The 72,089-nt window shown below is 37.9% G+C and overlaps 4 protein-coding genes and 1 long non-coding RNA gene across 5 annotated transcripts; 2 read left to right on the top strand and 3 right to left on the bottom strand.

Annotated features, from left to right (window-relative positions):
• The first annotated feature begins 15,770 nt into the window (after positions 1–15,770).
• On the top strand, positions 15,771–17,093 carry LOC149584015 (uncharacterized). Its single transcript, XM_089863785.1, has one exon. The coding sequence runs from the start codon at positions 15,771–15,773 to the stop codon at positions 17,091–17,093; it is 1,323 nt and encodes a 440-aa protein (XP_089719911.1).
• Positions 17,094–18,949: 1,856 nt separating this feature from the next.
• LOC149584016 (sentrin-specific protease 1-like) lies at positions 18,950–19,894 on the bottom strand. Its single transcript, XM_089863401.1, has 4 exons — positions 19,766–19,894; positions 19,400–19,558; positions 19,226–19,321; positions 18,950–19,161 (listed from the first exon to the last, which is right to left on the bottom strand). The coding sequence occupies exons 1-4, from the start codon at positions 19,844–19,846 to the stop codon at positions 19,099–19,101; spliced, it is 399 nt and encodes a 132-aa protein (XP_089719527.1). The 5' UTR covers positions 19,847–19,894; the 3' UTR covers positions 18,950–19,098.
• Positions 19,895–20,762: 868 nt separating this feature from the next.
• On the bottom strand, positions 20,763–24,036 carry LOC149584017 (uncharacterized). The gene is made up of 5 exons (XM_089863399.1): positions 23,828–24,036; positions 23,600–23,746; positions 23,384–23,496; positions 23,174–23,255; positions 20,763–21,922 (listed from the first exon to the last, which is right to left on the bottom strand). Exon 5 carries the CDS (start codon positions 21,693–21,695, stop codon positions 20,763–20,765), a length of 933 nt encoding a protein of 310 aa, XP_089719525.1. The 5' UTR covers positions 21,696–21,922; positions 23,174–23,255; positions 23,384–23,496; positions 23,600–23,746; positions 23,828–24,036.
• A 29,428-nt stretch (positions 24,037–53,464) lies between these two features.
• Positions 53,465–54,698, top strand: LOC149584018 (uncharacterized). The gene is made up of 3 exons (XR_016380321.1): positions 53,465–53,552; positions 53,656–53,913; positions 54,304–54,698. It is a non-coding gene; the product is annotated as an uncharacterized LOC149584018 (long non-coding RNA).
• A 3,987-nt stretch (positions 54,699–58,685) lies between these two features.
• LOC149584019 (uncharacterized) lies at positions 58,686–66,098 on the bottom strand. Its single transcript, XM_089863339.1, has 8 exons — positions 65,584–66,098; positions 62,240–62,432; positions 61,992–62,177; positions 61,870–61,926; positions 59,827–61,551; positions 59,567–59,760; positions 59,333–59,492; positions 58,686–59,225 (listed from the first exon to the last, which is right to left on the bottom strand). The coding sequence occupies exons 2-8, from the start codon at positions 62,430–62,432 to the stop codon at positions 58,927–58,929; spliced, it is 2,814 nt and encodes a 937-aa protein (XP_089719465.1). The 5' UTR covers positions 65,584–66,098; the 3' UTR covers positions 58,686–58,926.
• Between the last annotated feature and the right edge of the window lie 5,991 nt (positions 66,099–72,089).

The following is a 72,089-nucleotide window of genomic DNA, read 5'->3' on the forward strand; positions in this document are numbered from 1 at the left end:
AGGTTAGGGGTGTTTAAAAATTGGCCAACCATTATTACAATGGTTTTTTTGCAGTATTTGTGCCTTTTTAACAGACGTATTTTTACAATTGTAACACTACAGACCTTGTATTTCTAATGGAACCAGCAATACCGCAACACTGATCCGAAAAACCAAGACGGTAATTGTTTGGACCTATCGGGTCAGGACATTAGAGGACCGAACATACCGCGGTGTCACGCGTCGAACGTTAAAGCGACCTTCACTACTATACACACCATGACCTGCTCAACTGGCAATCTTTGAAAACTCAACTTTGAGGAACTTCCGGTCTCTTTAGATATACAGGGTTTTTCAGTGTCGCAGCTAAGTAGTAGAATTACAGTAGTTAGTCTCGTTTCCTAGCAAAATGCCAACCTATTCTAACCAGGACAAATTGGACAGCACGTTTATTTTGGGTGAAGGTCGCGGTAACGTTCAACTAAAGGCAGTGCTTTATGCCGAACGGTCTCCACACCGACAACATTCGGGTGCGAGCACCTTCGTGATTTCGGTAGTGCAAGATGGTAAACGTAGAAGAGACTGTATAGTCTGTAATGAGGATAGAGACTTTGACATCGTAGATAGTTTTGAAGCCAATCTCATGCTAGTAGTAGAGCGGTGGAACATGAAGTTGCACTAAGCCATTCTACTGTTCGTGCCAGTTTACAAGGGCATTACTACCGGCATAATCATATCCCCCAACATTAAGCCTTAACGGACGAGAAGTACTTAATACGGCAATACCATTAGTCTTACCATGCGTCATGAGTTTAGTGGTTGCAAATGTAGTGTAAGACACGGACAGTCCTCTGGAAGAGTGCCTCAACCACAATGGTAGACACTTTGAATATTTACGTTGAGTTGTTTAACAAACAGTTTAGAGGTTGCAATTTGAGACCCAGGTTCTAAGACTAATCGTAGGACTGTGCTTTAATATATTTTGTTGCATTCAGGCATACAATAAAACATGAATTCTAAACATTTTTTAACACCCTGTATAATTTAGTATGACATCTCCCGTTGGCAGTATTGAGGGTTTTACATAAAGGAAGCTGTTGGTCTGATCTCGACAACACTGTATGGTATATGTATACAGTGTACGAAACAAATATTTTTCATCCATATTTCAAATACCGTCGTTTTTAAACTTCTTTCATAAATAAAGTACAACATTATTTGCTTATCGAAATGAATGTTTTTGAATATAAGTCAAATGTAATTAACGATACTTAAGTACTTCTTTAAACAATTAGAAATATATCAACCTCAAATGTATGACGGTTAAGCAAAAATAAAATTATTCAAATTTTAATTACAATAAGACAGAAGTGACAGATATTATAAAAAAAACGTCTTGGTTTGGACCAATGCCGAAAAAAAAAAACGATATGTGTGAGGTTTATCATTTGACTGAAGTTCAGATATTCCAATTGTTTTAGTTATTTTTATCCATTTAATCCTTAATATTAAATTCAATCAGCTGATTTTACTGTTAATCGATCCTTTTCCTCTAAATTAATTGAAAAAATTACATATCTACGCTTTTTCAAGAACAATTACATTTTCCGAAAACATTTTATCATGAAATTAATTATTTTGAAGGGATTTCGTGTCGTTGCTCACTAACTTGTAAGCACCTTGACGGACATAGTTTTATTTGTTGCTGGCTTAACAAATTTTCAAGTTTGCACCAAAAAAGTTTAACTCTGTAGTAAGTTTCCGAGAAGACTGATGTTAGAGAAAATATGATAACGAACTTTTTTTCTCAAACTAATTTATAAACTAATGTCGTTTTCTTAAGACAAAGCAACAATGTTTATCCTGTGTGGTTTCGTTTAGTAGGTGGCTCTCTATAGCACAGGAAAAATATGATATCGGTGCCCTAGCATTGGTAATAGAGCCCAGCACTAGTGAACAAATTTGACGATTTTATTCCGCTTCCATCGCCAAGTGAAGAGTTTGGTTACCTCGATACTTTTAGTCCCTTATCTTACTTCTGATATAACCAAAGGTAAGGGTAAAGATTACATAAAAAGAAATACTTCTCAGTACCAATAACTTGTTATATTTATTTCATGCGGAAATAATATGGGTATACACATTATTCATTACCAGTTATGCGATGAAGGTCACACTTTACTCCGACCCCACTTCCTCTATTTTCCCAATATAAAAAATTTTAAAAGCACCAGTGGTTCAAGTGTATGGGTCATCTGAGCCGTCGCAACACACTCAGCCAATAATACCATATAGTTCGAAACCTTTTCACATTAGTGACTCTCCGGACTTGCCTGCCAAACTTAATAACCTAAAACTATAAAACATTTTTGTACATGAATGATTACGGTTGTGGCTTGTCACTCGCTAGCGCCTGAAGGACCGATCACTCAGTGTAATTTGTGTACATTTGTAAGTGAGAAGACCATTTTAGAAATTAGATACAGAGAAACTAAATCACAAGGGTGATGCCGCCATTGGGGTCTTCTCTCTCTCTCGCCTAGAAGCACCACTATAGGCAGAGCGAGTTGACTAGCCTCCTGCCTCCAGTGAACTTTGGCAACGTCTGGCGGTGACCCTTGGTGCGAGGGAGAATACCCCAATGGTGGCCTCGCCCCTGTGTGTTTTCCGAAATGGTCTTTAAGCGTGCTAAAATGATTACGCGTTGTACGTAACCGGTGTACAAGTAGCGCCATCAATGTAGAAATTTGTGGTGACGTTTCAAATGTAGACTGAGTTATGACCAAGAAATTCTAAAGCACGGAAAGAGAAATTCCAGTGTATTCTTTTCTTCATAGAGGCGACAATAGAGATGTAGCGTTTCGATTAAATATTTACATTTTCCTTTCGAATTATATCAAAGTTCACTTGCTCTTTTTAGAAAGTCAATAGAATATTTCAAATATTCTATGTTGTAGGCTCATCATGTTTTTATTACTTGGGTGTGATTTTTCATAGTTGTAGTTTGAGATGTGAAATTACCGCAATTTTTAAAAACGGTAATATACCGGGTAAATTTTTGGTAATTTATCGATTGAAATTTAGGGAACACAAAAATTACCGTTCAGTCGGTAATTTTTGGTCATTTATATTTCCCCGTACTTCCAATCCATTTCTTTAAACAACTATTAATTGTGTGCACTATCTTGACTGCTTTAAACGTATTTGCGGCTTTAGCTACCAATACGGCAGCCGTTGCCTTCTAATGTGATATCTAACTAAAACTCTATTAAAACAGTGCAATTTTGTAAGTACTGGCTAGCGAGTAGCACCTGGTGAGTCATTTTGGAAAAAAAACACAGAAATAATTGATCGTTTAAGTGTAAAATGAAGTTTTAAGGCGTAATAAAATGTTTGGTAATTTACCGGTAAATTACCATTTTAAAATTACGGTAAGATATAAAACGGTAATTTACGCAATATTTGGTAAATTACCGTTTATTTACGGACGGTATATTACCGACTTACATCTCTAGTTGTTGTCATTTAGAGTCTCGTACGCTGAAAAGAAATATCCAAAAAAACTTTTGAAAGAGTGTTCAGCGTTTTTCAGAACCAGGTAAGATGCTGTAAATGACGACCCAAGTACGAGTCATAAAGCTCTTCCTGAATTCAACACTAAACAAACACCCATTTTTGTAATGGGAGTTAAACTTTTAATAATTTTCCTTTTATATTTAAGAAAAATTCGTAGTTTTAAGGTGTAATGTTGTGTCACCTGCACTTTTTTAAATCAACTAAGGTAATTTCTCACTTGTCATTGTTATTAAGGTAAGTTTGAAGACGTCCAACGATATATCGTTTTTTGCTACGCTTATGGATTATAGCATTTCAATATGAGGGGTTCTCTTTCTTCCGAATTATCGCAAGCCATATTACCTTAAATTCTAACGAACAAATTTACGATGACCATGATTATTGAACACACAATTAATACAACACTTTAATTCTTGATACTTCGAAAATTTTAAAATTAACGAATATGTTTTTTATTAAGTTTCCATAAGGTTTTTATTTTATCAGAGTCTATCAACGATTTTTTGTCCATTTTATTCTCCTTATGGTTCCAAATATTCAAACCTAATTGTAAATTTCTGAGAGAAAATAAAATGCATGTTTAAATATTTTTACTCGATTAATTTTGGTGAAAAAATAAAACTTAGATAATAATTTTTTCTAATAATTCATATTTTATAATGATGTCCTCAAAATTAAAGTTTGAACATCAGTACTTCGGGCAATTAATTTTCTACACTTATCTTTCACACTTTCCCGGCCTTGTCTGCAAAGACCGTTTTAAGTCACATCGTAGTATATGATAGGCTATTAGTTTGACCCGAGGCGTAGTAGTTGTAGTAGTAGAAGAAGAAGTAGTAATAGTGGCCGGGGTTGTGGCTTTCGTTATCGTTAGATTTTATCTTAACAGGAACTCCATAGTACCTCAACCCACCCACAGGAGTAACTGAGCTCGGTTAGAGATTTTTCTTTTAATTGAAATTTTTCTTGGTCGCAGCCGAGATTCGAACCCGGGTCGCTCGCGCAGCAGCAAGTCACTCTATCACTATACCATCAAAACCTGAGATATATAGGGTCAGGAATGAGGGATGGCCCTATTTATTTGTGCGGTCGGATATTTCGTTTCAGACCAACCTTATAACCTTTAGATGTAAGAAATCGATGCCAATTACCATGTTTAGCGTTTTGGCCTTTAGCGAAATAAAGTCGTTAGGTATAGTTATTTTGATAGTTGGTAACAGACGCTCTCGAGCAATGTAACATTTTATCATGTCTCTCGAACCCGTTGAAAGTATTACCAAAGACTAGCTTGAGCTTTCGGATCAACGCTGCCGGTTAAGCTACGTAACATCAAATAAACGGTAAGTTTATCAATCGCTGACAACGATTCAAACTCGTTTCATTTTACGGGCCGCTGAAAATTCCCGAAGTGTTTTCTGATGCGGCTCATTCCCGATAAGTGATTAGAGAAAGCCCAATTACTTAAACATTTGGTGGAAGCCCCGTCATTCTGAGGATTAATGTTTCTCGTATAACCCTAGCCGATCGCAATGTAAATCTTAACACTATCGATGATAATGGATTACACGGAACAGGAAAATATGGTCTTGCCATTTTGGTCTCGCCGATTTGGTCGCGGGACTAATTGGTCGCGGGACTAATTGGTCTCGGTACTATTTGGTCTCGTGATTATTTGGTCTCGGGACTATTTGGTATCGTGATTATTTGGTCTCGGGACTATTTGGTATCGTGATTATTTGGTCTCGGGACTATTTGGTATCGTGACTTTTTGGTCTCGGGACGGTTTGGTCTCGTGAAAATTTGCTTACCTTATTAGTTGCCACCTTTTCCAAAACAATGGTTCCAATAATTCGTTGCCACCTTTTCCAAAATATTCTCCTATTAATTAGCTGCAATCTTTTCCAAAATATTCTCCTATTAATTAGCTGCCACCTTTTCCAAAATATTTTCCTATAACTTAGATGCCACCTTTTCCAAAATATTTTCCTATTAATTAGATGCCAGCTTTTCCAAAATATTCTCGTATTAATTAGCTGCCACCTTTTCCAAAATATTCTCCTATTAATTAGCTGCCACCTTTTTCCAAAATATTCTCCTATTAATTAGCTGCCAACAATAATAATAATAAAAGCCTTTATTACTATTATTATTAACTTTTCCAAAATATTCTCCTATTAATTAGCTGCCATCTTTTCCAAAAACATTTTACTATTGCTAATAAATTATTTGTGCTAAGAGGCTGTCTTTTAATACTCATGTAAATAATCTTCTTACCTCCAAACAAGGTAGGGTTGTGTTAGGTAAGGTTTGGTTTGGTTTGTTTTGAATGGTGTGGTTTGGTTAAATTTGGCTGGTTAAAGATTAAGTAAAGACATTTTGACTACTCCTTAAATTTTATAAAAATCATACATTTCTATAGATTTCAACGTCCTCATTCAGAATAAAATAAATTTTCACCAAAATCCGCCTCTAAATATTTAAAAACTAACTTAAATTATTGATAAAAGAAGATGACCCAGTCATAAAGTTTTTACCGCCCTCTAATGGCAAGAATTAGTATTACTATATTCTTTATAAGAGGACCCCAGCTAATTTATAATTTCGGGTTTTTTTTCATTGTTTATAAAATAGCATTCCTATTATGAATAAAATCAATCTAGTAATAAACTACAGTAACTTTTTCATTAGGTTCATTTTAAACTTAACCTACAGAACTTTATCTTAATTAAATTACAGAATAATATTTATTAAACTAGGTTCCCTGACTTTGCTGAAAATTTTAAAATTCCCTGACTTTTCCCTGACCTTTTCGGCCCATTTTTAAATTCCGTGACTTTTCCAGATTTTCCAGGTACTGTGGCAACCCTGTCCTTTCCTAGGGCCTTTTTTATTCCTCCCATTTGATTATCATTGTTGTACACATTTGGGTCCAGTGTTCAGTCACTACCTCCTTCAGTATTTAGGGTCAGGTTGTTTACATTTACCAGCGATTGTTCACATTTGGGGTCCTCTAAGGGGTTTATAACAACAGCTGTAGGACCTCTGTCCACTGATATCTCCAGTTTACGGATTTGTTCAAAACATTTTACAAAATCAGATTTCTTTCCCACCACTGGAAAGAGACTACGTAGTCGGCTAGAACCGTTCGCGATTCCATCCTTATATGGAGATCAAATAATGCACTGTAAAAAATAAGCGTGCTTTTGGCATTCAAAACTGACAGTGACCGTTCAATTTTGAACAAGCCTCTATTGACGCGTTCACATTTAACCAGAGACATTCAATTTTGAACAAGCCTCTATTGACGCGTTCACATTTAACCAGAGACATTCAATTTTGAGCATGGGGTGTTTTAGGCGTTCAAAACCAGTCATGAGCATTTATTTTTGATCAAACTACCGTCATGCCGATCAAAACTTAACTCAATCATTCATTTTTGAACATTTATATATTACCATTCAAAAATGAATCTTTATCCCATTCAATTTCAATTTTGAATAACCGCCTTGGGCTAATGAAGCGTTCAGATACGGTCGTTTTAACGTTCTAATAGGATTGTATTAGTATTAGTATTAAAACAAGAGCGTTTTAGGTATTCAAATAAGAACTTTTTGACTTTCAAACGAGTGCATTATGGGCGTTCAAACGAATGCGATATGGGCATTCAATCGAGTGCGATATCGGCGTTCAAACGAGAGCGATATTGGCGTTCACACGAGAACGAAATTGTTCAATCGCAATAGGTGTGCCAAACAAAATTAATTCTGCCCTAAAATTACTTGATTCCGCTGCTGTAAATTTGTACTACAAACAAAGCTTTCATTAAAAATACAAGAATTTATTATAACTTGCTTAATTACCTTGAATTAAATATATATTTGCCTGTATAAACATCATTATACAATAATATCAAAGGAAATGTTACGGATTATTGCGTATTTCACCTTTCCCTTATATTTACATAGGCCTTCAAATAGTTTGATAATATAACTTATTGCTACAACGTTAAAATTGGAAAGAACTTCATAATGAACGCTTTCCTTAAGTGCAGACTTTCTTCATACAACTGAATTATTATTTAACACAACGATTATAGTTTATGTGTTTCAAATTCACCCGTACAAGCTTTAAACACATTAGATTTCTTCCTTATCAGTGTGTTTACTATATTTAATATTGGATGCCCTACCATAAGGCATTCAGCGATGAAATTTGAAATGAAATTTCTCCAGGCTGTTCAAAATTCAACGTCAAATTTCAGTGCTTCATCACACGCTTGTCCACCATGTATTATTAAATGGTGAACTGCTTAATTTTAAAGGTAAGCAATTGAATTTGAACGCTTGATCAAACTCTGCGATGTTGCTCAATAATGAATGCATAAAGATACAATATTAAACGTTTAATTTTCCAATTTAATTTGAGCGGTTTCGTGCTTAAATTTACACGATATACTAACCTCTTTGCACCGTTCAAATGTGAATGGCTGAATGCGTGAGCGTTTAATTTTGAACAATAGTGTTCTGTTCAAATTTGAACGCAAAGAAGTTATTCAAATTTGAACGCAAAGAATTTATTCAAATTTGAATGTTAAAGCGTACCACCACAGTGTCGGGGCTATGCACGCCTAAGCAATCAAAGATGAACCTCACTTTTTTACAGTGTGTAACGGATGAAATTATCCCTAAACTGACTCTCCAAAATTATCCACTAAATATTTCATTAGTCTCCTACCTCATTTCGCCATAGAAATGTTCGAAAAACCTAAAAAATAAATTTTCCAAGTTACAAAAGTACAGGTACAGCCTCTTCCACTCTATGTGCAAATCTACATTATGGCCATGACCAAGGCTTAGCTCGCCTTAAATGTTTTTATTACTAATAAATGTATAAAAAAAGACTCTTACCTTCAAAAAACGGTGGTATTTCCTCGAAAGTAAGTAGAAATACAAGTTCCAAGTGTTTTTTAAAAGATTTTACAGGTGTAAAATTTATAAAATACGTTTTTCCGCTTTTAGCTCGTCTCCGCGAATAGCGGTAAATTTTTTTCCGTATAAAATGGAGTAAAGGCATCTCCGAGGGTTGGACTTATTATGCCCTACATAGACATTAGAATACTATTAATAACCTAGACACACTTATCGGAAGAGAAACACGCGCTTTTTGGATGCCGATTTTACGCTATTTACCCATTTTATATGCTATAGGGAAAAACAAGACGTTGGCCACCTAGCGGCGGACGAAGAAACTAAAAATAAAAATAATTCCAAAAAGGGGGTAAATTTATTTTGCATTTTCTGTATTTTTAAAAGAGATGGCATAAAAAAAGACAAATTATGTTAAGAAAGTTAGGTTTTATTAAGATATAAAAGCATTTGCTATTTATTTATGTTGCATTTCCTGTATTTTTAAAAGAGAAGGCATAAAAATAGACAATTTATATTAAGAAAGTTAGGTTTTATTAAGATATAAATGCATTTGCTATTTATTTAAGTAAATTTCAATTAAATAAAAGCCGGAATTTGGCATGTACCAGACAGGTGAAGTAGATTCATAAATAATTAAACTTTCCGAGCATGAGGTTTCTTAATGTATGGTGATATACATAAAATAATTATATAATTTATTTATTTCGACTCGTACTTAGAAGGCTGAGGGCTAATTTCATATACCAGGTATCGATATTTGAATTTCTTCTGATTTTTGAAGCGCTATTTATAGTATTAAACAATATTTGAAGTTTTGTATCCAAAACATGCATTTGAATTTTGATAAAGCGACCTACCGGCCAATCAGCGCCCGCGATTTATAAGAGTCAACCCCCAAAGGTTTTCTCGGGCGAGTCTCATTTGCGTCGTCTGCATTATGTTCAGAAATATGCTTTCTACTTTTTAGCACTCTAAAGAAAGACGCGTTTTCGATCGTTTAACGATAAGCGGATTAGAAACTTTAGTAATTAGCAGGTTTATGCTTTTATACGTTTCACTTAAACTCAAATTACTCTCGTAATCTTATTATATTAAAATGTATCGGGTCGTATTTTGTTGTATATCTTGAGTGTCTAGTTATTAGCCTTTGGAATGGGAAGATCTGTGTTCTTAGATTATTGTTACTATTATTTTTTGTGATCTTCGGGATGGAAAAAATTAAAAACCCATCTTTTACACCTCAGCAGAGTCAAGCTGCAACACAATTACTATCCTCCTCAAACTTTAGCAGACGTCGGGCCCCGCGGAGTCACTGGTAACGAGCCCACTCTGAAAAAATACTTATTTCTCGCCCTGCTTTTCCTGTTTGAAGCAGACAACATACCACTTAATATTTTCTAACCCTCACGGGATTGGCTGATTTGGCTCTATCCCTAAAGAGGTTTTTATTGGCCGGTAGGTAAGTGCGCTAAAATCGAGACCCATTGCTAAGCCTAACAAATTTTAAAAAATTTAGTTTTCATTGAAAAAATTGTTTGAAAAATCAGAAAAAAATTTGAGGCTTCATATTTAATTGAAACGAACCAGGAAAAAACAAAACATGGCACTAAGATTTTCAGCTGAGAGTCTCCCTTTAAACAACTTTGGTAATTGGTAGGCCTAAATACTCGTCTTAACTCATTCTTATACTAGGTTTATTGAAATGTATATATTCGGTAAAACAATCCATAAGAAAACACAACACTACTAGTAAAAAGAACAAACTTTGAAGAACGTCACAATCTGGAAAATTAAGACCAGTTTATCAAGGCTAGCGATAGTGAGATTCACGCTACAGAGGACAATTAGTTAATGATGATACAATACCTTTGTTTTTTTAATTAAAAGATTTAATGAAATCCAGTTGAAAAGTGTACATAACGTTTGAATAAAGAGTTTAAAAATTTAACACAAAGACACATAACATCGCAATCAGGACCCAATATCTCCCAATAACGTCTTTATAAATCCCAGATAATTGTCTTTCTTTAACCACGAAATTGTTGTTGCCAAGAAGTAAATACCTTTTAGAATATTTAAAAAGACCAGCTTTGTTAATACTATTTGAAATGGGAATTCTGAGGGTATCGGTGTATTGGAGTAGCTCATTGATACTGGCTGCGTTCAGTAACACTCATCAGGAAAAACATCGATGTTTGGGAAAATGAAATCGGTGTTCTTTTGACGTCATGATGACGTTGCAGTTGTTGAACGGCACAATTTTGTGTAATCGATGCTTTTCAAAATGGCGACGATATTATGATAACGTTTCTGCAGAGGGTTAAATAATAAATCCGAAATATTTACGAAGATATTGTACTTCAATTTATCAATTATATCAAAATTCTGTCAGAATCCATTTTTTACCGAATTAATATATTGATTTTTAGTATTATTATCGATAAGGATAATATTTGTCAATTCTACATTATTTTAATTGTCGCGGCGCAAAATGACGAAATTTACGTCATGAATCCGATGCTCATCAAAAAAACCTCCTCTCACAGCAGATTTTTCTGATGGGCATCCGATGAGCATCATGACGTCACGCCCAAAGACGCGAAAAACCGTTCAGTAAGACATCGATGTCATCTTTTAGTCATCGATGTTTTTGATGCCGGTTACTGAACGCAGCCACTGATTTATCGATGTTGTCATCGGTTGATGATGTAACTAGGCTCCCAGCATGATAATATCATCTCAACGCTTTGATAAAACGAATTGATACGATTTATTTTACTTTTCGTCAACGCAAAAACCACTAAAAACATTTACAACGAAATTAATAGAGAAACTCTAAGGAAAAACCCAACTTACCAATTTACTAAGTAGTTAAGCCTTTCACAAGTGCAGTAGCCCTAACTTCAAACTTGAAAAGAGATGATTTTGCTTTATAATAAATTATATATTTCTCTCTCTCTTTAAGGAGAAAAACTATTAAAGTTGCTTACCATTTATTTTCTTTTATCTTGAACATTAATAATTTAATTTACTTGAAAAAGTAAATAATAATGCCCTACCGTATAATTAAACTGTCTTTTTTTTACTCTCGGCATTTTTCGTTCGTGACGCTGGTGCGCATGACTTAAATAAGTTAACCAATCATATTCCAGCATTAAATTAAAAAAATATATTTTAGTTACCGCCGCCGCCGCAGAGTGTCGCATGGCCTTTTTTTCCCCCATAATGACGCAAAATACATAAATGCTGTGACGTCAGCAACAATCGGCCTCAATTGCGGGAATTCAACAGTGACTCTATGTATCTCTATGATGCCCTATAAGGAGAGTTAACATAGAGTGCCACCATACTCTAAGCTCATCCTTATGATAGTTCCAATTTTGGCCGCTATGCGCTGATCAGGCATATGGCTAATTCGTTTCTCTCTACATTCAAGACTGATAAGGTTTTAGGAAAAGAACTCTAAGCTTCAGACGTGACTTTGAGGCCGACTTAACGTCATATTAACGTGGCAGTGGGCGATTATTTAATTTCTCTCTCTTAGCGCGAAACTCGCCTAGACTCGAGATGGATTTGTCTCTACCAGTTCTTATCTTATAAAAGCAAGAATTCGGTGGCGCTTTCGTAGCGTGCCGGGTTTCCGAACTGCAGCGTTAACGTTGGTGCGTTGGAGTCCCCTCGGGGATTTGGAAATTTACGAAATAAAATAATATAAAGTTTAGCTACCCTAGGTCCATCTGTTCGCGTTTTAGAGCATTATTTATGAATTATGAATAAATTTGAATAAATTAACGCGAAAATGGGCGGGGATAGGGCGGGGTTAAGACTCCTGACCAGCCGTAACATAGGCTAAAATGGGGAAAAAAAGGGGGTAATATAGGGGGAAAGGCACTAAAAAAAGGGGGGAATATAGGGGGGAAAGGCACTAAAAAAAGGGGTAAATGGGGGGAAAAGGGGGAAAAAGTAGGGGTTAAAGTGGGGGTAGTAAATCTTCGGTATAAATGCATGTTTTTAGCCCATCAATAGATGGCGCTAAAAACTAAAAAGAGGTGCTAAAATTCCCGCCAAATAGAATTGAATTTGTATCTTCTGTCTGACGTCATAGCTTAGGGATTTAGACCGCTCTGATGGTAGTAAAATTGGTACTTTTCTTTCCATATTTTCCCACTAGTTAGTATCTCGCCTCCTACTGACTGCTAGGCTGCCAGTGCAGCTAGTCTCCTTTTTAAAAATACACGGTTGGCGTGATGGTCGTCTTATACTCTTAATTAGTGATGTAAATTATATTTTGGAAAGTTTGAACGTGTTTTTTGGGCAGCCAAATGGCCGGCCAAATCGTCATTTGGATAGCTCTTTTCCCCCTTTTCACTCCGTTTGTTGCCGCCATTTTTCTTTAAGAGGAAAAATTTGAGAGTGGGTCCTTTTTCGCTGTCATTTTCATATTTTTTGAGGATTTGCACATGGATGGATTTTAAATATAATATAAAGTAGGTTTAAAGGTTTAATATAAGCCTAATTAAAAAGGAATATACTATAAGAAGGCCTAAAAAGGCGTCTGGTGCGCGCGTGATAGCCGACAATCCCCCCTCGTGGGTGGGGGAGGGTGGAAACCAAGGTGGGACTTAATATTTTATCTTACTCTATGTTTTCCACCATCTCTTCTAACTTTTGGTTAAGCCTTGGTTTGGTTTTTGGAAATGACGGACATGAAAGGGGTGGGGCTTACTTGTCCAATAACACCGGTGTAAGAGTAGAAGCGTAAAATCTAGTGACTTAGACATTCTTATAGTAAATAAATTCTTGGCCTAATTTCATAATTTTCCACTTTTTTATTGTCCCACAATCTATTTCTAAACTTTGCACCTTTTTTAAGGCGGTGAAATTGCGCTAAGCCTTGGCTTAACGTTAATTTTTGCCATTTAAAAAATTTTTGCCTCTCGTTGCCCGTTACTTCGCCTTCTCGTATCGTCGTATTGTTAAAGTTTAGAATTTGAAAGTTGTGCTTTGTTTTCTTAAATATTACCTAATTGTATAAAATTTCAATATTATAATAATTTTATCGATAACTAGTCCGTACAATTTGCAATGATTCCTAAATCGCTCGCGTTACCAGCGCCATTAACTAGCCTTAGAAATACTGTGATAGATAATTTGCCGCCTTCTGATGATTTGCCTTTAAAGGAGGTGCTAGATATTTGCCAAAAAGTCAAGAATAATATTAACATCACCCAAGAAGATTCAGATACAGTTGAACGACAAAAAAGGGACAAGCAAAGAGCCCCGACTGATTCCGGCAACGCGCAGGAAGGATAACAGCTTCAAATCTGAAAGCCGCATGCAAAACAGATTATTTGAATCCTTCGCTGTCATTGTTAAAATCAATTTGCAACCCTGAAATTAGTTTCTCTTCCAAGGCTACAGTCCGGGGCACTAATAACGCAGACAAAGCTATTGGCCAATATTTGGTGGTAAACCAAAACAAGCTCGAAAACCTCAAAATTTGGAAATCATGGCTCGTAATTAATCCCAAGTATCCTTTTACGCGAGCAACCCCTGTCGGAATCATCACGTGTGATTTTTGTGGATCTAGCATATTAGAAGTAAAATATCCATATTCAGGGAAAGATCTCACCATGGAAGAATATATGATCTCCAAAAATTCCCCTTTCAAATTATGTGAAAGTTCCAAAGAATTTAAATTGAATTCAACTCATGCATATTATTACGAAGTGCAATCCAAATAATTTTATGTGGTTAGCCATACTGTGATTTTTTAATATGATCCCCGCAGGGTTTGAAAAGTGAAAGAATTACCCCAAATTTTGAGGTTTGGGCCGATGCTCATAAGCAAGCACTTTCATTTTTTGACAACTACATTCTACCAGAACCAATATATCAGTATTATACGCCAAATATTCCCCGCAGGGGTGTTCTAACCGCGTCAGTAAATACAGCAATAAACAACGTGCAATTAGTGCCTGACAAATTTTGCTATTGTGATCAAGGCGAAAACGAGAAAATGATTGCCTGCGATAACCAATATTGAAAATGTAAATGGTTCCATTTTACATGTTTAGATATGCGCAAAGCCCCTACTACCAAATTTTGGTATTGTCCAGATTGTAAACCAACCTGTTTACGTTCAAGAGGTAGACCAAAGTCAAAAAATTAAAAAGTAATAAAAAGAAGAAAGCATAGAAGACCGAAGAAGATATTGTAACCACGCTTGCGATAAGTCGCCCCACGTGGCCATAAAAGCCTTGGCTAATACTAAGAATAACTACTACAGTTCCTTAGATTCAATCATACTTTATTTAACTAAATTAATTAATAAATGATAATTAAATACCGACTTGTATTTACAACTAATGAATTAAATAATAATTACTAATAACGGATGAAGTCCAATAATAGGGCAAAGCCCTTCGCTCGAGCGAACTACTACATCTTAGTAGTGAAGAAAGACTGGATTAATGTCATAAGCAGACGATGCTTATATAGTACGGGGAAAGGTCAGAGGTAACGCTGTGTGTTAATCCTCTATGTAACCGCACACCCCTGGAGTAGAAACCCAGGAGGTCCCTTAATTATTTCGGGAGGTTACAATATTGTAACCTTGAAAGACCTTAATTCCAAGAATAATAATACCAGAAGTGTATAACCATAAACTATCGATATAATGTAGTTGTGGTATATTTTGCTCGTTGCAGTCTATCGTGTGAGGTTTCTTAAGTATTATGGATCGTGAAGACATCAAAGTGTGCCACTTCTGTAGTTTTTTCACCAAGGACAGTAAACTACTCTTGAAACATATCGTGGGATTTCATAAATATTCTGATAAAGTATCACATCGTTGCAATACATCCAAGTTCATTTAATACAAACAAATCACGCAAGCACCCGTTTCAAGTTGATGTTTCGGATAAAGACGATATCGCGCGTGGGAATGATGACACGAAAATAGCTGAGAGTAGTACTTATTTTAGAAATACTGCTAAGTCATTACAAAAGTTCATCGAAGCATCTTAAATTTTGATATTAAAGGAGAAGCATGGATTGTTAGACGAAGTGATTCAAGACATAATGGAGAACACTTCTGATCTGATCAAAACAACTCAGAGAATATTGACAATAGTGGCAGAACTGTATTCGATGGACTAAATACGGCCTTTAAAAATGATGCTTTTTAATTAAAGAACAAGAATCGTTTAACGTTTATATTAGTTCTGCTCGTATGACAGTGGAAACAACATTCGGTATTGGTTTGGGGATGTGGTTACAGATTTCATGTCCAGTGGCGTGGGTTTAAAACAGGGGTGTCCTCTGTCTCCTCTCCTCTTTGCACTATATCTGGAACCTCTCGACAGGGCCCTAAGGGCTTCCAACCTAGGTTTTACGCTTAGGTATCCTGGCGGCGCGGCGCAGGACTCTCGGATAGTTGGAGGATTTTTTGCGGATGATATTTTTGTTGTTGCTGATTCGCGGGTAGGGCTGCAAGCCATTTTGGATATTTGTGGGTCCTACGCAGCGGAATATGGGTTGGCTTTTAGCCCAGATAAATGTGTAGTCCTCGAAAATAGTTTGCCTTTTGAGAGGGGGTCCGACCCTGTTTTCCTGCAAGGTTGTGTATTAGCAGAAGTGACTGAGGTACCCTACCTAGGTGTAAAGGTATCGAATAGGGGGAGGTTTTTGGAACCTCAGGAAAGTATTGTGATGGCTAAGGCCAACCGTCTGGCTGGTGCCATGAAGCACAAGGGGTACCACTCGTACAATAAGTACAATGTTATGAGGACACTATGGAAGGCTGTCGCGGTTCCGGCTTTAACTTACGCGAATGAGGTTATGTGCTTCTCATCTACGACGAGTCGCCGACTTAATCAGGCCCAATTTAACGTGGGTAAGGCCGCGTTGGGGGGTAACTTTATTACATCGTATGCCGCTGTCAAGGGTGAAATGTCCTGGTCTGCCTTTGAGGAGCGGGAGGCCAAAAGCAAGCTCCGCTACCTGGGTCGGTTGCTGTTTATGAATGAAATGCGCATTGCGCGGCGGGTATTTTGCTATATTCGAGCAATGACCAGAAAAACTACCTGGCTAAAGCGCGTTGAGTTTTTTCACGAAACCTATGGTGCGGGAGTATCCCGGAGCTCGGTTGAATCGCTACAAGAGTGGTATGCCAAGGTAGATAAGGCCGTTTCTGAGTATTCTCAAGCACAATGGCGGAGGGACGTTGCCGGCCATCAGAGTTTGAACCTGTATTCGTTAAAGGAAACCCCGGGCATAGAACCTTTCTATGATAATTCCCTTGCTAGTGGGTTGTTTTTCCTGGCCCGGACGGGGGCGTTGGCAACGTCCGCTCGTCTTTCCCACATTTTTGATAAGGAGGGGGCAGGCTGTCCTCTCTGTGGGGGGGACTTAGAGGACATCGAACACGTAGTGATGTTTTGTCCGGCCCTGGCGCAAGCAAGAGCCCCGTACCTGAAGTTTGGGCCCATGACCCTGGCGGATAGCCTGTCTCTCGGGGATAGGACAAATAAGGAAATCATTAGTATTACAAAAAGTATTTTAGTCAATTGGGCGAAATTGCGACTCCTCTACCCCATGCCCTATTAGAGGATAGTCATATGCAGATCAGCTGCCATTGTAAATAATTGTAAATAATTTTCGCGTAATAAGTTTAATTTAGTGTTTTTATCGTATTAAATTTAATGTTTTTTCGGACCTGTGAACCCACGTTAGTGGGTTCCTCCCTGTTCCAAAAGGGATTTGTAAACAAAAGGGTCAATAAACCATTCATTCATTCATGAAGGGAAGATAGCGGATGGTTATGAAACAAATGGATATACTCCACTCTTTGGCCCCGGACGTAATCGCCACGTGTTGTGCCCTACACAATTTTGTTGAAGGGCTGAAAACAGTTACCTTTCAGCCAAGGTGGCTTGACGAAATTGAAGAAATAAAAAAAAAATTACCCTCAGCCGAACTCCAGAGACACCAATTTTGGAGATGCAGATGCAATAACTTCTCGATTAGCTTTGAAAGATTACTTAGCAACTAGTTTTCCGTTGAGAGAGAGTTATCAATTTGCTTGTTAAATTTGAACAAAATATTCAAAATTAAAGCCATTGCAAAATTTAAATTAAAGGTGGAAAAATTATTGCCTTGGTTGTAAATCTGGGTTTTAATAATAAGACCATCTGTTGGGCGCTGACAACGTGTTTTCATTTTTGTGGGAAACTCGGTGTACTTGCAAGGATGATTCTCGGCGTTGGAGAATTTAAGCGTGGGCTTGGTGAAATACTTCTTTGGTAATTAAATACTCGATCAGTCTGTATTGGCTATTAAATACTGGAGCAGCGCGGTTTTGGTAATTAAACGCTGGAGAAGCATTGCTTTGGTAATTAAATGCTGGAGAAGCACTGCTTTGGTAATTAAATGCTGGGGAAGCACTGCTTTGGTAATTAAATGCTGGGGAAGCACTGCTTTGGTAATTAAGCGCTGGAGAAGCACTGCTTTGGTAATTAATCGCTGGGGAAGCACTGCTTTGGTAATTAAGCGCTGGAGAAGCACTGCTTTGGTAATTAAACGCTGGAGCAGTACTGTTTTGGTAATTAAACGCTGGTACTGCTCTGTTTTGGTAATTAAACGCTGGTACAGTACTGTTTTGGTAATTAAATAGCGGAGGAGTGTTGTATTGGTAATTTGAAACTGAAGGAGTAGTCTTACTCTTACGCTTGCTAGTGTTTTTCTTTCCGGAAATTTTAGTTTGGGAATTATTTATGACCTCACAAACGGTAATACCGTTGGGTAAGGCATATCCCACTTAATCAGGCTGGCTGCTCGCGCTCTAGAACCCCCCTCAACCGACCCTAAGAATGAAAATGTTATAGGTTCGGTCTAAAATTCAAACCCGTCTGGTTTTAACATGGGCGTCTATGGAAGAGGACCAGTTTTATCAACCTTTTTGGCCCAAATAGTGCCGTTGCTGGTTAAAATCTCTTGAATTTTTAATGAGACGTGTATTGAAAGATTTGATATTATCCTGTAAAATTTAAAGTCTTCAGCTATAATAGTTTTTTATAAAAAATAAAAATCATCACATAGTAGAGAAATTGAAAGAGTTAAAACTGAAGTCCGAATTTAGATTTTTTCAAATTTGAACCAGTGGATGCGCTATTTGGGCCAAAAACGTTGATAAAACTGCCACTGATCCCCTCCCATAGACGCCCATGTTAAAACCAGACGGGTTTGAAAGTTTAGACCGAACCTATGTGACGCGCCACATGCGCGAGTTAACATGTAAAAAAATCGTTTGGAGGGGCTTCTAGAGCGCGTGCAGCCAGCGTGAACAAGTGGGCTATGAATCGACCAACATACAGCCCAACTTTCCGCCAAATTTTAATAGTCATAGTGCCAGCGACGTGCCACATTGACAGAATTGAGTTAATGACCAAGGCTTAGTAAAAATTACTTTGAAATTGTTTATTTGAAATGAAAGTTTGCTAAGCCGTAGTACACCAATAATAAATTAAAACGATCAAAATATGAGAAAATTAAAATATTAAATTATCCAAAAATAATTAAATGTATAGACTTTAATATTTTCCAAAAAAAGTTGTTAATAACAACTTTTTTTTATAAGTTCATAAACCATACGTCGTCGGAAGTATGGCATGTTTCTCTGCAAAATAAAATATGTTAGTAACTTAATATTTAAATGTAGTAAATGAAACTTTAATATTTACTTGTGTAAAAGTTACTTTAGCATTTCGGGTAATATATTCCGGAAATTTGCAAGTAAACAAACCGCAATCACCGTCATTCATCTGTTGTGGAATATTCTAGAAATAACAGGGAGTTAATTAACATTAATTGGAAAATTAAATGACAATATATAAAAATAAATAATAATGTAATACTTTAACTGCTTCTAGTTTCCAATCACTCATATCAAATTCAATTTTGCGTTTATCCCTGCTTTCCTCTGGCAAATAATTCTTTAAGGCGTTCAAACACTCATTATTATTTTCTCCCATAGATTCATAGTATTGGATTTTTTTGTGATGAAAATCTATCACCTAAAATAAAAATAAAAGACGTTACATTAAATTGATATCTTATAAGTTATAAACAGTATAGAAAAAGAAAATATGCGAGGATGGTACCAGAGGATAAAGCTATTGCCCTATGTTCTTATGAGCATGAATTCTTTCTTTCTGATACGAATATGCCTAAAATTGATCGCGCTCTGCCAAAGATACCCAAAATAAAATTTCCAAACATACCTTCCCGGTGTTTCTGGTCATTAAATGTAGTGTCGAAACTGTCAACGTCATTAGGCAACTTAATGTTTGGATGGTCACCATTACGGATTTTCCACACTTCTTTTCCGTCGACAATTGCCAAGTATGGTTCCGGTTCTACATTGCGTGTCATCGGGCGTTTAGGAGATGCTGTTGCTTTTTCGGGAGTCTTTTTGGCTTCAATAGGATTGCGCGGCACATCGTCACTATCCTTGTCCTTGAAAGCTTACGCCGTTTCCTCGACGAATTTCCCGCTCTTAGCAATGGCGTACAACCACTCTACTTTGACGACCTTAATCTTCCAGGACAACGCCGCTTTCAGTTTCCTCCCTTCGGGTACTTTCACGATAAAATGAGTGGTCCTTAGATTACGCTTTTCGTGTTGACTTTTCCTGGACAACGATGCCTGAGGAGTTCCACCCAGATAACGTATCAATGAACCAAAGCCTCCATTTCAGCGGGGAACGCGTCAAGTGGACCCAAAGTGATGACGGTGTTCCTCAACGGTAAGCTCGTTTCGGCTCCGCTTCCTACGATCATGGGCGTATATAGATCGTTCGCATTTAAAGGTAGGATTTCCTCCAATTCCACGCATATTTGTTACCAACAAAATGTCGCGTCGGTTGTACGAGTTATCAAATTTCGGCTTCCGTGTTCGTGCAATAAAAGAGGAACGGCGGTGTAGTCGGATATCTCGTTAATTGCACCGCCGTATTCTTTAACGAACTGTTCGATTTTTTCCCGCGTTACTTGAGCGAAGCCGCAAACTTGAAACGAAATTCCTTTGAAAAGTCGAGTAGTTTCCCTCGTTGTTGTTAACGAATCACAACTTTCGTCTGTATCGGATATGTCACCTCTCACAGCGTTGATAATCTCAGCTTCATCCAAGATTTCACTGGAGAAACCCTTAAGGTTTTTTATTAAGTCGCTGGTAATGACGTGAGTAACTCGCGAACTCATTTTGTCGCAACGCATACCGTTACCGATGTTGATAAGTTTGAGAATCTTTGCTAAGGCAATAGAGTCCGTCCAAGTTATTGTTGGCTTTAATGCTCGAAATGTCCAGGTTTTCAAATTCAGGTGAGCGGGTTCCGCCATCATTCTGGCCTCGATTAGGTAAGCGCGTTCCGTCATCATTCTGGCCTAGATCAGGTGAGCGCGTTCCGTCATCATTCTGGCCTCGATCAGGTGAGCGCGTTCCGTCATCATTCTGGCCTCGATCAGGTGAGCGCGTTCCGTCATCATTCTGGCCTCGATCAGGTGAGCGCGTTCCGTCATCAATCTGGGCTCGATCAGATAAGCGCGTTCCGTCATCAATCTGGCCTCGATCAGGTGAGCGCGTTCTGTCATCATTCTGGCCTCGATCAGGTGAGCGCGTTCCATCATCATTCTGGCCTCGATCAGGTGAGCGCGTTCCGTCATCATTCTGGCCTCGAGCAGGTGAGCGCGTTCCGTCATCATTCTGGCCTCGATCAGGTGAGCGCGTTCCGTCATCATTCTGGCCTCGATCAGGTGAGCGCGTTCCGTCATTGCTTTGACCCTCATTTCCTTTGAGAGTTTCACTGGCGCTAATCTCTACCTCCGATGACTTCTTTTTGTTAGAACCACTAGTCTCATCTCCAATCAGGTCCAATTCCATGGCGGTCGCACTCCTTGCATTCGACGATCTACCAGGGATTCGTGTCATTGACAAGACATCAATTGGCACATTTATAGAAGCAGGTGCTGGGGATGACGTCAACGCTCTCTCGAAACCCGTCACAGCAGCAAGTTGCAGAGCGACAGGTTCCGAAGCAGAGTGGAACTCTAGGCGTGGCAGGACATTCGGCCTTGAGCCAGTTATCGCCTTTGTGGCTCTCGGACTTGGACTGCGTCTAGGCATCCGTTTCATTCCCATTTCCACGCACTTCATATATCTGCAGTATTTGCGTGTATTTCTAGTATCCTTATTGATCGGGCAGTTTTTGGATTTCGAGCACCCGTACTCTTGATGCTTATGCAGGCTGCGTTGAAAAACGCCTTGCACCCCTCGCAGCTTGTCACGCCAAAGGCTTTGGCGACGGCCTGGTCGCCGCAGACGACGCACTCTGCGGGTGCCTTGATATCTCCCATCTCCAGATAGGAACGCCTATGTAAGAGCTAAGAATAGCCAAAGAAGTTAACTATACGTACACGACCGTAAAAAGTAAGTGGAAGCTAGGGAACGCATCAAGTTGACCCAAAAAAATCAGGTGACCAAGAAATTGCACCATCTAGTATTGGCCCGCGTAACTTTTCCCTCGTCAAATTATAGTTTAGAAAAACAATGGGAAAACGTTCAGAGGAAACGTGACGCTACACTTTAGCTAAATTGGCGCCCCCTTTAATGGACATTAGCAGGGTGTCAATCGCTGGCTTTGAGAAAATTTAAAAGCAAATTGTGTTTGTACAATATATAAACAAACAGTCAACACTACCATTCAACGCGGCATGTAAATTTGACAAATAATTATTAACCTTTTGATCATTCAAACGAATAATTAAACATTGCTTAAATAGACACAGTTTTCAGACTAGGAGGATTCGTAACAATTACATAAGGATGGAGTCAAAAGTCAAGCCTCCTTGTGTAAATAGTACGAATCCTTCTAGCGTGAAAACTAAGTGTAGATTACAGGCTGAGAAACAGGATTTTATTTTTAAGCTGGCCATATGAAAAGTAGAGCCAAAGCACTTTTAATTAAAAACTGGCCTTTTGAAATGGTTAAACCTCTGAACGTTTTTAATTAATTAAGTGGTCACAGGGCCAGTATACTAAACCCCAACAGCATCTAATTTTTAAAATGGACATTTGTCCAGGCATTTGCCGCCTTATTTCGCAGCTTGAATTAGATTAGTCGCTCAGCGGGTTTGAACATAGCCCACTCGATCACGCGCTCTCGGTTTCGAAGCCCCCATACCAGAAATATTCTAAATAGAAGTTTGACATTGGAAATAAATATTTTTATTCTAAAAAACCCACTTTAAGAGAAACTGATTGCGACACACCTCTCAGTAAAAACAAACCCACACTACCCCCAGGTTTATTTTTCGTTTTCTTTAGAATGTCCCGCCTGATAACAGCATCTGAGCGCGCGCGATCGAGTGGACCATGGTTTGAATGAATTTAAACTGCGGCAAAGCACATTACCTACACATGTATGCCTACGATTTTCAATCTTCTATTGTAGTATTAAATATAAGAAACATTTATTAACCTTTAAATATAGAGGGGTTGAACTTTCATTGCTAAACATTTATTTAAACAAACAAACAAACAAACAAAAATTCCCCCTTTGTTTTAATTTTCCAAAAAAACATTCCAGACAAACCATTTAAATAAACTTAGGATAATGAATGAATTAGTCTAACCTGTTTCGACGTTGGACTAGCTAGGTTATCATTTGATCCTTGCAACTCTCTTTCCGCTTCGTTGCCTCCTATCTCTGTTGACCTAACAAAGACAAAAAACCGAAAGAAAATCTCTTCAGATTGCTTCATTTTTCTTCTTGCATTTTAGAGTTTAAAAAAAAATAAAACTGAAATCATATTTATAAAACAAAATGTCTATACTGAACTTACTCGTCAAAACTGTCTTCATCATTGGAAGAATCCTACCTATCTTTGGTATCATTAATTTCGTCTTCAATTTGGGCCAGATGTCTAAAGACTGCCTGACAGGATCTAATTTCGCGCTGCAAAAAAATGACGTGACATTGCTTTTGGTTAGATTCACTTATTTCAGGTTTATATGCTCATTAGGCTTAATTTCAAGTCAAAATTAGCTCAGAAACTTACTTAATACTGAGATTATCTCATTTTTCTTTAGTTCTAGGTTTTATTCCATTCTTTTGTTTAACTTTCGTCTCGTTTTTAGACGAAAAATCTTCAAATTAGTCCAATACTTTCTCTAATTATTCAATAGATCTTCGAATATCCTCCGATCTGGGTGGAGAGAAATAAATCTGGTTCGAATCAACTTCAAATACGGCTCCAAAATAAAAATGTCGACGATATTTCTAATACATATTCATAAACATTCCCGAAAAACCTGTTGATTAACTTGTTGGACTTTTGCATACGGATTACGACTCGAGGTCGAGATCGAGTCACTCGACTGTTCAGTAAAGCAGAAACTCCTTAACTCGAGCTTGAAGGAGAGAGGAATGGAGTGGAAATCCCCATACCTATAGCGTTGCCTCTGTACCCCCACCTACGGCACCGTAGTCCACCCAGCATCCTCAGCGGCTAGGTAGGGTCGTACCGGACGAAATTGTAAAGGACGCTCCCTCTAACTTAAATAGAAGCTAGTTCTCGTAAATATAAAATGGCGCTACGCGGCAGCACTTGGCAATCGCCTACCAAAGGGTTGGGGCGTGCGCGAGGTACACTGGGAGAGATACGGTGCCGAGGGTCGCTCTTCATCATTTCCAATCCATCTCAACTCCCTTATCCCTGACTCGAGCACAGTATCGCATTTATAACCCCCCCCCCCCCAAGTCAGTGATCTTTGTATTGGGATAAGAATTGCGATAAGAACTTCAAACCATTCAAACAAATACCGTTTCTTTTTTGCCTACTTTAGCCACGACCTCTTGTGAAAGAGACTTAGGAGTATTCATTGACCCTCTTCTCAAACATTCCCTTCATTCCATTAAAATTTCTAAGCGTATAAGGAGTCTGACAGGCATAATACGCCGTAACTTAAATTTTAGCTCCATACCCCTTATTAAAACGCTCTACAATTCATTAGTCCTACCTCTCATTCACTATTGTTCACCAATTTGGTCCCCCCATTTACTAACTGATATCCATTTATTACAAAAGGCCCAAAATGCTTACTCCAAGCTACCGCATAAAATTAGTAACTACCCAGCCCCCCAACGTCTATCTTCATTAAACATTGACCCTATAACCATAGGGCACAAAATCAACAACCTGTGTTTAGTATTCGATATTGCCCATCGCAACCTTGATTATTTTTCACTCCCTATTCCAATACAAGAACCCGTGGTTACTCACAGAAATTAACTAAACCGTGGGTCGCGACTACCTTCCGCCAAACGCATTTTGCCGTTTCTGTCATTGATGATTGGAACTCTTTGCCCAATGACATTATCATACTCTCTACCAAATCTCAATTCCGTCCTCATTTGATAAACTTTTTTCGCGCTACTTTGTAACTTTCAATTCCCTAGGATCCTCATTGTTTTGATAATTTTTTTCTTCTCTTTTCAATCTTATTGACAAACTTATGATGTACCAGTTTATTTACTTATCCTTAGTATCTTTATTATTTTTTTTCTACATATACATGGTCTTCCTTAACCTTGTGTTGTTATTTTGTGCCCTATGCTTTTGTACTTATTTGCTCTTGATTACTTGCGTGTTAATATTTTCTTATTTTAACATTTGTATTTAATTTTATTTTCTCCTTGACAAATTGTAATTATGTACTATGCCCATTTACACGTCACATTGTTGACTTTGTGGGCAATCATCAAATACATAATTAACAAGTTGGGAAACCAAAATAAACCTCTCCGAGTCGAGACGAATTTACTTTCCAAACACAGGTCCACCATGGACGAACCAATACTGAAGGACGGATGGCAGAGGGAGAAAGTTGAAAAATACTTTTTAATTCGCCTTCTAGCGGCAGATAGTAGCAAACCGGATAGTGGGGGAATCAACGTTCTAACGAGGGAAGCAGCTAGAGTCTAATTTTGTCTAGATGGAGCTAGCGTTTTCCGGGATTTGACTCCGTATTTTCATAACCCCCGCCATTTTGGGGCTGAAAAGGGGGAAGTAGGCTTAGTAATGGGCTGCCATTGGTTCTTCAGTATAACTTCGTCCATGGGTCCACCAGCCAATGAGAAAAACCGGAAATACGTAACTCAAATTTGCGGGATATGGCGAAGGTCATTTGTAAAGGTTTGATCGTTTAAAGTCCCGTCCACACCAGGCTATTTCGCATAGTTCGCAGACTCCGCGGCGATCGCGTTGTTCGCTCGCATCCCACACTTTTAGTTTACACCGAAGAAAAACCTTGCCGTGCGAGAGGCGCGAAGGGTGCAAATTTCTTTGTCCCGTCAAAGATTTTCGCTTGCTTCGCACCTCTCGCAAGGTATCGACCAATAAGAGGCTCGGTAGGTTTGACGTCAGGTACTTTCGTCATCGGCCGAATTTGGCGTTTTCAAAATGGCGCCAGTATGTAGTAAGCACCGCAAATTGTTACTAATTAATAATAGAGTTATTACCTCGCTATTATTATTAAACCATCGAAAACTTATTAAAAGGAGAAGGATATGGGTAAGAGATATATTTCAAGACCGGCCTATAGATGGGGACTTCCACAATTTGATACCAAAAATGAGATCCTGCTATGAATATCATGAAGATAATCTCTACAGGGAAGTGTTTCGGATGAAACCTAGCCAATATGACTATTTATTAAGCTTGGTTAAATCTAAACTAACCAAATAAGACACTCATTACCGGAAATCCATCTCAGCCAAGGAAAGACTATACATAACTTTGAGGTAATGCTATTATTGTTATGTTAATGATGAAAATAATTAAGAGAATGTCGTTTTTAGGTATTTGTCGACAGGGGATAGTTATCGCACGTTATCATTAGCGTATAGAGTTGGAAAATCAACTGTAGCGAAAATAATACCAGAGGCTTGTAACGCAATATGGGATGCTCTTCAGCCAATTTATCTCCCTCCACTTACTAAAACAGCAATGATGACGGTAGCACTCAATTATTTTCAAAAATGGAATTTCCCTAACTGTGTGGCTCTCTTGACGGAAAGCATATTGAGTTGGTCAAACCTCCCAATTCTGGCTCGTTTCAAGCTTGCGAATCTTGCAACCATGGCAAAGCGAAGAGAGCGAACGCGTATTTCTGGTGTGGCCGTCGCTTAACGTTTCCCTGTGTATTCTCATAATTCTAATGAGAACCTAATATGTATCACTTAAGTGTGTATTTAACTTTCGGCTCACTCTGAACCGTTAACACCTCTTGTAAGAGGACACTAAACAAGGTCAATTCTGGTTTAAATCTAGGGTATCTTATTTCATGGACCCAATCGTTTCAACCCTTACGGAGAGATGAAGTATTAAAATCCATACTATGTAATGAAATTAAAAGTTGCGTTCACACTACATATAAATGTAGTAAAGCTGAATTAAAAAGTGAACACCAAATTTGAAATGTTAATATCAAAAGATGTTCTTGGAATATTGAGATGAAACAGAGCTTTATAGCTACACAACTACTAAAAGAATCGTAATGCCGAAAATTATTCAAAATATTTCCATTAAATATTTTGCAAAAAGGAAATGTTGTTGTTTTGTAAGAGATCTTATCATCCTACTCGCTTTATATTAACTTTTTCTATTAAGTGTAGTGTTTCGATTCAGATGCAATCTTAAATTACTCGTTCTATATAAACTCTCACTTGTGTCACTTCAAAGATATAAGTTTATCTTAAATACTTAATTAAATATAAATGATATTAATTATTTTAATCACCAGTAATTAACTTTAAAAACAGTTAAATCGTTTAAAATGAAGTTGTTCCCATTATCTTTCGAAACTTTGCTAATATTGACGTTTAAAGTGAAGGGTACCCCTCTTGCCCGCTTTCTTCAAATTTTGGGGTATATATACGATTCGTTTCCATTATAATAATAGTTAAAAACACATTCGCGTGAATCGATTGTGGAAGCCCTGCCACTGGGAGGCTAGACGTTTCTCGTAACCCTAGCCGATCGCCGCGTATATCTTGAAACCAAACGATGACGAAGGAAAAGAGCCAGAGTGTACTGACTTTTCTTATAGGACATGTGTCCAGTAACTCCCCTGTTTGACTGGAAAATTTTAGGACATTGTCCACTGGAGTGTGCAAAAATAGAGTTGCTTCGCCATAGCCAAGCTATCAAAACCTCGGAAGATTTATTGGCCAATCTGTCCGTGATCCCCTTAGTTTTTAAAAAAATTACGAGACAATTTAAAATTTTTTGGACAATGTCCAGTGTCCTGCGCTTATTTCCGGCCTTAGTAACGAGAAGAAATTCGTCTGTCGTCTGCTACAAAAGCCAAAAATATGTACTGTAGCGGACAACAGATCAATTTTATCCCGTTAGGCCGTTATTCACGCCCCCATGAACAAAGATGGGCACTATCGTATCATTTGATAGTTTTGAACTTGATATGATAGAAAAATATATTTTGACCATATAAAAATATAAATTTGATAGGTATGCAATGAAAATTTTTCTTTTAAATTATCGATTGAGTTTGAAAGGCACAGAGATTCTGACTATACGTGATTGATTTGTTGTAATCTTGGTCAATAAAAATAATTGATTTTTATTTGTCTTTAACCCCATCTTTCGGATAATGGCGAAAAAAAATTACACGTGGTAGTTTTTTTTTTGGTATTTATTTTTTAATTTATATTTTGTGGCGGCATTTAACGTTGAAACTCAGAAAAATTTATTGTTAAGTAGTGAGTACTCAAATAAATTGGTTTTTTTTGATTATTTTTTCGCAAAAAGTTTGTATTGATTTTAAACAATAATATCAAAAACTTTTTGATGGGTGATTTGATAGTTTTAAGTTTGTTTTGAGATATGATTTGATAGTCTTTTGTTTGTTTTGATAATGATAGGTTTTTTGATAGTTTTTAATTCGTGTTTAGAGAATACTTGTAGCTTAAAGATTGCGACTTCTGTTATAAAACATCTGAACAGTTATCTTGACTCAGTTGCCTATAAACGTTAACGTGTTTAGCCCTTTTAATTTTTTTGAGCGGCGTGGAATCAGACATGGGCGCTCTCTCCTTTTGGAGCAAAATGAGCGTTTTGAGAGGAGATTATCAGAAATTATACTCTTGTGAGTGGAGGGTGAGTGGGAGCAGTGAGCACTTTTTTGTGCTCACTGATGGCAGTGGTAGGCCTTTAATAAAACAATAGGCAATTCGCCGCAACTTGTAGCGGGCGTTGGGGTTGTTAGGCCCCGGGACGGTTGGCTATACCGTCGTCGTCCGGATACAAACAAATTTAAAAATGAACGGCCGTGGGGGGTAAAATATACCAAAAGAACTTTATTACATGGTCCAGCGTGGAGAGAGGTGTCTCTCTTTAAATATACAAAAAAGGAATCTCGTCTTCCTATAACCCACGTTTCCTTTCATACCCTTTCGCTTGGTCTAAAATGAGAGGGACCTCGGCGGTGTTTTACCGTGTTAAAACCCGGGGAAAGAGGAAACGTGAATCTAACAAATATCGGAAGATTTTACAAAATACGAAAACCCAAGAGTTTTCTAACTCAGTGATGAGTCATGTAAGAAACCAAGGGAGAAACCAAAGTGGTATCAGAAGTGAATAAAAAAAAACTTAAACTTCACCTCATACCCTTATTAAAACGCTCTACAATTCACTGGTCCTTCCTCTCATAGACTACTGTTCACCAATTTGGTCCCCTCATTTATTAACCGATATCAAGTTATTACAAAAGGCACAAAATGCTTACTCCAAGCTCCCCCATAAAATTAGTAATTATCCAGCCCCCCCTCCAACGTCTATCCTCACTAAACATTGACCCTATCACCATACGACACAAAATCAACAACCTGTGCTTAGTTTTTGATATTGTCCATCGCAACCTTGATTTGGACCCTTTATTATTTTTCACCCCCTATTCAAATACAAGAACTAGTGGTCATTCACAGAAAGTAACTAAAACATGGGTCGCGACTACCATCCGCCAAACGCATTTTGCTTTTCTGTCATTAATGATTGGAACTCTTTGCCCAATGACATTATCATACTCTCTACCAAATCTCAATTCCGTCGTCATTTGATTAACTTTTTTCGCGCTACTTTGTAACTTTCATTACCCAGGATCCTCACTGTTTTGTAGTTTTTTGTTCTTATGACAAACTTATTATTGTACCATTTATTTACTTATCCTATTATTACTATTTTTTTCTACATACACATGGTCTGCTTTAATCTCGTGTTCTGTTATTTTGTGCCCTATGCTAATGTATTTATTGCCCTGATTACTTGCGCGTTAATTTCTTTTTTTTCTCTCTTATTTTTAAATTTACACCCAATTTTCTTATCTTCTGACAATTGTATCAATGTACGATGCCCATTTACACGTCACATTGTTGACTTTGCGGGCAATCATTCATTTCAAATAAATAAATAGGCAAGAAAATTAGTGCGTTATAATGTCATGAAAAATTGGAGTGAATCTCCTGGCCTATTCGAAATCCCAATTTTGAAAGAGCGTAAATTTTTACGAGCGGCGTAAAAGGGGTGTAAAAAAAGGGTGAGTTAGAAAACCATACGTTTAACTCTGGCTCGTGAGTGTGGGAGGACTGAGAGGAGAAGTAAACGAAAAATATTTTGGGAGAGGGGGTTGTTCCCCCTTTAAGCTAGCTCTTCTATCAGGCCTTTGGAGAAGAGAAAAAATCAAAACTTTCCACTGTTTCTGGATGGGGGTTAGGTAGACTAGGTAGGGAAATAGAGAAACATAACTTTGCATTGAAATGTAAAGGGGTTTGTTGTTAAGCCAAGGCGAAGGCAAGTGATTCATAAAGGTAGAGAGACATGGCTCTCTGGGTTTGGACATGCTGTAAACTCATATTGTATTTGACAGGCTACAGTCACGTGACTGATGGGTTCTCTTTTCTTGTCTAAATCGGCCTAGTGAAATACGAATGCTTATTGGCTGAACCAAAACTTAGAGAATTTCGAAATCTGACTCAACATACCCTTCGTCCCGTAAAGGCCTCATGCATTTGAAAGCGTATCACCTCTGTTAATCAAATTTAACTTTCTATTTAATTGCGGGTTGTAATTAACATAATATAAAACGAATTTTTCCAAACAAATTTTTAGGTGGAGAATGAGAGAAAATATTTCAAAGCGTAAAGTGATATTTTTTACCTTTCCCCTAGTACCCCACTTCCCATTATTTGGAATATTTGTAATCGATTTACCGAATCAAATTATATTAACACCATTGTAAGCTTTGCTTAATTTCACGAGTAGTAAAGCGATTTTTTAATCAAAATAAGTATTTGTCTGATCTGTTCCACCACGAATAAGGCTGAAAGATCATTTTGTATCTGTTCGCCTTAAATATTTCACATACCTAAGTTTTTACGAAAACAGATTCTAAATGGTTCATACATGAAAATCTGAGCTCACTTCTTTTATTAATGCCGCATTTTTAACCGTTTAACGCAAAATTTAGATTCATAAGAAATTAAAACAAAATTTTTGATATCGATGAAACTTTATTACAAATTGCAATACCTATATTAATTTCTGGCTCTTTTGGGTTTGTAAGAAAGTTAGGTATTTTGTATAAATGCAGTTCTAAGGACTGCGAAGAAAAACGCGTTTTTGTACAATTGCAATACATAACTAATGTATCTGTATTGAGTAATGGTACCTCATTGCGTTTGAATGTATTAGCATCAAAGTCACACGGGATGCCACTCTTAAAGTTGCCAAGGTCAACTTTTTCAAACTTAGCCCCTTAAACGTGTAAGCACCTATGTATACCTGGGTTTCAATATTAAGGAAAACCTATCCCTATAGGCTCAAATGGATTCCGTAATCGGGTAAATACGAAGAAAATTATGGTTAACGTTCCCTTATCTGTCCTCGCTTGATTTACATTCTGCCACCATGATGCTTTTTTATAATTATAAAATGTAAACCTGATTATTTAAAGGTGTAATTAACTTTCAGCTCACTCTGAACCGTTAATGTTCCTTCATTACAGACACGAAAATTAAAACCCAAAGTTTACTTCACCTCAGGTCTCAACAATATACTTCTAGGTTCACTAAGCCTATTGCGGATAATAATTGATTTACCCGACAGAGTCCAGGCCTTAGCTTTCTTCTCGAAATCATTAAAGCAAGGATTATTCTATATACAGATGTAGTATAGCTTAAGTAATATATAAACAGCCATTTCAAATAACAATATTAAAAAGTGTCCTTGGAATATCAAAATGAAACAGAGCTTTAAAGCTGCAAAAGTAATAAATGCATCGTAATTTCGAAAAATATCTCAACATATTCACTTTATATTATGAAAAAAGTGAATATTAAGGTTCTGTAGGATTTCTTTACACATCAAGAAAAAAAACAAGGCGAACTGCTAACGCAGCGCACTAGAGTAACAACGGACGGACACACACAGACAAAAAAGACTGCTTTTTAACTTTTTCCCTATAAATTTTGAATTGAGAAACAATATTATCTTAAATATTAAAATAAATATAATTAATATTTAAAATTTTCTTCGTTATTTGTTCGCCTTATTGAGCGTTACATGTTTTAAAAAAGAAGAATTAAACATTCTTGAGAGACTTAACTAATATCGACGTTTGAAATGAAGCCTGTTGCCTGGCCTTACTCAAATAGGTATTGTATAAAGGATTCGAATAGCAGCTGTAGATAAGAACATCGCAATTGCGTGAACCTTTGGAGGAAGACCCCGCCATTGGAAGGCTAGACGTTTATCGTAACCCTAGCCGATCGCCGCGTACGTCATAACCTTAATGAAGATGGAGTAGAAGCCAGTATGTACAGACTGGTGCCCATGTGGGATGGACAAAAGACCAGAAGATGGTGGTGTTTAGAAGCCAGTGTGTACAGACTGGTGTCCATGTGGGATGGACAAAGATCAGAAGATGGTGGTGTTTAGAAGCCAGTATGTGCAGATTGGTGTCCATGTGGGATGGACAAAGATCAGAGGCTGGTGGTGTTAAACAGGCAGTGGAATAATAGCCTATAAGTGGAATACAATTTCCGGGAACTGCAAATGCGGTCCGGAAATTGAAAATACGTTTGCTCCGTTTTGCAAACTGCGAACGCGGTCACGTGGAAGTAACAACAGACAGACACACACACACAAAGAGAGACACGTCGAAATTAGAACCTCTCCGTGACATACGTAACTCGGAGAGGTAAAAAGTATACGTATGCAGGGCTATAGACTCTGGAATTACCTGCCCAATGCAATAAAACAGTCTCGGACATTGAGCATTTTTTAAAAAGACATAATACCTTTATAACACAAAATTATTGACCCCAATTTTTAAATGAGTTACCACTACTGACGAATGATGAACAAGAAGCTTTATCTGGACCACTTAACGCCGATAAACCTTTTGCGGCGCTGCGATCACTAACACGTGGTAAAGCGTCTTCATTGACGGTTTACCGGTAGAATTTTACATCAAGTATTGGAGCCTTCTCGGGCCGGTGCTTGTGTCTGTTTTTGCCGACCTACAATGCAACACACACTTTAACCAAAGGTTTTCCGAATCGGTGATGTCGCTTCTTGAGAAAGCTGGTGATTTATTTGATAAACGTAACAGGCGACCGCTGTCCATTACTAATCCGGACTATAAATTATTTGGTAAATGCCTCGCGATACGGCTTAAGTCTGTCCCTTCCTCGGTTATTCATGAATCGCAGTCGTACGGTGTTCCCGGTCGCACGATTCATTCATATCAACGCTTCGCGACCTTCTATCTACCACGAACTCTTCCAATGAGCCCTTGGCTCTTGTCAACATGGTCTTTGAAAAGGCTTTTGATCGCGTGGATCACACTTATCTTTTTCACGTGCTCGAGACTTTCGGTGTCCCACATTCGTTCCTCAGTCTTTTAAAGTGCTTTATCGCGATTCCGTGTTTTGTTTGCGCTTTAACAATACAATTACTGATGTAGTACCTTTCCAACGTGGAATCCGTCAAGGATGTCCGCTCTCGGCACTTTTGTTTTCTTTCGCGATTGAACCGTTAATGGTCTTGCTGCGGAAGAAACTTAGTTCAAGCTATAGCCTTTTTTAATTCAACTTACGCGGACGATTTTGACATCTTGCGTTTTTTCCTTGAATAATATTGTGCCTCGTCCGGTGCTAAGGTAAATTATGCTAAGAGCTTTGTCCTATGGAGTCGTTCTTGGAAAGGTCGTCTTCCTTTCCTCGGTGTATATCTTGGCAACAATAAAAAGTATGTGTTGCAAAACTGGGATATACTGTTGCTCCGGTTTTGCAGAGTGCTTGGTAGTTGGTTTCGCTACTGTGATTATTGCTCTGTTGCCGGCCGAGTCCTGGTGGTTAATCACCTTGCTGGTAGTATCTTTTGGCACTGTCTCAAGGTACTCCACCCGCCTGATGAGTTTCTTCGATCCACGCAAAAACTTGATTTTGTCTGGAAGGGTATACAATGGATTAGTTCGGAAACCTTATATCAGGAAAAGCGTTTTGGTGGTGTAGGGCTTGTGTCTCTTGCCACTAAAACTATGTCCTTTCGTATCGCATCTGCCTATGATCTATTCGCTAGTGATGTCGGTAAATCTCCTCACGCAATTATGGCTAATGCTGTTCTTCGTGCGCGTACGGACTCCGTTACGGACTTTCGCTACTTTTTCAACGTCGTTTCGCGATCAGGCTAAAAGATGATTTCTATCAATCTTTGTTTGTGTCGTGGCACTCGCTTCCTTTTCGGATCATCCCTGAATTTATTACTCGCGACGTATTTCTGTCGCTCCCTGTTTTTGACTCGCCTTAAATTACTACTGCAACAGGTGTGGCGTTCCTTCATGGTTTCTACGCGCGGTCCGGTTTATGCCGCATACAAGATCTTCTTAGATTTGAATGGTCACTTTGTACCTTCTCATATTATTTTCTCGGACGCGCGCCCCACACGGTATTTTGTTGCTTCTACACCGTGCTATAAAAACACTTTGATACGATTATTCCCCCGTGTGTTCTGTGCTCGCGGGCTAATCTCCGATAACGTTTTTGGGCTCTCCGGCGTTCCCGTATTTGAGGCAGAATGTCCCACTCACCTTGGTTTAGTGAGGGTGATGCCTTCATACGTCTTCGCGCGATCTTTACCGTTGCCATATATTAAAGACTTTTCGTCAAAAACCTCCAGTTTTAGTGGTCAATGCCCTTCCACCCGATTTACTTTTGACGTGGGGTGTAGCAAGACTTGAACCCTTTAATACTCGTTTCGAACACGCTGTGCAATGGCGCGCTTTACATGGGGCCTTACCCTATCCATCACGACTAGCCCACTTAATTCCGGATATGTCTCCACATTGTATTTTTGCCCTGCCATGGGTACTTTTGAACACTCTTATTTTGACTGCCCAGTGCCGCTTAAAATATTTAATTCTTTTATAGCGTGCGTTACCACCTTAAACGGACAAGATTATAATCTCTCGGAAGTTTTTTACTGAGTATGCTCCCCCGGAAATCACTACTTCTGTAACCTCGATACCGTCGGCGGACTTCACTCCATCGGCGTCACCTCAATTGGTCACCTCCTCGACGGTCGCGGTCGTTGGATCCCCCAAGGATCTCTCTTCCGTGACCGCCCTGTTTCCCGATTAATTATTTCCCAGCACCGCATAACGATTAATGCCATAATTCACTCTTTCCCGGTTGTTTTACGGACCATGGCCTTAATCCCGCTTTTTCCTTTAGTATCGGTGGCGGTCTATGTATCGTCACCGAACAGGTAATCGCAGGCCTTTCAAGATTTTATCGCCTGTTCGAGTCACCCCCCACTAAAACCATATACGATTCCGTTATTCATAGCCGTTTCCCACCAACACCGCCCTTTGCTCCACCGTCCACAGCCTTGGTCCCATCTAACTGGTGGTTGTCAATATCGAAACTCTCCCCCTTGAGCACCCGTGCTGAGCTTTGCGTCCGATGGCGCGCTCTCCATACCTCCTTACCGGCCCCTGCCCGTCTATTCCATATAGTCGAAAGCCTAAACTCGTCAGCCTGCCCGTTTTGCCTAGAAATCGGAACCTTCGCCCACTGCTATTATGATTGTTCTTTCGTTGAGGCTGTTTTCGATCAAATCACCCAAAGTCTTGAACGATGGGTTGCCCACACTCACTCTCATGCTGATTCCAGTAGCTTAGTTGACCCCCCAACCCGAAATATAATTTATGCAATTTTACATTTACAATTTTTTTGGTCGTCCTCGCTGACCTTTACAAATCAGTTGCCTCTCTGTCTCTGATATGACCCATCTTTTTTCCACCACTAAAGTAATCGTCAACCGCGTTGCTGCTCGTTTTCGGATGGAGCGTTCGCGAGCCATGAACCCCTTCCTCCTTGACAGGTTTTTTCACTCTCTCTCTGTCTTTTTTATCTCTCTCATTAATATTTACTCCCCCATAATTAGTTTTAAATTAACTTACGTCAATAACTTTTCTAAATTTAAGTAAACCGAACTTTAGTGGCTGAAAAGAAAAATTGGCCAGTCTAAAGCGACACGTCGAGGACTCACTAGGTCCGGAACTAAGATAGGACGTTTTGTCTTGTGTATCTGAAAGGAATGCGTACCACGTGGGCAAAGAGATTGCGAAATATGTCGCGTCAAATGTAGTCAACCAGTCATATTAGGTTACTTTGTCGCCCACTTTTTCGTATAGACCGAGAGTTGAAATGTGCCACCTTCCCCCATTCAACTAACACGCAGCTCACCTGTGGTATTGGCGACCGGAGTTGTCATGACGATTTGAAAATACTTAAACAAATCAGGAAACCCCACCTCTAAAGATACTAAATATTTGAAACAATCATCGATCTTTTCGAATTCCTGCGCTTTCAATAAATTCTTAGCACCTTTTCTTTTGTTTGCACCTCTTTACTATGAAGCCCTTCAATTATTTGAGGGCACACTAAAGAATCATGAACTGCGTCCAAATCACAATGTTTATCTTTGCTTTGAGTTCCGTGACAAACAAATCGAACTGTTGTGTCGGGTCTTGGCGCGTCGAAAAAACCAGATGGCGCGATAGAGTCATATTTTTGTATGGAGCAAAATAAACGGAATAGGCATCAGAAATTTGAGCTAATGTTCACGGGAGGGCTACGCCGGTATTGTCAGTTAATGCCGAAATGTCCCAAATCTTATATAACTTCCTACCTTCTGTCCCAATAATATGTAGGAAAGTAATAATTTGGGTGTCCACGTTTTTTTACTCAGTTCTTTAGCCTTGGCGAATATCTTGTACTCTTCTAGCCAATCATCCCAAGCATCCGTGGAATTGTCCCCGGGAACGAAGGGAGTCGGCGCATGAATCGTAGCCATATACTCCAGCCACGTCGGGCTCGTGACGATTGAGCCAAGCCACACTTTGGCGGCTCTATTAATTAAGGTCGAGTCGAGCCGAGCCGAGCCGATCGGCATCGAGCCACCACGACTCGCGAGCTTAGTCGCTGAAATAGTTGCTTTCCTTTAATCCCATGAGTCCTTCTCTCCACCAATAGCGATCCGTTGCATTTTACATGTAAAAAAGAGTGAGAAATTTGCTTTCTCTCACATTTAACCGTGAGAATATAACGATTTCTCCACTTTTTACCGAGCGGGTTTTACTGAACCACCACATTCCTAAACATGGGATAGCATTTTTAGTTGTTCTCAAGTCTTACGTTGGTAGCAGCAATAGGCCAGGACAGATAGACCGAAAAAGGGCTTGACCTAGAACATTTGAACATAAAGATGAAAATTGGTACATGTGTTGTTTTTGACCCAACAAAAATTATACTTAAAGTCCCCTGCTGTAGAGCGCGAGCTTTCGCCGCCATCTTGGAAAATGGCCGCCGGGAATTACAGATACAATGTATTCCACGTTCTTCTTCAAAAATTATGAAAATTGGTACACATTATGATTGGAACCACATGAACATCTTGGCAAAATTTTAAAGCTCTGTGTTCAATAGTTTGGTCGCCATATTGGAAAATGGCCGCCGTGAATGATAGGTACAGTATATTTCACCATGTTGTTGGAAAATTAAGAAAATTGATAGGTATTACAAACAGAGCTGTACGAACCTCATAGTAAAATATTGAAGCCATTAGTCAGATAGTTTGGCCGCCATGTTGGAAAATGACCGCCATCAATGTCATTAAGATAGAGTATATGGTTCAAAAATTATGAAAATTGGTAATAATTATGTTAAAGACCGTCTTAACATCATACTTGAATATTGAAGTCGTGCTACTGATAGTTTGGGCTCCATCTTCAAAAATGACTGCTAGAAATGGCAAATATATTACGGATATATAAATATTTTAGATATTTTTTTATTGAGTAGATGATTTTCATGAACGTATTAAACGCCATAAAAATAACTATTTTCGAGTCTAAATTATCGACCCATCTTCAAAAATGGTCGCTGAAATATTACTATCCTAAATTCTGCCATATTACTCGGATTTTGGTTAGGAAAAACCATTTTTATGGGGTATAAACATTCTAGTGTCGTTAAGGATTAGATTTAAGACACATTTTTAACATTTCGTTCATATTTATCGTCATCCTGAAGATTTTTTACTACGGCTAATACCTTGAAAATGACCACACATTGCCCAGCAAGCTAATACAGATCGTCTACATTCACAGTTCTTTATACAAGATGTTCTGCAGACTGCAGGTACAAATAATGAGTGGAATAAGTTCATCTGATGCCGGAAGGAGAATGGTGTGAATGGGTCTTCGACTTTCGCGATCGCTAACCAATCCCCACTTTTCGGGATTAAATCGTTTCCTAGCTATTGTTGGACTTGAAGATACGCTCGGAAAAAATGTAGTTTTGCTGCGTCGGTTGTTGGATGAAGCTTAGCGAGATCAAATGAGGACTTGACAGTATATGTGGCAACGGTTCCATTATACGTGTAATATCTACATAAATGAAGCATAACGTGTCAATTATCACCCTAAAAAAAGCGAAAAGAAATCTCTCTTCGGCAGCAGCTATGGCTTCCCTAGATGCAATATGGTCATTAAAAAAGCGCAACAAATTTGTAAGATGTTGATTATCTGTCGTTACTTTAAACCACGCCTTATCATAACCACACCCAATTACAGCACGTAAATGAAAGAAGTGTTCTCTTAACCTTTTTAATTCAAAGGACTTGTCGTGGCGGAGGGGGCCCGAGTTCGGTGTGACGGTTCGGGAGTTCCTTGGGTTCGCCCTTGGTTCAGACCGTTCCTTGCCCCATTCCGTGAAGGTTTTGCTGGGCCGTTTCACCCCCACTCAGGTGTTGCCTTGGCTCGCCCCCGCTATTGGCAACCCTCTAGGGGTCGCGGATACACTATTTGTTTTGGGCCGTATGGCACTGTTGTGCTTGGAAAGAACTTCCCCGTCCCCTCGAGTCTTCTGCTGCCTTAATCCTTCCCTGTCACCGACCACCTCCTGACTGGGCTCGCCGTGACCTGCTCAAGTGGCGTTTTTCGGGCCCGCTGGCCAATCCCGTGTGCCATGACGGCGGTTCCGCTGGTTCAATTTGGAATATGATGGGGAGGTGTAGCGCCTAATCAAGGGTTCTGACATGCAATTATTATGAAAAATCTTCAGGATGACGATGAATATGAATGAAATGTTAGAGATTTGTCTAAAATCTAATATTAAACAACACTAGAATGCATAAACCCCATATTAAATCATATTCTCTAATCAACAGCATTGAATAACTTTTCTTTCTTTCAGAATTTTGGGCAATTATTTTCGTGTGGGCATTTTTAAAGATGGCGCCGATAATTTCAACTTCGATATATCCATTTTTTGTTGTTTATTACGTTAATTAAAATCATCTATTCAAAATAGGAATTTCAAAAATATTTATATATTTGAAATATATTTGGCATTTCCAGCAGTCATTTTCCAAGATGGCGCCCAAACTATCAGTAGCATGTCTTCAATATTCAAGTATGATGTTTAGACGGTCTTCAACATAATTATTACCAATTTTCATAATTTTTGAACCACATACTGTATCTAAATGACATTGATGGCGGCCATTTTCCAACATGGCGGCCAAACTATCTGACTAATGGCTTCAATATTTTACTATGAGGTTCACACAGCTCTGATTACAATACCTATCAATTTTCATAACTTTCCAACAACATGGTGAAATATACTGTACCTAGCATTTACGGCGGCCATTTTCCAATATGGCGACCAAACTATTGAACAAAGAGCCGTAAAATTTTGCCATGATGTTCATGTGATTCCAATCATAATGTGTACCAATTTTCATAATTTTTGAAGAAGAACGTGGAATACATTGTAGCTGGCATTCCCGGCGGCCATTTTCCAAGATGGCGGCGAAAGCTCGCGCTCTACAGCAGGGGACTTTTAGTATATTTTTTGTTGGGTCAAAAACAACACATGTACCAATTTTCATCTTTATGTTCAAATGTTCTAGGTCAAACCCTAAAAGTCCTGGGCTACAATATATATATATATATATGTTAAACGAGTCGAGCCGAGCCGCGGTTTTTTCGACTCGAGCTTTTTTATAGCTCGGTTAGCTCGGCTTGTGAACAGTCCTAACACGTGTTGAACCCATTGCTGAAACTATATCATTGGCCCTGGCGTGTTATACTTAGCGCAACGCAACCCCTTGACAGAAGACAATGTAATTCCTCGAGGAAAACAGAACGAAACACAAGGTGTGTATAATTCTTTTTTTGCCGTCACTAACCTTCTTGAAATGATGATTTACACATTTTCTTCTACCTAATCCTTACACAATATTTAAGCATTTACAAGTGAAGATATGGACGCGGACTTGGAAAATAGTTATAATGATTCTCTATCAACACTATCAACACCCTGAACATCTTCAAAATTTTACAAGAAGAATTCTTTAGAAAGATTAGCGAAGTGCAAAATATTTGTTGAAATTACGATACCACCAAAACAAAACCCTAACTCGAAAAGTGATGCGCCTCGAAAAAAACATGATCGGGTTGATATTTGTTTCCCCAATTTGCCTGAAAAAGGAGAATCATTTCTATAAATGCAGATAAATTATAAAGAAGTAGATTTGGACCTACATTTGCTAATGTAACTTCCCAAAACCTTTGGTTCTTTCAACAATTGTGATGATCATGATGAAGAAGAGTTTGACGCAGCAATACCATCAACCGATTCTCTGAAGGCACTTTCAATGTCTCGGAAAAGTATTTTAACCTACTTTGCTGGTTAAATTGCCAAAACACTTCTGAAAAAGCAGAAGAATTGCAACAGCTGCGAAACCGTAATGACTGACAGCTGATGAGAAGCTGCTAATACATTTTAGGCCATACTTTTATGTAGCCGATAGCAAATTTGGCAATTGACCCAGCATAGTGTAAATTTTTCAGAAGCTATAATGAAAATGGATGTGTTATTTGACAATTTATTTGGTGGAACTCTTTACCACCATAAGAAATTACGTGCTTATTTGCTTAACAAATCAACAAGGCTCAAGAAATACCCCTACCGAACTTAATGTGCAACACCATGAAAGAAAAATGTCGTAAGTTTTTCTTTAATAACTAGTTCTTCATACTATTCAGAAGAGTGAAGAAAGTTTCAATCGGAAGGCGAAGTTTTTTATTAAAAAGTCAACGAGTTATAATAGTAGTTAGTATCAGACTTGTAAATAGGGGGTACCAGGGAGCCTGTGGCACCCAAGAAAATCCACAAGACACCCTGAAAAAATATTTTTAGGGGGGTCGGGTACCACCCGGACGGGTACCCTGAAAAATTCGTGGCGATGAGAACTCTCCCCGATAACGACAGACCAAAACAGCTCTCAAAAATGGAAAAAAATAAATTGGCCAATATTTCCCATCAAATCTGTAGCCGGAATGCATCCTTTCCTCTCTCATATTTTGTTCTGGGCTTGCTCTCTAAAGGCTCGTTTATATAGAAGCTACAAAATTCGACAACACTCATGCTTCGCGAGTTTAAATACGCGCGGGAACGTACTTTTTCGAACGTTTCCGCTTTCGCTCGAAATTTTCACGCAACTCGCGCCTACGAAAACGAGCTCTCACCCCCTAGCCTCTCCCCTTCCGTTCCTTTAGACGAGTGTGACGCGGTTTCTTGGATCAAGACTGTTTAAGACTCAAAAGTGAAAGTAAAAGTAAAAAATATGAGGCTTTACCTCCCACGCGCATTTGTTTTGATATTTTTTTCGTGGATGTGGAGTTTCAGACATACAGTAAGTCAGTGCTAGTCATTATTTCGTAGTCTCCGAAAATCAGATATCGTGTTCCTGTTGTTATGGTTCAAAACTATGGTAGGACGAGGAAAAATGTTTAGCCCTTGTGGGGATAGTGTGAAAACTTCAAGAAGTTTGTGGAATAAGGACGAAAAGAGGAAATCAGATGAAGATGGGATTTTGAAAAATAAGCTTCCTATAAAGAAAAGAAAAGATGCCCCAGAATCAAATACAGTTCTTCAATGTCCACAACAGGAGCCTGAAAAGGTTGAAAATAAGCTTTATGACACCAAGAAAATAAGGTTTTTGGAGCAGTGGCTGGAGGGAAGATCTTGGCTAACATATTCGGAGAATTCTGGAATGAAATGAATGTATGTACTCTTTTTTCTAAGATTTGTGAAGAAAAGAGAAATCCATTTGTTGCGGGTTGTAAAAATTTGAGAATTATGACTGTTAAAAAACCTAGGAAACCATCACCCATAAAACTTACACTGACAAGCTAAATATGACCACGAATCCTCATAATCAGAAAATCAGAGTGGCCCTCCTAAAAATGGACCATATAACTAGATCAAGAGTGGAGATAAAATTTCGAACTGTTCACTACGTGAAAAGTCAGGCAATTCATACAATCACTTTTCAGGTCTCTACGGATTGCAAGAAGCTAACGGTGTGAATCTTGGAAACCGTTACATAACACATCACAATGTTGTTCCAGAATTTTGAAAGTTCATTGCCCAAAGTTTAAAGGAAGATGTAATTCGGAAATTAAACGAAACCGAAGTGTTTGGACTAATATTGGATGGCTCGACCGGTTGTTCGATGGAAAATCATGAAATTGTTTATGTTACTTACACGAGTGAAGAAGGCGATTCCACAGTGTGTCACCTTGGCCTGAAAGTAGTTGTGCTATGGACATTTTCAACTCTTTGACGAAGTTTTTCGATGAATCAAGGAACCGTTAAAGGAAAGATCCACGATAGAATTTTTTTCATTTCTAAACATTCCTTAAGGCTTAAAGATTGAAGTTTATTGAACTTTATTAAATATAGTATAGAGGGCACTTATGTCGCGTACTTTATAACTTTCAACTGTATGTATGCGTCATATATAAAAGCCAGTTGTCATTTTCGTTCCTAAAAGAAAGGCTGCGTAGTTTTTGACCCCGTTAATAAACAACAGCTTATGGGTCCAGAACACGCAAATTTCACAGTTTGGAGGCTGAGGTAAATCCAACGACGCCCAAAAACGTGCTGTCCTTTAAAGCGAAAAAAAGTAACTAAATAAAAGACGTACGTAGTTAATTTGAAGACAAAGGACCGAAACGGTGGAGCAACATGGCAGTAGCCTCAGACGAATTCAGAATCCCGCATTCGGACGCTAATTATCACGCGTAGTCCATCAGAGCGAAGTCGGCACTCATTCAAAAGAATGTTTGGGATGCAATAGATCCTGGTTATGGACCAGCTATGAGAGACGCGGAGAGCTAGAAGTTTAATATTTCTGATCGTGAAAGACAGCTACCTAGACGACATCGGTGAGTGTATAGGAGCTTCAACAGCATGGGTCACATTACGTGTCTACATACTAAGCATGGCCTTGTTGCACATTCTACATATCATTCGAGAATTTCTAAACGTGTGACTGAAGAGTGGGAAGCTCATGAACGACTACTTAGGACGTATCATGGAAAATTAGAAGCATGTGGCCATGGTTTTAACGACAAAGTGTTGGCAATGATAATGCTCTTGGGCTTACCTGAGTCGTACGAAGCATTATTTCAAAGTATCGAGAATGATCCTGCTGCTTTAACAAAGACGCTGTTAAAATCCAAGCTTTTAGTCGAAGAGAAGCGAAAGAACCACCAGGCTAAATGCAAAGACGAAGACTCGACAAGAGAAAATCAACAAGCCTTATTTATAAAAAATCAGAAGATGACGTCAAAATCAAAACAATATTAGCCTACTCAAGCAGATCACCGATGATCGAGATATACCCATACACGACCACAACGAGACGTAATTTGCTATTCATGCGGCAAATTGGGACACATCGCTAAAGAACGTGAAACTATTGAAGAACTGAAGAGAGATGAGAAAAATCGAAAACAAATCGAAAGTCGATCCAAAGCGAAAGTTGCTCAAGAAAGTCAACCAGTAACAGTAAATCGAGCCTTTTTAGCCAAGAAAAATGAAAAAGAAGAATCTATAACATGGATTCTAGACAGTGGGGCGACGGATCATATGACTCCATATAAAGAAAAATTGCGAGATTTAACGAATATTTCATCATTGGTAGAAACGGCAAATAAGGCGCAGATAAAGGCTATCGGAAAGGGGAAAGTAGAGTTAAAAGTCCGCCAAGAAAACAACGAAACGAATATCACCCTAGGCAAAGTTTTACTAGTACCCGAGCTAGACTGTAATCTGTTGTCAATAAGCCGAATGCTAGAGAAGGGCCTTATCGTCACCTTTGATGAGGACGAGGCGAAAGTGTTTGACAAAAACGCCTCCCACCCGTTTTTAATAGCTAAACGACGAGACGGACTTTTTTTGATAGAAGAGGGTCAATTTATAAACAACGGCACCGATTCAAATCCGAAGGCCATGAAAACGAAACAAGACGAAACATCACTATGGCACAAAAGACTAGGGCACCTTCATTTAACAGCTAAAAGATTTAACAAACGAGAAGAATCTTTTTATGAAGTCCGACGACGAAGAAGATAAAAATGAAATACCGATCGAAGAAGTATGCTCCACCTGTATACGTGGCAAAATGAAACGTAAACCTTTTTCATTTATAAGCTTTAAGAAAACGGAGAAAGCTCTTGATTTAATACATTCTGACGTAGCGGGTCCAAAAAATCCTATGTAGAAAGGAGGGTCAAGGTATTTCGTGACATTTGTGTTTGATTGGTCGAGATGTATTCGAATCTATCCTATGAGACACAAAAGAGAAACCTTCGAAAAATTCAGAGAATATAAGGAAGAAGTAGAGCGATTTCACGAAGGAAAAATAAAACCAATTAGAAGAGACAATGGCGGAGAATATTGCAGCAATATTTAGTGGAAAACGGAATTAAACATCAGCTAACAGTACCAAGAACCCCGCAACAAAACGGTATAGCTGAGCGATTCAGTCAAACCTTGCTCGATATAACAAGGTGTCTATTAATAGAGTCAAGAATTCCGAATACCTTATGGGCTGACGAGGTTGCAACTGCGGCATACTTACGAAATAAATGTCCATCAATGGGAGCTAATGGATCAATTCCGTAAGAAATGTGGACCGGGAAACATCTTAACGTTAAACACTTAAGAATTTTTGGCTGCCGAGTTTGGGCTAGAGTAAACGATGCCTTAAGAACAATATTAGAGCCCATAGCTATCAAATGCATCTCTATTGGCTATCCTCCTGGCGTAAAGGGGTACAAACTTTGGAATAAAGAGGAAAACAAATTCTTCGTAAGTCAAGATGTTGAATTTGAAAAGACCGCATTTCCTTTGAAAATTAAAGCGGAAAACGATGAGAGCAAAGAGTCACCTCATGATTCCAAAGATGTTCCCTTTATTACAACTAAAGATGAAGATCAAATCAATAATCAGCCGATAATTGATGAAGAAAAGGAAGAAGGTGAACAGCATGATGAACCTGAAGAAATTATAAACATAGAATTGTTTGACGAAGATAATACACGATATGACGAAGATCGTTCATTAATTCCTCTTCCGCAACTAGCGCAAAATGAAACTTCCAGAAGATCCGAGACACAAGCCAAGAAGCGAGAATATAGATTACCTAATTGTAAAGTCGCTTATTCTCACGGTGACGCTGAACCGCAAACTGCAACTGAAACTCTCTCTATGCCTGACGCCAACCTATGGAAGAGGGCGATGATAGAAGAAATTGCCAATATCAATTGCAACGACACGTGGGATCTCGTCAAAAAACCAGTTGATACGAATATTGTTGGAAATAGATGGATATTTAAAAGAAAGTTTGATGAAAATGGGGATTTGAAAAGTTGCCGCGCTCGCCTAGTTGCACGGGGTTATAGGCAAACACCGGGAATATATTATGAAGATACTTTCAGCCCTGTACTCAAGGTGAAATCAGTACGAATCCTACTTGCACTGAAAGTAATTCTAGGATGGATGGACAGACACTACGATCTAGTAGCCGCTTACTTGAATGGATCTCTACAACACGATGTATATATGGATCAACGTTATCCCTTTATAGAAGAAAACAAAGCTGATTACGTGTGCAAACTGAAAATGGGAGTATATGGCTTACACCATTCAGGCCGAGAATGGAATTTTACTTTGGATAAGTCCTTGAAAGAAATAGGATTTAATTGGTCGACAGCCGAACCGTGCATTTATTTCATCAGCGTAAAGAACATCATTGTCGGAGTGTACCAGTAGTTGCAAAATCGGATGCAGAGCTAAACGAATTTGGAGATCAATTGAAAGCACATTTCGTCGTTCGTGAGTTGGTAAAGATCGTTCATATTCTCTCACTCGGAGAATCGCATCACGAAGATGGGTCAATTAGTCTTAATCAGCACAATTACATTACAACCATTCTTAAAACTTACAACATGAGCGAAACGAAGTCAAACGTTACAGTTTTGGACATTGGTATGAAATATAAGAAAACCTCGGACGAAGAATGGCAAAATAGCGAAAATAGGACAGATTTCCCTTACAGGCAAGCGATTGGTCATCTTTTATATTTGACAGGAGGAACGAGACCAGACCTATCATTCGCCACTTCATTCATGAGCCATTTCAATGAAAGGCCAACTAACGAACATGTAAATGGCATAAAGCACATGTTAAAGTATCTGATAGGTACCAGAGAGTAAAAATTAATTCTACAAACAAACGGAAGAGCAAAGCGTGCTTGGTTTCGCAGATTCTACAGACAGAAAATCTTTCAACGGATATATCTTCACTCTGAGTCAATCAATCCTTAGTTGGAGGACCAAGAAGCAAAGCATGGTAGCCTTATCAACCGTCGAGGCTGAATATATTTCGATGTGCTACGTCTCAAAGAAGCCATTTGGATGAAGAACTTCATGACGGAAATCGGGCAAGAACAATTTGTCGAAGACCCTGTTAAAATTTCCGTGGATAACCAAGGAGCGATTTGCATCGCCAAAAATCAAGTCACGTCGGAAAGGAATAATTATATAGACTTGAAGAAATTCTTTTTGCGGGATCTAGTCGAAGCAGGGAGAGTTAAGTTTCAATATTTGGTAACGGCGAATAATCTAGCCGATTTGTTGACGAAAAATTTGAATGGAAGGAAGACAAAACAGCACTGTGATTCAATTGGAATCGAGTGAACTATTTTCAATTTGGTCACGAAGTGTATTAATCTATTCGAAAAGGGAGAGTGTTAGAAAAGGCAGACAAATATCGAGAAACATAGAATGCCGAATAGATTGAAGTTTATTGAACTTTATTAAATATAGTATAGAGGGCACTTATGTCGCGTACTTTATAACTTTCAACTGTATGATATTACATTATATGTAATATCGAGTGTTAATTATTTTAATTATATTTAGAAGCATTTTAATGGTGTTTTAACTATTTAAAGGATATTTAGAAGCATTTTAATCGTGTTTTAACTATTTTAAGGATATTTATGAGTATTTTTTAACTAGCCTAAAGATTGAACAGAAGTCAACGTATACAAACACGGGTCCTGACGAGCGTGGAGAGGCGAGAGAAGTGAATTTGAAAACGGGTGAAGAGTTTCGCTTTTGCTTCACCATTTGAATCGCGTTTTTGTCAGGCAAATCGCGATTTACCGTTCAAGCGAAGCTCCTAAAAAAAGCAACTAGAAAAGCTAGATTGAAAACGGGCCTTAAAGGTTTACCTTTTGTTTTTTGAACCTTTTCTTTTCGATCAGTTACATCTTTAGAATGGTTGTTTAATAAGTGCCTTAGGAACTTTTCTAAGATGACTTTGGGTAATTTAGGATTTAGACATTCATTACATTTCAATGAATTTGAAAAATACGGATATATAATATCCATGTAAGTTTGATAAGTTTTTGACGAGGAACTAGATTCCGGGATAGTTAAACAAAATCTAAAACTAGACCCAACAAACAAACAAACAAAGACTAGGGTATTGTAAGCCACCCCGATTTTGCGCTTCGATAAGGGCGTAAAGATTTGAATTGCGCTCACAATCGTTCAAAACTAATTTTCCAAAACATTCATGGCAGGTTGCATTTCCTGTGCAATCTTTACCAAATACCCACCAACTCGAGCGAAGTGCAGTTATCGATATTTGAAATTTATCTTTAGGAATACTCATTCAATTAATAAATAGAATTATGTCATTTACAGTATTTATAGTACCATTTGTGGCCAAGCGTTCTATACGGTTTAGAATTATTTTCAAAAAACCTGGCTGGGCGTTGGTGTTTTAAATAATTGATAAATTTCTGATTTATGTTCCAAAACTTTGTTGGCGACTAGGAGCTGTCAAAGAACACAGATACCGCTCATTATTTAGACATAAGTAAATTATTTCATTATTTCAGCACATCTAACTGAACTTAAAACTTGAATCCACAATCACCATCTTTTCCCACGCTTACGTTTAACTTTCCCGAAGCTTTTATACTCCCAATTTTTAGCTAGAATTTAATGGCTAGGTTACAGGAAGGTACATCTGTTTGATAGTTATATCATTCGTTAGAGCACAACGTTCTCAATCTTGGGGTCATGGATTCGTTTTCAAGTTGACCCTTACAAGAAGAACTCCAGATTCCCGAAAGAGATAATCCATTTACCAGGATTCTATTAATGGTGGGAGTCCACAAACCCTGTTAGATCAGTCGTTAGATATCCAGAATCTAAATATCGAGGTCGTAGGTTCTAGACTCACGTTGAGCGCTAGGCTTCGTTTTTAAGTTTATCCCTACAAAAAGGACTCCAGATTCTCGAAAGAGATAATCCAGTTACAAGAATTTTATTCATGGTGGAATTATACGAGTCCGGCTAGTTCAGTCGGTAGAGCATGAGGATTTTAATCTTGGGATCGTGGGTTCCAGCCCTACGATGAGCAGTTGGCATCGTTTTGAAATTTACCCTTACCAAAAAAAAAAGAACTCCAGATTCCCACATTTACAAAGAATTCAACTGATGGTGGAAATGTAAAAGCCAGGCAAGCTCAGTCGGTAGAGCACGAGACTATTAATCTCGAAGTCGTGGATGTGAGACTCACGTTGGCCGCTAGGAATCGTTTTTAGAAACATACGTTCAAAAAGAACTCCAGATTCTCGAAAAATTCTGTCAGTCGGTAAAGCACGAGACTCTTAATCTCAGGGTCATAGTTTTGAGCCCCACGCTGGGCACTAGGCATCGTTTTTATGTTTACCCCTACAATAATCACTCCAGAATTTCGAAAAAGATAGTTCATATACAAGAATTCTAATAATGGTGGAAATATATGAGCCCGGCAAGGTCAGTCGGTAGAGCATTAGAGTGTAAATTTCGGGGTTGTGGGTTCGATCTCCACGATGGGTGCTAGGCATCATTTTTAAGTTTACCCATACAAAAAGAACTCCTTATTCTCGAAAGAGATAATCCATTTCCAAGAAAACTATTTGTGGTAGTGGGTTCCAGCCCCGCTTTGGGCGCTAGGCATCGTTTTTAGCCACATCGAAGCCTGTCTTTGTGCGACTTCTTGTTTGTCCGGACAGGTTGTGGCATAATGCCCTAAGAGTCCGCACTTGTAGCATTCTACGCGACTTAAATCGTTTTGCTCTGGCTTAACTAGTGTAGGAATCTTTTGTCTATTGGTATTTCTTGCATTTGATGTCGCAACCTTTGATTTCGTACCTCCCCCCGGCGGTTTAGTTAAAACCGCGGCTGTGGGAGAATTTCTTCTCCCACTGGTTTCACGTGAGGTAGACTTTGCACGATACAATGAGCTAGAGGGGGTCGCTCGTAAAATTTCTTCTGTTACGCGGCCCTTTTCTATGAAGCTGCGCATTGTCCTTATGCTGTCGTTGAAGACATGGATGCGTATTTCGGGGAGGATATTTTTCTTGCAAATACCAACAAGTTCAGAGTCAGTGTACGGAACGCGTAGATTCTGATTCATCGCCATAATACTGGCGATATACGCGTCAAAAGACACACTGTCGGATTGTTTAAATTGCGCTATTTCTAGGCGGAGGGATTCCTCCGCTCGTACCGAAAAGAAATAGTCTCTAAACGCGCCTTTTACTGTACGCCACGTTAGTGCTTGATTAGGCCTATTCATGTCTCTAAAGCAGATTAATGCACGGCCCCTTCATATTTGGGGAGAAGCGCGATAATGTCATTTCCCGTCATGCTGTGATATTCAGCGAATTCCGTCAAAGTCCGAAGGAATTCCGGCGCGCTTTCACCTTCAACACCACTAAATATTAAGTCAGGGAGTGGTTTTGGCCTTTTTTTGCGGCTGGTCTAGTTCCTATGTTCGCTAACGTTGTCGCAAGTGTTTGAATAGTTTGAGGTGAGATTCCTCCTGCCGCTTGTCCTTGTCCATGCGTAGGACTAGTACCGAGGCTTGGAGGAAGAGTGTTCCTCCTCGGGGGAGTATAGGATCCCGGTAACTGCGCGTTGAGAGCCGCGAACAAAGCTTGCGGATCGGCGGGATTCATGACGCGACAGTTAATTCAAGCAAACGCACAAGTAATGTCACAAGTACGCGTTTAAGGACAAATGGTAATGTCAGTCTTAACGAGTCCTGGCAACCTCGCCACTTTATGTAACCGTAAAATTAGAAAGTAGAAAAGGGGGCCTAATTTCACGACTCACAAAGAATTTAAATTAAAACTAGAAAACTAAGAAGTTCCCAGGCTACCCGTTTAAAGAACTTATTGTCCATGACTAACTTTATTTACCAGGTAGTCTATTGTAGAAAGAAAACGCAGTTCGTGATAGAAATAATACTTGTATTTGTTAACGAAACAAAAACGCGTCCGAACACTTCGGTGACAGGAGTGCAAATGCAACTAACAACTGACCCCGTTACAGACGGAGGCGGGGGTTTTTATTCCGCGAAAACGTTTTTTAGTAAGTTTGACAGTAGTGGCGCTTAAGGCGCCACTTCGGGACAATTTAACATTATACAAAAATAAATGTAAAAAATTGAAAATGACCAAAGCAGACGACGCGGTTTTTCCCCGGGAAGGAGGTGCTTGGTGTAGACGGTTACGGAATCATGAACCAGGCAGTACAAGTACAAAAACAAGTATTTGTTCAAGTATTTCTACTCTTTTGTAATCGACTAAATAAGTCATGAACCAGCCATTTTCCAACAATGAGTCGAGGTTTATTCGATTGCTTATATTAAGGAGGATATTATTTTGTGCTACTTTCACAAAAATTCAATGTTAGGGGGCCGATATAATCAACATTTTTCCCCTTTCTGGTAATTTAATAGAATAACAATATTATGAACCAGGCAGTACAAGTAGAAGTTCAAGTACTTGTACAGGTTTTCCCCCTTTTTGCTAATTGAATCGAGTAGTTAAGTCGCAAACCTGCAATATTCCAGCAAAGAGGCATAACCTTTTTGATTGCGCTATTTTCATAGAGGTTTAATGTTAGGGGGCCAAGATAATCAAGTCTTTCTCCACCCTTTTTTTTGCTAATTTAATTGATTAATTAAATCATAAACCAGGCTGTACAAGTACCTGTACAGGTATCTTCCCCCTTTAAGGTAATTTAATTGAGAAATTAATGCATGAACCAGCCATTTTGCATCAACGAGGCATGGCTTATTCGATTGTTTATATATTAAGGAGAATATCTTAAGCTATTATCAGAAAAAATCCATGTTAGGGGCTCGAAATAATCAATATATTCTCACCCTTCGTTTTAATTTAATATAGTAATTAAATCACTAACCAGGCAGTACTGTACAAGTACAAGTACAAGAACAAAATCAAGTACAATTATTTTTTCAGTCTTTTATCCACCTTTGTGGTAATTTAAGCTACTAAATTTGTCATGAACTAGAAACCATTGATAGTTGGGTGGGTCACGTAACGTGCAATCCTACCAAGACGCCCATCAAAACACCCTCCCGTATGGTCAACTTTACATAAGGCCAACCCATTATTTTGTGGTAGAAAAATCCTGTAATGGTGTTTTTTGGGCGGGTAAAATATGTTTTTAACGTAGGGAAGGTATTTTAACGTGGAAAAGGTATTTTAACCTGGAAAATAGGTATTTTAACATGGAAGAGGTATTTTAACCTGGAAAAAGTATTTTAACGTGGGAAAAGGTCTGCAAGATTAGTTGTCCCTGGACACGAGTCAAAAGGGTACTAAGCTTAAACTTTGTTAGAGTAGTATACGACCATATTACTTTCCTATAAGCTTTAATACAGTCAAACGCAGGGTACTGACATTATTGCATTAAAAGTGTAATGGCCGTCACTACTCACTAGTGCTTCGAGTGGAGTGATCTCCCCCACGGACGACAAACTTCCATTTCTTCCTTACCGAATCATGAAGCCCGCCAACTACGGCACTCTCTTGTGCTGCCACAAGTTCAAAAACAACAAATTTATAACATTTAATTGAATAGTAAACTGAAAATATGTAATTCACAAGATGCAATAAGTAGAAGAGTTTGCTTTTTATTACAATATCTATAAACTTGCCAATAGTGAGGACAATGTTCAATAAATTAGTTAATTATACTTAGCCCAAATAAACCCGCGGGTAAATAAAACCCATCATTAAGATCTTCAATTTTGATGAATTTGAATGCTAGAATAATTTAGATAATAATAAATATTTGTTGTTTCAACTTCAAAAGGACCATTTAATATTATTTTTTTATGAAATATTTGGACTTCTTTTTAATAAGCAGTTACTTTTGAATGACAATTTCTACCATTCACCCAAGTACCCAATAAAACCCAGTGGGCTGGGCTTTTTTTTTAAAAAAAGCAGGGTTTTTTGAACACAGATGTCAATGGACTAAGGATGTTTCTTTAAAAATGATCAAGGATGTGTACAAAAATGAATATACATATCTCCAAAATCATTTCCAATAAAAGAAATTTCATTAATGAATGAGCTAGAGAATTTTCCCACTGGTCCATGAACAAGCAGAAAGAGAGCAAATTTAGCCAAGTTAAGTTCAACTCCTGAGAAATTTAATTGCGTGAGGATTTAGAAAGGCTAATAGAAAGCCAACTAACAGATTGAAACATTGAATATGTATTTTTTAACACTGCGATATATAAAAATTAAATCTATGCATATTTTTCAAAAAAAAACTAAATATACATGAAATAATTTTCATTTATTAAAAGGATATTGACGAAGAAAGATTCAAGACTTCATCATAGCCATGAGAGCTTTTCTAAACTTTGAACTATATATATTATGAAAAGATATTCGCTCCTTTGATTCCCAGCAGGATGGTAAAAATTACATTCTTTTAACCATATCAATTCCAAAAGGGGATAGACATTAAACAGAATGAAATGGTCTGGCAGTTTCTTTATTGACTTAAAGCATGATTCTATATAACTATAGGGGAGACCCTAATTTGCATAGAAATTTTTTACAAACTTTTTTTACAAACTTGCATATCACCCAAGCGTCGAACCCCTCGAAAAAGGTTTGCAAACCATAATCTATTTTGCATATCAAATTTTACAAACTTGCATATCACTTTTTACAAACTCGACTATAATTCGCTAATCGACTAAAAATTATAAAAGGTCAAAGGTAAATAGCATTCGTCGTCTGCTTAGAAGTAAATGATACAATTATAAAGAAGACAACAGAGTTAAGTTAAAAAATTATTCATTAGTTGTTTTTTGTTTCCTTTTCTAGTCTTAAAACTTCCTTGAATATTTCTCAAAGGTAAAAATTGTCATAATATTCTTTTTACTATAAGAACACTAATAATTTACCATTTTGGTATTGAACTACTAATTTCATATGTCAGAAAATGCGAAAAAGGTCCCTTAGAAATGGTAGGAAACTATTACTAAAATTAATTAATAATTAATTCTAATCGTAATCTATCATTTTTTCCCCAGAAAACCCATGCATATCCTTTGGATTTTTTACAAACTTTCTTGCATATCATTTTCATTTTTTGCCAAAAATTCAGTTTTCCCTATAGGAAATGGTAGGAAACTATTACTAAAATTAATTAATAATTAATTCTAATCGTAATTTATCATTTTTTCCCCAGAAAAACCATGCATATCGTTTTGATTTTTTACAAACTTTCTTGCATATCATTTTCATTTTTTGACAAAAATTCAGTTTTCCCTCTATCCCTCTAGGAAATGGTACGAAACTATTACTAAAATTAATTAATAATTAATTCTAATCGTAATCTATCATTTTTTCCCCAGAAAACCCATGCATATCGTTTTGATTTTTTACAAACTTTCTTGCATATCATTTTCATTTTTTGACAAAAATTCAGTTTTCCCTATAGGAAATGGTACGAAACTATTACTAAAATTAATTAATAATTAATTCTAATCGTAATCTATCATTTTTTCCCCAGAAAACCCATGCATATCGTTTTGATTTTTTACAAACTTTCTTGCATATCATTTTCATTTTTTGACAAAAATTCAGTTTTCCCTATAGGAAATGGTACGAAACTATTACTAAAATTAATTAATAATTAATTCTAATCGTAATCTATCATTTTTTCCCCAGAAAACCCATGCATATCGTTTTGATTTTTTACAAACTTTCTTGCATATCATTTTCATTTTTTGACAAAAATTCAGTTTTCCCTATAGGAAATGGTACGAAACTATTACTTAAGTTAATTAATAATTAATTCTAATCGTAATCTATCATTTTTTCCCCAGAAAACCCATGCATATCCTTTGGATTTTTTACCCGTTGGAAATTTTAAAAAATACAAAAAAATGATTTAAAAATTGGTTTAATTTTGAACAAATGTAATACAATAACATTTCATTTAATTAAATATAATTAATACGATCAAAATGGGAAAAATAATTCTACATCTTAAATCTTAAAATAAATAATTTTCCCCTGCATCTGAAATAGAATTAAACACTGTCATACAGCAACACAGGAAAAATTTCATTTTCATTCTATTATTTATAAGCAATAAATTATAAATAAACGGCGAGACTCCAACTAATCCGCTCAGTTTTGAATATAATTAATGAACCTCATGAATGAATGCACAATTTTGTAACAATTACGAGTATATTCAATAATCAGTAAAAACTTTGATTTTGCCAGTTCTGTAGCTGTAATTGTTCAATTTCAATTTTCGTACCTCTGTTCTCGTGGAATTTCAGACGGATTTATGTTATGTTAAGATGTGGGAAGCCGGAGCCTGGTTTCATCAAGTAACTTGTTGTGCGCATTGTATGTATTGTTCAGAAGGGATGCGCGTCTACAGACGATGCATTACTACCAGGGTGATATTGTGCCATCAAAACATTTCATCAAATAATTACTGTTGTATTGCGATTCCCTCGAAAATCATCCGCCTCACGTCGTAGTTGCACTTTGCGCTGTCTTGATGTATATTATTCAGTTTGTTTATTTTTTTAAAGGTTCATATGCGTATTGCACTAGACACACTTTCTTGGTTTTTTTCCTTGCATTTTTCTTCCATGGCTGTTAACGTCTTTCAATTCATTCAGTTGGTTTAATATTATGAAGTCTCATTAGATGAATTTCGAAAAACATGGCTTCCAAATGAAATATTACGAGATTATTCTCGTATGACAGTGTTTATTTCATTTTCAATTATTTTGGCGCAATTATAGTCTCCAGAAAGTATGAGAAACTCTCGAAAGTATCACCAAATAAACAAAAGGGATCTTTCGTCTATTTCACAGAATTGTTAAAAATTCTCACAATAATTAAATAATTATATTAGGAAAATTATTTTAACCTAACCTTAACCAATAGACAGAAATTTTAAACTTGAATTATTTAAGCGTTAACTTTTACAACACTACTCGCCTTCACCTTTCTTAACTCAAGTATATTAGTATAATGATCTCTTTGACCTGAGTATTGAGTTAATAATTTCAAGCCTCAGCCACAAACAATATTGTGTAACGCTTACTTTAAAGACCGACCAAAAAATATATGACAATAATAATATTAATAGAGTTACAACATTGTGATATAGATAAAAAAGCATTTAAACCAAAAAACAATTAAAAACTAACAAATTTAACAAACAAATGTTAACGTGAAACAAAAAATAAGAATAAAAATAAGGCTCAAAGCGTTTCATGTGGCTGAGTGAAAAAAAGGTGCTAAAATATCTTATTCGAAAAGTGGTCCTCTTTTTCAATTTCAGCCGCCAACACTACGTTTAACTGGTTTCTCATTTTCAGTGTAAAGATTTCCCACGATGGTAGGCTATGCAGTCGCTTTAGTGAAATATTTCATTCCATATTTAAATGAAAAATATTATTCCTTGCAATTATTGCAACGGTAATACGTTATATTTTTGTACGCAGGAAAATTTTCACATTCGTCATGGTACCATTTACGGCAACTGATACACATCACATAATGGATAGTTTTATCAAACCCTGGACAGCATTGCCCATCACATTTCACTTCTGCCTGTTCATTATATTTCAGTAGCCATGTACTTATTTCATTTTCTGATTCTGTAACGCATATTATTGGTTTCCAAACGCGAAGATCGAATGATGCTGCTTGTGGAACTGAAATATCTATAATAGCATTTTCCTTTTTTCTTGTGATAGGTAAATTTTCATTAAATTTTAAAGAGTTCACATAAAATACCCATTTTCGACCAATCAAAGAGGATGATGGTACTGTAGTTTTTTCACTTTTTAGAAACGAAGAGAAGTAATACAAAATATATACACCACAGTCATTACTGTTTGGGGCTTGCGTAGGACAGTCCACACTAACTTCAAAAGCCCACTCGTCACGATTGAAACTCAAGTTTGCGACGTTGAATGTTAATATAACAAAGGTTAAGAGGGTTTTAAAGTGTTTGCGAATGTCTTAGGGGTTCGTGTGCAACCCGTCCAGAACGCAAATTTTCTTTTTTTCAAAATTAATCAATCCCAAGAACCACCCCTGTAGCAATTTCGACGTTGGACCGACGCAGTCGGTAAGAGGTCCAACCGACATTAACGCAAAAGCGTCGGTGGGCTTTACTTTGAACCGTCGAAATGTCCGGGTCATATGAAGGTCGGCCCGACTGTCGACCGACATTGTTTTGCCGTCACTGAAAATTAGCTGTTGCCGACTCGATAACTACGTTACCCCAACCGGAATTTGATTACCAACCGAAGTCGGCTTTCTCAACAGTTAATGGTCTCTTTAATTGACTGTTTCAGGTTGGTTAGTAGTCGTTTAATGGTGTACTTACCAGTTGGATAATGGTTGGTTTACGCGTTGGTTAAGAGTCGCTTAATCGTCCGTAAGTAGTGGTATTAGCCTCTATTTAAACTCTTAATGATCGGCTTCCGGGTACATTAAAGGTCGGCTAACGGGTATATTAAAGGTCGGCTTACACGTAGTTTAATGGTCGGGTCACATAGAACTTAATGGTCGGGTCCGCTAACACATATCTTAATGGTCGGCTTCCGAGTACATTAAAGGTCGGCTTACGGGTACATTAAAGGTCGGCTTACGGGTATATTAAAGGTCGGCTTACACATAACTTAATGGTCGGGTCCGCTTACACATATCTTAATGGTCGGCTTCCGGGTACATTAAAGGTCGGCTTACGGGTATATTAAAGGTTGGCTTACGGGTAATGGTCGGCTTACGGGTATATTAAAGGTCGGCTTACACATAACTTAATGGTCGGGTCCGCTTACACATATCTTAATGGTCGGCTTCCGGGTACATTAAAGGTCGGCTTACGGGTATATTAAAGGTTGGCTTACACATACTTTAGTGGTCGGGTCACACATAACTTAATGGTCGGGTCCGCTTACACATATTTTAATGGTCGGCTTTCGGGTACATTAAAGGTCGGCTTACGGGTAATGGTCGGCTTACGGGTATATTAAAGGTCGGCTTACACATAACTTAATGGTCGGCTTTCGGGTACATTAAAGGTCGGCTTACGGGTACATTAAAGGTCGGCTTACGGGTAATGGTCGGCTTACGGGTATATTAAAGGTCGGCTTACACATAACTTAATGGTCGGCTTTCGGGTACATTAAAGGTCGGCTTTCGGGTACATTAAAGGTCGGCTTTCGGGTACATTAAAGGTCGGCTTTCGGGTACATTAAAGGTCGGCTTACGGGTACATTAAAGGTCAGCTTACGGGTATATTGAAGGTCGGCTTACACATAACTTAATGGTCGGGTCCGCTTACACATATCTTAATGGTCGGCTTCCGGGTACATTAAAGGTCGGCTTACGGGTATATTAAAGGTTGGCTTACACATACTTTAGTGGTCGGGTCACACATAACTTAATGGTCGGGTCCGCTTACACATATTTTAATAGTCGGCTTTCGGGTACATTAAAGGTCGGCTTACGAGTATATTAAAAGTCGGTTTGCACACACTTTAATGGTCGGGTCCCACAGGGTTATCGACCAGACAGCTTAATGGTTGGCTAACTAGAGCGTAAATGGTCGGTTTACCATTCATTTACTTTTGGGCTCACTGCCCTATTTATAGTAAGTTTTCCAGTTTCTAGTTGGTCGTCCTTTCCCCACCTGTTATAGCTTTTATTAAAAATAGTGATATTTGTTTTGGTTATTAAAATGCTATAATATATGTGAAAAATGATATTTTTTATTTTTTTTAACATTTGAAGTTTGAAACTATTTAAACTGCTAACTTTTTGAATGTGAAGCTTCGGAGGACATCTGAATTACCCGCCATTTGCTGGGTTAATTAACAAAATGCAAGTAGAGTTTTTTACTTAAAAATATATTTCTCGCTTAGCTAAAAATAATTGTTGAAGTTTGAGATTTATTTTTGGCAGCAGTTTAAATAGGGTGATCTAAACAATCAATCAGAGAGTTCGTTTTCAAAATAATGTTCATCACTGTTTCGATTTTTATCGCTATTTCTATCATCATGAAAATCCCCGATGTCAGAGTTTATGTCATCTCGAAAGCTTTTTTCTTCATTAAAATGTCCATCATCATCGCTGTTTACAGAGTCAACAATATGGATGTTCTTATTTTTTTTCAGTCGTTTAAGTCTTCCGCCATTACGATCAGCCTTATGTTTAAGCCATTTTATAACTACGGATTCGACCTCATATTCGGTGGCTTTCCTTAATTTGGGATGTGCCATAACAGCAGCTATATTGAAGACAAAAAAATATATGAAAATAATACTCAAATTCTACAAGTAAATAAGCTTGTTGCAGAACTTAAATTATATATATCCCTTTAAAGATATAGCATACCAAATATCACAGTCTTCAAAGTTAATTTTGAAAAGGCAATTTTGCCGTTCGCCCCATTCCAGTTCATTTGTAACACTAAAGCATGGTCAAAGGTTTTTCTTAAAGCTCTCCTGATAATGTCGTCGGAAAATTTTCCTCCCCAAGATTTAAACAACGCAATCTAATTTTTAATATCAAATGCATTTTAACTAACGTATACGCATATCATCGTTCTCAAATTGTTGATACACTTACGGCGTTCTTTTTCTCTTCTTCATTTTGAAGAAGTTCTTCGACAGTTCGTAGTGCAGGTTCATCCGTAATTGGTAGTTTCAAGCTATTGGGTTGTGTTGAACAAAATTCCACATTTTGAACAAAACCCTTTGACATTTCGTCAAACTTTGAATTTAAATCAGTCAACATCATAATGACAGTTTGTTGAAATCTCTCTGCAAAAATTAACAAGTTGTGTATTGAAACGACAATACAAAAGCAATGACAGTAAGATTTATTACCTTCAGACATTAAATTACCAGTTGAAACATTAAGGCTTGACAAGTTATTGACTGGACGGTTTGATCCGGTGATGATTAAATGGCTTGATTCGCTACTGATTGAACGATTTGGTCTGCTAATGACGTTATGGCTTGACCCGCTACCACCTGGACGGTCTGACCCGCTACCACCTGGACGGTCTGACCCTCTATTGTTGGTAGAGCTTAACACGCTAAGTGGTCGGTTTGACCCACTATTGGCGTCCAGGCTTGAACCATTGTTGACTGGACGATTTGACGCGTTGGTGCCTGGACGACTTGACGCGTTGGTGCCTGGACGACTTGACGCGTTGGTACCTGGACGACTTGACGCGTTGGTACCTGGACGACTTGACGCGTTGGTACCTGGACGACTTGACGCGTTGGTACCTGGACGACTTGACGCGTTGGTACCTGGACGACTTGACGCGTTGGTACCTGGACGACTTGACGCGTTGGTGACTGGACGACTTGACGCGTTGGTGACTGGACGACTTGACGCGTTGGTGACTGGACGACTTGACGCGTTGGTGACTGGACGACTTGACGCGTTGGTGGTCAGGTGACTTTCGTTAATGATTTTATGGGTTGACCCTGCAGTGGCTGGACGGATTGGCCCTCTATTGATTGGACGGTTTGAACTGTGAATGACTTGTTGATTAGGACTTAACATTGGACTTTCTTTTTCTTTACGGGTCAAGCCGGCGCTAAATAGCCGATTACGTAGTAACATGGGGCTTGTTAACTGATTACGATTTGACTTAGGGCTGACTAGTTTATTACAGGTTGACTTGGTGCTGACTAGCTTATTGCAGCTTGACTTGGAGCTGACTAGCTTATTGCAGCTTGACTTGGTGCTGACTAGCTCATTGCAGCTTGACTTGGTGCGGGATGATCCGCTGCTGGCTAGACTACGGCGTTTTAGTTTATCGACTATTTTACTTCCTAAACAACCACGTCTAGTTTTTGTTATAGTGCTGGTTTCACTTTGACGTTTCCCAATTTGCACTTCTTTTTCCTCACTGTTTCTTGGTTGATTTGTTTCAGAACTGACAGTAGCCAAGTCTTCTTGGATGTAATTTTGAGGAGACATTTCGTTTAACTCCATTTGAGATGATGTTTGTTTATTTTCTTGCTGCAAAGATTGATCGATAGTTTCGACTGGAGATTCTCGTATGTTGTTTAAACTTGGAGGTGGTACACCTGAATTTAACGCAGGCACTACGCAATTTGGTTCAGGCAATACGATTGAAGAGAAAATTTCTTGTGGTTTATTCAAAGCTTGTGTTTCGTACGATTGAATAGTGGTAACACTTTCTTCATTCTCATCGAAAGTAACCCCTTTATCTGTCTCAACTTTTCCTTGATGTTCACTGCACTTGTACACTACTGGCGCTTTACTGACCTCGTCGATCTGACTTTGCTGTTCAGTATTACCCTTGAGTATTTGAGCTTGGGTTTCGGTAGAATTGGTATTTTCCAACAGATTTGATGTATTGTATTTGTCTGACACAAAACTGGAACTTTCATGAATCGTATATGGGGTTTCTTCATTTATAACTACCGATTTCTCGACTTTTTCGTTAGAATCCAATATATGCTGCGGCTGTGAAATGGTTTTTCGATTAATTTTCCAATTAATAGGAACAAATTCTGGAGCTGTGGGCAACTGAATGCAGGTAGAGGCCTTTTGTTTCAGTGAAGCTTCTAAAATTTATGGAGAAATATTAGTTCGCTTGTTAAATGGCACTTTAAAGGAGTTGAACGGTTCTGTAACTAATCTCATAACAATTTACATGCAAGCATATTATGAGACAATTTAAACCCGTAATGCTGACAGAAAAGTAACTAAAGATAATCCTGATTTAATATCTAAGTAATAATGCTATTTAAATTCTAATAAGAATTATCTTAGTAAACTTGAGCCCAAACACCCGATTACCAAATTATGTAACTTTCTGTTTTGTTTCCGCTTTTAGGTATAATTCTCAATTTGAAAATTTAAATAACTTGCTCTTTATTCACCATTTAAGAAATCCCTTTTTCGTTTCTTCTTTAGCTTCTTTCTTCCTTGTGTCACTCCTATAAATTTTGACTAATTTTAGGCAGAAGAAAGACAAAATACGTAGAGAGTACAGCTAACTTACGATTGTTTTCCCCACTACACTTCTCATCACCTGAACGGTTCGACTCATCCCCATCTCCTATATCACTTTCTTGCTCACTGTCAACAAGTGTACTTCGCTTTCTTTTTCTTTTAATTTCTCTGTCACTTTGCAAGTCAGATGTATCCTCTGCTTTTTTACAAATTTGTCTTGCTTTTTCATATGTTTCTTTAAAAGAGAAACTATGCCTATTTTTCTATCCAGACTTTTGGTCCCCTTGTAATACTTACGAGCGTTCGCCAGAATTTTGATATGGTAGGTTACCCAGTTTGTTAATGGAGGTTGACAAGCCATTTGTAATTTCGTAATTTCACCGCTTTTAGCTTTTGATGGCCAAAAACACTGGTTTTTTCCAATACACCAAGATGTTGGAACAATATCTATAGCTCCGGGCTCATCCACAAAACTAACTATGGCATACATCTGATGGGGAACAAATAAAACTATTATAGGGAATGTAAAGTAGTCCACACCAGGAAATTGAACTAATGTTTTGAAATATGGCCTTGCACTTGGTATCCGAGGGTAAATCCTGGTTGATATGGCAATTCGAACGTCTTTTATGATTCCCAAACCATGTGCAGTAAAATATTTAAAACGTCGCTCCAACCCAACGCCGACTACTTTAGAGAGATTGTTTGTTAAAAAGCTAGATATATTACCTTGCAGACTATTTATATTCAATTATATTTATTAGGCGTCATGTAGCAATGGAACAACGCTAAAAAAACTCTCGTTTGGCACTAATAAGCATTTCCTTTTTAAACTTAAATAGTTATAAGTGTTAATTTGATTTGATAGACGTCCAACAAATATTCCTAATTTGGAAGATGCTAATGGATAATCAAAGAGGTCTTTGACAAATTTGCAAACACATCCGCAAACAAATATTTCCTTGTCTGTGTTTTTATAAATTACTTTCACAACCACAGTTTCACCGGAATTCAACTGAAAGCAATTATCCCCGTTAGATACGGAAACAACAAATTTTGGCGTATGAAGCTTTTTAAAAGTTTCAGCATTTGCAGGCAAAAATGTAAAATTGACTGAAATCGGTTTTTTTAGACTTAAATCTTTTCGAATTCGGGAATTTGCAAATGATTTTGATTCGCCTATTCTTTTAATTAGCTGTTGAAGAGGTTTATTTGGACTTCTCAAATGTTTTTTTATGAAATGGAGGTGATTTTCGAAAGGAAATGCGCTATATGCGTCTAGAGGCCCAAACATCTTTACATCCTGAACGACATGCGACAGAGCATGTACATTCATAACAATGAACTCTAATCCATAAAATTGTTTGGACATGGTTATGAACATTTTAAGTAATTCACCTGCATAATCGGCGTATTCTTTATACAGAGTGGGGTGTGCTAGAATATAAATAGCACAATGAAGTAACCGAAAGTGTTTAAAAACATCATCTTTCAGTATATCTATTAATATTATGGGACCAGTATATAGAAGAAACTGTCTCAGTTCCGTGGCTTTCCAGAGTTTAATATGTTTCACAGCTCGGGGTTTGCGTGCAAATTCAGTCGGAACATACTTTCTACAGTTTACGAGCTTTTCGGACAGAAGATCAGTTAAATGGTTACTTAATCTAACGTAAAGTTTTCCAGTTAACCAACATTTTGCTATTCTTCGGACCACTCCAAGGCAAACCAGATGCATATAGTCCAATGGGAACTGCCTCACCATGTCTATATTCAAGTCTACGAGGGGGGACATGTTTCCAACTAAATGATGAAATTCATCGTCTCGCATTCGAAATAATTCATTACTACGTGGTGGCACACTAAAACTGTCATCATTGAAAATAGTTCGACGAAGATGTCTACTTCCTTTTATAGAACATTTGTCACATGAATAAAAACCAGTGTGACCTTTTGTGTTTTTAACAAAAGCCCGAGCCGGAGTGTCCAAAATAAATGGCCCTTTTAGGTTGCAGATGTAATGTCGGTTTTCATATTCATAGCCATTAACTTCCAAATGCTGTAAGTCAACTATTAAGGGCCTCAAGAATTCCTCTAAATTACCCGGTTTAACCTCTCCACAAAAAACTCCAACTACAAAAGGCTTTCCTATCATACCCAATGAAAAACTAAAAACGCAGGCCAATATGGGCCAAAAATGTTTAGCGGAACTATGGAAAATGGGAAGGCCATCTATGTTTATGGCGAAAGATATTTCACTGTCATAATTTGGATTTTCATGTAAGAATATTTCCAAACCGTCACTTAATCCGGCATGAAAATATTCACCATTTTCTATTGTTAAAACACTAGTTGATCTTGGAGTTTTTAACAGAGTACGTGCATCTTTGGGTAAATTCATCCCATTACCTTGCAACATTACGAGAAGGGCATTAAGAGTTACATGGTTAACATTGTGATTTATGGCCCAGTTTCGCAAACCAGACTGCAAGTCTATTTGTTCTTCTTCGGATGAGCTACTTGAGGTTCCCTCAGAATCCTCCCTATCTGAAGTACTGGGATCTGAACCACGCTCGATATGAAAACCAAGGGAATGGTGACTACCTTGAGAGGAACAGCTAGGACTACCAATATTTGAACCACTAGAATGTGAACTACCCCTATCTGAACCCATAGGTTCAGGACTATCCCTATCAGAACCTAATTCAGGTCCAGTACCATCCCTATCAGAACCTAATTCAGGTCCAGTACCATCCCTATCAGAACCTAATTCAGGTCCAGTACCATCCCTATCAGAACCTAATTCAGGTCCAGTACCATCCCTATCAGAACCTAATTCAGGTCCAGTACCATCCCTATCGAGGCAATTCCGTTCAGGACCATCCCTATCGAGGCAATTCCGTTCAGGACCATCCCTATCGAGGCAATTCCGTTCAGGACCATCCCTATCTAGACATTTACGTTCAGGACTACCCCTAACTGAACAATGAGGCTGAGGACTACCCATATCAGAAGAGTCAATATTATGATCACCTGTAATTGAACTACCATGATGAGAGCTCGCCAAATTTAAACCTATTGAAATTGGACTATCATGATTTAACCCAACACGTGTTGTAGTTTGGGAAACCAAAGTATAAGAACTAGCGGTGCTTGACGCACAGGTCTGATTTTCCAAAATATTATTAGTATCTTCGACTCTCTCTAGAACATTCGCAAGATATCGAGCTCTTTTTCGGCGCTTCTGCCTAATGCTTAATTCATCGAGGGACTTGTAACTACCCCTTGAAGAATGATTCTCACTCATCTTGCCTTTTTAACAAAAACACCCACTTAATTACCTAACATTAATGCTATAACACTATAAATGTAGTTTTTACCAGATAATATTAGTAACCCTTTCGAAAATAAATATCCTTACCATGTGATTTGATTCTCGTAATTTTAATGATAATTTTCAAATCTAATTTTAGAATTATAATTGTAAGCCAGACTTAGTATTGAAAGTTTGCTCCGGCCCAAACACGTTGACCAATAATCAGCCCAAGGCTTAATGAAAGGCCAAAACGTAGGGCTACTAAGCCCTAGCCCTTAAATAAATAAATAAACCTGGAACAAAAAAAAACAAATAATTTTCTTACCTTTTTAACAATGTTTCTTTATATCGATCTTGAAGCCGTGCTAGCGTAAAATAATACTAAAAAAACGAAACCTAATTGAAAAAAAACTAAGCGGTCCACTCCATACCCTAGGATTTCTTCTCAACCTCCCAAACGCGACGCGGCGACGGGAATCACGGGATGAATACAACGGTTACAGGAACTTACGGCTACAGCTGTAGGAAGGAGTTCGAAGAAGGGCAGTATATAAGGATGTTTATTTTAGTAGTCAAGCTGGGTTTTGGCTATAGTATACCTCAGCACATTTCGAGTGATTTTAGTAATCAAGGGCAAGGCATTCTTTTCATGACTATAGACATTTTATTAGTAGTAAAACTGGCTAGTAATTAAGCTTGCAGATTTCGATTTAATTTAGTAGTATAATGGAAACTTTTTAAATGCCGTAACTAGTGCCTTATGTGCAGCCCTGTTTGAAGCTCATTGCATGGAGGAAGGATACTTGCTGAATTATGGCACCTCGCGTGCGTACTAGTTGGCATCTCCTGTCATAGCCAATTAGATCGCTCGCTCTACGACGCAAGCTGCTCGCGCTATAGCTATAGCGCGAGCAGTTTGCGTCGTAGAGCGCGTGATCGAGTGGGCTATGCTCTTATAGAGCTCGTATCCTTCCTCCACGCTCTTTGGTTGTAAATTCTATGGTGAACACGCCGAGCTATAGCGAAATGGCATCCCGCGCATTTGAATATGCTATTCTCTCTGAGTATAAAACACAGGGACTGCTAACTCTCTGTAAGGGCGCCGCAGAACAACGTAAAATTATGCTTGATAGCTATTCGCCACCAGGGAGAAATATTTAAATAGACCCAGTAGTAATGAAAGGCATTCATAAGTATACTAGCTCTATTATACAAAAATTATCGGACACTGCAAGTAATATTTAAAAATGCATTTAATAAACGAATGGCTCTTAAATGTTTACTTTACATTGGTAAGAAACTTTTACATATATACGGTAGATGGTGCACTCAACCTTAACAATCGCGCCTTTTTTGAATGATTGATAATTGAAACTCCGATCTTGTTTTTTGCCTACTCCGCTTTTAAGTTGGCTTGGTGGGTCACATATTAGGAGTTGGCTTTTGGTACATTTTGAGGTCGGCTGACCAAGTCAAGGTTAAAGTCGGCTGCTCGACTCTTTACCAGTCGAGTTGCGGTTTGTTCCAGCCTGATTATAATTAAACGTGTAGAGGTCGGCTTGCCCGACTACTTACCGGTCGTATTAATTCGACATCTTTATTATTTGTTGTGGCCGGTATGTAGTCGGCCGTGCCGACCTCTGTACGTTTTATTATAAACAGGGTGGAACGAACCGCATCTCGATTGGTAAACAGTCGAGCAGCCGACTTCAACCTTCACTTGGTCAGCCGACCTCAAAATCTACCAGAAGCCAACTCCTAATATGCGATCCACGAAGCCGACTTCAAAGCGGAGTTGGCAAAATAGGTTGTGTAAAGGTCGGAATTAAGTCGTAAATGCCGACTCGACGATAAACCGACGAATCGACTGTGAACCGACTCTAACGCGTTTCACTAGTGCTACAGGGGCAGTGTCTTCCAGACCTATTCGCAACATCTAATCTAACAGCCAAAACATCTTTATTGGCGGCTTCATTAGATTTCAGATATTTCAATGCGGACATGTAGTAGCTTTTAATACAGCTTATTTTATGAACAAAGCCATGCAGTGCTTTATGCAAGTTCACAAACATTCCACTTTCAACAACCAGAACTTGGTTTTCTGCATGATGCGCTTTAACCAAATTTTGCATAAAATTGTGTATTAGGAAACTACTAACTGGTTGGTTTAGTTCAAGAGTCTTTGTTTGTTCATTTGCTTTGAAATCATCATATGCAACTAGATCTTGAACAGTTTCGTAATCTAAAACCATTTTTTTTTGTGCTGATTTCCTACTTTGTGAAGAAGTGGCAGAAGACGTAAATTCTGAAGAAGAACTAGATATAGATATTATTTCCGCTTCCTGCACACCAGACTTCTTAAGCTTCTCAATGAGGTTATCAAGTTGAGTTTTTGGTGGTACAAAGATGGTCTCTTCTTTTTTATCTAAATTTGGCATATCTCTAACTACATAAGTTTCATTTTCACTGTGAGTCTTATTGTAGCCGTGATGTTCCAAAGTCGGAAGGAAGTCCTCGGTATTATTTTCTCTATATTTATATTCAAATTCATTCAAACTCAAATCGTTTGATTTTTTAAGAACAGGTAAGACGGCAGGTTCACTTGGTAATGGGAAATCTGATTTAATGACTTCAGTGTATATATTTTCACAACCACTCTCTTGTTCAGTGTATATTATATTTTCACAAACACTTTCTTGTTCAGTGTATATATTTTCACAACCACTTTCTTGTGAGTGCTGGTCAAAATCAGCATCAATTTTCATTTCATCAAGCGGTGTTAGGTCTTTTTCGACGTTTGTGAAAGAAAGATCAATTGTTCTGAAACTTTCAAATTCATTAACAGTATTTTGCTCTATATAAGTAGAGTCAGGTGCTGCACTAAATGAATAGTCATAATCTTCCCTCCTAGGTTTTTTCCTACCACTTGGGATATTTGGTTTAAGTAGAGCTGTGGAATTAATTGATTCGTTTCTCACTTCACCAAGTAATCGCTTTACAGCAAATGTATGGAAACAGCCTTTTAATCCACATGTGCAAGAATCTTTTCCTAATTCCACCGCGTGGAAAACCTTCTCATAAGGGTTTCTAACAATGTGACACTTGCTTTTTGGTTCATATGTAATTAACTCTTTTTCTATGCATAATGATGCCAAAGCGTTATATCCAATATTTGTTGTTTCACACATTTTCCTACTTCTAGTGTCATTATCTGGATTAATTCTTAATTTGTCAATTACATCTTTGTTGGTCCAATGATTTTTTTTTGGGCAATATTTGTAAATCGGGGTTTTGGTTACCTTCTAGCTGTGGGTTTCTAAAATTGCTTTTTAAACCATATCAACCAATATTTGAATATGCTCGATTAGCCTCTTTCAATTTTGATAATTGATAATTGACGATAGCCACAACAACTTCGTTAATACGTAATTGTTTATTGTCAATAAATGCTGTGAAGTATGCGTTAAGACTTTCACTCACGTTATTTGTTGGAGCGGAATTTCTGAAAGCAGCAAATCTCTTTGTTACAGCTTTTATGCAACCTTTCCGCAAAGCCGTCTTAATGTGCTTGTCAGCGTATGTCACAAATTCTTTACTCCAAGTCACATTATATGTTTCATATAATTTATCAAATTCTTCTACAGTCTCGCAATTTATCAAGTCATTTATAAACTCCGCATACGCCTTTTTATCTTCAGCACTGGCATTCGTCTTAGAAAGCCAATCAGTAACATTTCTCTTTAAATGGTTATGGCAAAACAGAAGGTTTTTCTGGCCTATTTCGCAACTTCTTGAAATGGCATGTATCAAACCAGCTTCTCGGTCACACACAATAGGTACATTTTGACCATATTCATTCAACTCCAATAAAGGAGCTACAAAATCCTTGAAAAAGAGACTGTGCGTTGCCATGAATTTACGATCATGAACCATAGCAAAGACAGGTATTAAAGGATTTCCATCAATTTCAGTATTTTTCATGGCAACAAAGGAAACGTAAAAATTTCCTAGTTCAAAAGTTGTGTCATATGACATCACCTGCTCTAGCTTTGCATCGTGAGATGATGCTTTTAACAATCTTTTCGCGAGCATTAACATTTCTGGAATGCTTAAAATGACGTAGAAATTTAGGTAAGATATTTTCAATATTGTTCCATTAAATGGACCGCTTGCTAGTTCAAGTAAGTTGTAATACGGATCATCAGATATTTTTTTTCTCTTTCAACCCTGTACTTGAAATTTTGCGCCTGCTTTAAGTTTCTAGCTACAATGTCTTCAACGTCTTTGTGGGAAACCTCCACTTCTTTACTTCCAAATGTCTTAGCTTCAAACACTTTTTCAGTTTCATCTAAAGTCTGTACATAGGTTTTTCTTTGATCAGTTCCAATTTCCACTTTGTTTTTTAAGCTTTTTCTAACTGATAGCATTGTTGGCGCATACATTCGATTAGATATATGGGAGTTACCATGGGAACGACATTTCACTAGATTTTCATTGCCCAAATATTGGATAAGAATAGCCATAACCTTTCTGTTTTTATTATTTCTTAGTGTAAAAACAGTTTTTGAAAAAACAGAGTCCATTTGTCCTTGTTTCCCTGTTCTCAGATAGAAAAACTCCCTCAAAACTGCCTTATCACTTTTACTAGTTTTACCAGCGTTTTTCCAAAATATTCTGTCTGAATGTATTGCATCGGATTTTTGATCAGTGGGAACGCGAAAAGCAAATACATCTCCCCCTTTAGGTTCGATACTCTTTGGAAAGGGAGTAGTGTAAATGGTACCATCCTGTTTTCCTTTTAAAATAGATTTTAATAATATATTTGCTTCATTATCACTTAATTTCTTTGAGGTATTTTGTCGAAAAGTACCTTTTTCATTAACCCTTATGTTATGGTTTTCCTGATAGTTTGATATTGCTTTATCTGATGATGAACCTGATTCATTTAAGGTCCCTTTTATTTTGGCTTTATTTTGACACTTGGAGGTTTTGGGTCGTTTATTGGTTCGCATTTTGTGACTGCCCAGTTTTTCTGGACCATCTATTTCTTTTGAGGAACCCATATTTTGAATGGGTCTTGACAATTTGAGGCTGAGGCCTTAGTATTGTTTTGTGGAGTGGTTAGATTTTCTAGTCCATCCATAGTTTCATTGGTACCCATGATTTTTTCACTAGGTCCTTTAGAATTTAAGGCAATGGCCTTTCTAATGTTTCTTGGAGTGGTTAGTTTTACTAAACCATCCATTTGATTTGCGGTACCCATGATTTTTTCAATGGGTCCTTTACCATTTGAGCCAGTCAGCTCAGAAATCTTTTGTGTAGTGGTTTGTTGAACATTCACACTTTTCGTGTCACCCACTTCATAAACGAGTCCTTGAGATTTTGCCATTTTATCAAGAACTTTCTCGCTTTTTTGGTTTTTTAAAAACAAAAACACCTAGGAAACAAAAGGAAAAATACCATTAGCGAAAATTAAATAAAAGAAAAAAATTTGTTTTTATGTCACGTGTCACATGTAGATAGACACATGGAGGATTCACTCGATCCGCGCTATAGCGAGCAGCTTGCGTCGTGATGCGCGTTATCGAGTGGGCTATGCTCTTAGGCAGCAAAGCGCGGGTCCAATGGATCCCTTCCTACATGCTGAATTTCCTTACGTACTCCAGTTTTGGCTTGGCGAAGGCAGGAGGCATTTGTGGGCGGGATTTATAAGTGCACTTATAAATTTTGGCCCCTAGCCTTTGCCAAGCCAAACCCGCACTACACTACAGGAGGACACTCAACATGTAGGGGATTCACTGGACCCGCGCTTTGCTTTAACCTTTACGGCACAGTCCCTATTCATAGGAAACTCGATCACGATATGTTCACCACATCCTTTCACCACCGGGAACATTAAAGTGTCGTAAACGAACGGCACATGAAACTTTACACCTAAATACATAATTCATGTGTTAAAACAACGATAACAATTCATTTTTAATTTAGTCCTTTTATTACCATAAGTTTGCCGAACTAGAAATGGTCCTGAAGCGACCTGCATTTACATGCCAACTATTGTCATCATATACAAAATTGTGCTTATTTGTATCGAGCTAAAGAATTTGACACCTTCAAAATTCTGATTAATTTATTTTCGATTAAATAACTTATACAAAATTATTACTTTAAAAAAAAAACACTTTCACCTACTTATGTCTAGCCCCACATAAAGCCCGTTGAAACACGGCAGATTACTCTATGCGTTGCCTAGGCAACGCTCTATGTGCAAATCTACATTATGGCCAAGACCAAGGCTTAGCTTGCCTTAAATGTTTTTATTACTAATAAATGTATAAAAAAAGACTCTTACCTTCAGAAAACGGTGGTATTACCTCGAAAGTAAGTAGAAATACAAATTCCAAGTGTTTTTTAAAATATTTTACAGGTGTAAAATTTACAAAATACGTTTTTCCGCTCTTAGCTCGTCGGGGATTTTTTTTTCCGTATAAAATGGAGTAATGGCATCTCTGAGGGTTTGACTTATTATGCCCTATAGGGAGTTAACATAGAGTGCCACTACTCTAAGCTCATCCTTATGATAGTTCCAATTTTGGCCGCTATGCCCTCTGTGTGCCAACTTTTAGTTGAGAGTTAAGTTAACCGTTAACCTGTTAAGACGTGTTGTCTTTGTTGTCAACTTGTCATTGAATTGAAAGAAAGCGGAAGATTTATCATGGCTAGGTTTTTTCAAAACAATAGAAAAAGAAAATTTCACTATAACGATCAAAGAACTTATCAAAATTATCAATCAGGTAATTTTACATTTGTTTTAAAGTATTAGCAATAAGA

Source organism: Phalangium opilio, unplaced genomic scaffold, assembly GCF_054372755.1.
Source record: "Phalangium opilio isolate 3A_F unplaced genomic scaffold, DU_Popi_V2 ptg001170l_1, whole genome shotgun sequence".
Lineage (NCBI taxonomy): Eukaryota > Metazoa > Arthropoda > Arachnida > Opiliones > Phalangiidae > Phalangium > Phalangium opilio.

What these genes read in the sequence shown, in the direction of transcription:
- LOC149584015 (XM_089863785.1), top strand. Translation starts at nt 15,771, where the DNA reads ATGTCCAGTGGCGTGGGTTTAAAACAGGGGTGTCCTCTGTCTCCTCTC.
- LOC149584019 (XM_089863339.1), bottom strand. Translation starts at nt 62,432, where the DNA reads ATGTATGCCATAGTTAGTTTTGTGGATGAGCCCGGAGCTATAGATATT. An exon ending in AAGAAGAGAAAAAGAACGCC is followed by an intron (nt 59,493 to 59,566) that starts GTAAGTGTATCA and finishes ATTAAAAATTAG; the next exon opens with ATTGCGTTGTTTAAATCTTG. An exon ending in TTTGAAGACTGTGATATTTG is followed by an intron (nt 59,226 to 59,332) that starts GTATGCTATATC and finishes TCTTCAATATAG; the next exon opens with CTGCTGTTATGGCACATCCC.
- LOC149584016 (XM_089863401.1), bottom strand. Translation starts at nt 19,846, where the DNA reads ATGGTGACCATCCAAACATTAAGTTGCCTAATGACGTTGACAGTTTCG. An exon ending in TGACCAGAAACACCGGGAAG is followed by an intron (nt 19,559 to 19,765) that starts GTATGTTTGGAA and finishes TTTTTATTTTAG; the next exon opens with GTGATAGATTTTCATCACAA. An exon ending in GGAAACTAGAAGCAGTTAAA is followed by an intron (nt 19,322 to 19,399) that starts GTATTACATTAT and finishes TGTTATTTCTAG; the next exon opens with AATATTCCACAACAGATGAA.
- LOC149584017 (XM_089863399.1), bottom strand. Translation starts at nt 21,695, where the DNA reads ATGAAGTGCGTGGAAATGGGAATGAAACGGATGCCTAGACGCAGTCCA.